This window comes from Carassius gibelio, chromosome A7, assembly GCF_023724105.1.
Source record: "Carassius gibelio isolate Cgi1373 ecotype wild population from Czech Republic chromosome A7, carGib1.2-hapl.c, whole genome shotgun sequence".
Lineage (NCBI taxonomy): Eukaryota > Metazoa > Chordata > Actinopteri > Cypriniformes > Cyprinidae > Carassius > Carassius gibelio.
Window position 1 is genome coordinate 32,830,362 of NC_068377.1, and position 60,948 is coordinate 32,891,309.

Sequence of the window (60,948 nt, forward strand, 5' to 3'; positions counted from 1 at the left end):
AAAGCAAAATCAACTTTACTCACCTATCAAAAATAAATAAAGTAACCTCGGTGTCCGATTCGAGCACTTCCCACTCCTTGAGTTTCTCTCCACCGATGGAAAGCTGCTCAGATATTTACGCGGGTCCTACCTTTTGCCTGATTATAATCCTTTTTATTTTTTTGTTTCTCTGATATTTTCCTCTTTTTTATCTGCCATCTCTCTCAATCTACAGTCAATATGCTTATTTCTAGCATCTGCTAAATGACTAAATGTAAATATGCGTCCTGTGCACTCAAACTGAGCGCACCCCTTCCCTAGTGCCATCTGCTCGCCTTTTTGTCATATTTTTAAAAAAAAATCTAAAATACATGTTTGTACTAAAGTAAAAATGGATGATTGATACATCTTTCACATGGAATCAAATAGCAAGCACTTTGATTGTCTTGATCATCATTTTTATTTCAATATAAAAGCAACAGAACTGAGATTATACCCCCCCCCCCCCCTCAAGCAAGTGCAACTCAAACAAAGTTTAAAAAATGCACATGACGTCGCGCTCCTTATTTCTAATCCATTATGCAAATTGCGTTCCATTTCCATGACGTCACACAGCAGCCGCGATATCGCTGAATCTTTCTGAGGATTCATATGCTGATAGGAGTATCATATGTGTACAGACGCTAATTTTCGGAGTGAATTTACAATACAGAGAGTTAGTGTAGCTTCAGGCAAACAACCACAGGGCACAAATTTGATACATTTTCACTGGACAATATCTTCAAGATCAGAGGTGGGTAGTAACGAGTTACATTTACTTCGTTACATTTACTTGAGTAATTTTTCGGGGTAACGAATACTTTTCGGAGTATATTTAAAGATGGGTACTTTATACTCTTACTTGAGTACATTTTTTGGGAAAAATCTGTACTTTTACTTCGTTACTGTGGGCGACGCCCCTCTCGTTACTTTATCTTAATGCAATAAATGCTTCAGTTTATTCCAAACGCGCCGTCTACTTTTCTCTGGACAATGAGCGATGCCCATTCGCGAATGATTCATTCTTTTGGGTCAACTCTGTTCAAAGGCTTGATCAAACCAATTGGCAAACGAGTGAATTGGTTCATGAATCAGTTTGATTGAGTCGTTCAGTTCCATGCTGCACGCGCTGAGCTCTGAAGCGGTTCACTCAGAGTTGTAACGTTTAAGAATATTAGCAGCGTTGAAAACGGGGCTATGGAACTGCACTGAATTGAAAGCTAATCTGCAAAGGCTATTCTTTGCTTGCGATGGAGATCCTTATTAGATGAACGCGTGTGCTGTCTACTGTTTAACAGGTAATAACTTGGACTACATTCGATTACAGTACACGATACCACTGTGACATTAGTTTGTTGTACGTGTGTGGCTTATAACAGGTTGAATGCAGCTTCCAAAAGACAAAGAATAGCCGATTAAGATTTTATTAATTTTAATACAATCACACCAGTGCGAGTACGTTCAGCAAGTCATATCATCAGCTGCTAAATTCAGATCTGTGATCGCTTGCTGGCGCTGAGCCAGAGACAGACGCGTTTTTACAGCGCTGCGCATTAACCAATCACACACGGTTCTGTTGAGCTTTTGAATGCAATGGCCAATCAGAGGTGTTCCGATGAGTCATCGCTGAAATGCCGGTGCTTCCTTCACTCGCTCACTTACTGAATACCTCTTTCTGCCGAATTCTCTCGTCAGAAACAACAAAGTGCAGATGTGTGTACGAATCTATAATTAAGATATTGATTTCACAGTGTTAACAGTTTCAGTGATTTTAATGGTAGTTTCTGAGAGTGAATGAAATCTAGACTGTCAGTGAAAATTATGTTTAATAATGTAAATGTTATTTGCTCTCTTTCTGAACAATGAAAGATTAGTAGCAATATTTATATCACATTAACTTTCAATGTTAAATTCACATTTAAAATAAAGTCAGTCGTATTAAAAATATGTTATGGCATGACACCTATATTTGTTACTTAAATAAACAGACAGGGTTTTATAATAAATTACATAAATTGGATTAAAGGCTGATGAAATATATACATTTATACACACACACATACATTACATACATTTTTTGTCTATATATCTATATAAAAAAAGGCTCCGTATATATGACCCAAAGTAACTAGTAACTAACTACTTGAGTAGATTTTTTATCCGATACTCTTTTACTCTTACTCAAGTAACTATTCAAGACTAGTACTTTTACTTTTACTTGAGTAAATATTTCTAGAATTACTTTTACTTTTACTTGAGTAAAGTTTTTGGGTACTCTACCCACCTCTGTTCAAGATTATCGTCCGTGTCTGAGGAGAGTGTAGAGAGCCAGTTGAGTGTCATGGAGGCCCCTCCTGTGGAGCAGAGCTCAACAGGTGAATTTAGAAATAAGTTTGAATCTGTTCAACTTTGATTTACACACATCTCACAGATTCAGGAAAGCAATAGATGGGTTATAGTGGGGCATGGAGTTATTTTTGTGGTGTTTCTGTAATTTACTCTCGAGCTAGGAGAGCACAGGCTGTTTGATGTTTGCTGGTAATTAACACTAGTGGTCGACTTGTGATTTTTACCATTTAAAAATGCACAGAATATAAAAATGGAAATAGAAATGTATGAAATATTCATGAAATAATGTAGATCTATCTATTTGGCAAATATAAATAAGTTCAATTAACACCAAGAGCTAATGTTTCAGTTTTTTTTTCTTCAGTCATTTTAGTGCTTCAACTTATTTCAGTTAGTTGCCAAGGCAATTAAAAATGTTTTAGTTTTAGTTAATGATGAAAACCCTGGGTCATATTTGTCACTAATAGTATTTTCTATTTGTTTTTCTTAGTTTCAGAAAAGCATGCCAGCAAGTGGAAGAAGAACATAATTTCTTGTTTCTTCAAGAAAGTACGTAAGGCTGTGAAGCTTCCCATCTGCTCCAAGAACACAGTGGACTGTCTACCACAGCAGGACCCACAGTTTGACAACTCTACACCTAACCTGGAAGGGTGGAGTGATGCCGCTTTATCCAGTTCGGATGGCTGCCCAGAGCAGTCCAGCTTCACACTTCCAGGTGAAGTGCTTGTTGAGCCAGTAAGGGCTTCAGCTTGCCTGAAACTAAAGACAGCATCCAGATTAGATGACTCTATACCTAATGTCATCAATGAGGGCAGTACAGACAGACCGAAATTGGAGGCTTCAGGTGAGAATAATATTGCATTACAAACACGGGACATCCGTGTAGCTAGATCTCCAATAGCTGATATTAAATTTGTTGATATTAGTTACAAAAAAGGGTACAGAAGAACATAGGAAGAGGAGAGGAATCCACTCTTTCTTCAAGAGTGTGTGGAAGGCTATGAAAAAGCCTTTCTGCTGCCAGAACAAAGTGGAGCCTTTTGTGCCTCCACCAGAACTGGATGATCCTGAGCTGTCACCTGTCCCAGAGCTTTCAGACTGCGTCCCAACTAATGGTAAATATGTGATCATTATAACAAGATTAGTGTAATTGAAGTAATAAACTAGTTTCAAATAAGTTTATTTGAAATATGCTTATACTGAAGTTAATTCTGCTGTTAGTTTGTGCCTTATTTATTTTTTCTATATTAATATTGTTTATTGTCACAAGGCACCAGTTGTATGAATTAAGACTGTGCCTTTTAAGAATTAACCATCTAGCAGTTAGCCTAGTTTATTATTTTATTTCGATTAGAACTATTTTTTTTCTGCACAATACTTTTTAAGTTATTACAAATCTTGAAGTAGAAAAATGAATAACTCATTATACTGCTTTAAGCATTTTATGTAACTAAAAATGATCTAGCAAGCTTTTATAACGTATAACACAGTGTATAACATATTTATATAATACAATATATTCTGGTGTATGTTTTTTTTTTTTCATCTTCAGAATCCATTAGCACTCGCTATATAGTGCAAAATATTATTGGAGAAGGAGGCTATGGCAAAGTGTATGAGGGAATCCGTATTTCCGATGGCAAAAAGGTAGAAGAACATTTTGCTCTTACATTGGAGACTGAATTTTTTTTTGAGGGAACCTAAAGATTTTAATCTTAAATACTCAGTTCTTCATGGTTAGGTTAAGGTTAGGTGTTAAATATGCTCAACTGTGTTTTTTACCTTTTGCAGGTTGCCATCAAACGTATTAAAAAAACTGTACGGGATCATTATCTTCAAACTGTAAGCTGGCAAAGCATAACATGTATTTAGTTGTTTAAGTGCTGATTACTGTAGTTAATTCACTTGTACTGTACATAACATTAAGCATGAATTCAACTTTGACTCCTTTATTAAATCGACAAAGTTCAAAGCAATGTAAAGTACCGTTACCAAACTAACCTTTTGTTGCATCTTTTCTTTAGACTGTACATCCCAAACCTCTCATTACCGAAGTCGCGCTGATGCTAACGATGAGGCAAGGACCCATAAGCCCCTACGTCATCCAACTATATGAGTGGTTTGAGCACCCTCAAGTATTCACTCTCGTGATGGAGAATCCGGATCCCTGCGAGAGCTTGTTGGACTTCATCAACAATAACCCTAACATGAATGAGACAACAGCGCGGCTCATCATGTGTCAGGCGGTGCAAGCAGTACTGCACTGCATTGAGCACGGTGTTTTTCATAATGATATTCATCCAGATAATATCCTGTTGAGAAAACACACTTTGGAGCTCAAGTTAATAGACTTTGGCTGTGGTCATCTACTTAGTAGTAATGGGTATAATCGCAGTCAATATAGAGGTGAGCTGGCATTTTGTGAAACAGAGTGTGGAAACCAGTATTTAATGACAGTATTGCTGATCATGTGATTCTTCTAAGAATTGCTCAATGCTGAACATGTCTTGCTTACAGGAATACAGGCTTACTACCCACCTGAGCTCTTCACCTGTGGCAGATTCTACGCCACCTCTACAAACGTCTGGGCTCTAGGAGTGTTGTTGTATGAGATGGTGAACACGTGTTCTCCATTTTGCAATATAACTGAAATTACACAAGCCGAAATTAGGTTTGAAAACCCAGATTTATCCAAAGGTGAGAGAATAGCACTAACAACACACACATACAGCTTCTGCACAGAAGTAACAAACATTGGTAGAAAATGTCCTGTCTAAAACACAGACTTTAGTATTTAACAACTGATGTTAGAGGTTAGAATTATGTGTTCAGAGTTATGTTTCTAATTATAGTAACTTCCCTTAACCTTAAATTAACAATGTTTCAGCTGTTTTATGTATGCTAACATTAGTCACATGGTCACGACTAACCAGCTCTCTCCTGAAAACAGAATGCCGTGATCTGATCGTCCAGTGCCTAAACCGTGATCCAACTGAACGGCTGACCCTCGATCAGATCTTGCAGCATGACTGGTGTAAAACAGTGGATCTAGAAGAGTCAGAGGATTGAAACTGCATACTGCAAACTGGCTTCGGAGTTGAGCCAGTGTAACAGACACAGTAAGAAATGATATGATGATATATGATGCAGATTAAAAATGTGATTAGTGAAGTGAGTTCATTTTAACAATCTTGATGTACTATAATATATGATGAATAGAAAAAAGAAATGAGTGAAGACAGTCAGTGTGAAGAATCCTCTTACTTTCTCTTTCCTAGGGTTGGACACACACCTTCTAGTGAAAAAGCACTATGAATTCACATGCTGATGGAAATTGGAAACTCAAGCCCTCATGTGAACCCATTACTAAAGAATCAGAGAGCTCGGAGCACCCCGGAATTCAGAGCCAGTCCACATCCTTACTGTTCCATCCGGAAATGAGCAGCGATAGCTCTAGACATCACAGCCATAGGTGCTTTGTTTTAAAAGCATAGTTTTAGCTTTGTTTTAAAAGCATAGTTTGGCAATTTTAAAAGGAATATGTTATTAGGAATCAATAAAAAAGGGCTTTCTAAAAAATTAAATCTAATAAAAATATATTTAATAAAAATAATGACAAAAATTATATCTGTTTGTCTTAACATTTTATGAATAATAAACATAATAACAATAACATCTCATTTGGTGGAATTTTTTGCTAAAAAATTTAATTATAAAAATATATGGACCATTTACACACACACACGTGTATAAATAAGATAAATGAATAATAAAGAAACGTACTGATTTACATGTAGTTGTAGCATAACTCATCCTGTGTTATTGTATATAACTTTTTACAGTTACAGTTTTTGTTAATATTTTAAATATTTTTTTATATTATTTTAGCCTTGGCTACTGCACTCAAAAAAATGTACTTTCACTTTTGCCAATTTACTTTAACAATGTGAACTTAATTTAGTCTAGTTCATTCAACAAGAAAAGTGTGTATTGTCAGCTTTACTTAAAAATTATTTTTTCAGCCAACATAACTGTTGCATAAAAGTAACAGATTAATAAAACCAATACAGACTTGAATCTCATTGGCTGAGGATTTTGCAGTGTATTATGGGTAATTGTTGTTCTATCACCCTCGTGCAGAAGTGTAGCACCATTAGATAGGTACCTGAGTAATAACCAAGGGGCAAGGAACTCGACCGGAAGTTGAAGTCGGGTGGGGGCTACCATCTTTTAGCAGAACTTAACTTGCGTTAGCATTCCCATTGACTCCCATTAATTTTGGTGTCACTTTGACAGCGAATAACTTTACATCTGAGGCGTTTAAAGACTCTGTTTGTCCATTATTTATTTCTAAAGATACACGACAATGTATAAAGGGCTTCATTACCTTCTATGTTACATTATGGCCCCGTAGAAACAGTTTTTGTAAAAATAGGCTAACGATTGCGTCATAACCACTCGGCTCTCTGTCGCATTACCGTACAGACAGGAGGAGAAGCTCGCAGGCAATTAACTTAATATGGCGTACTGGCGTTACATTTTAAAATACTATACAAAATAATGAATCAGAATACTTACTCCTGCTCACTCACGCCAAAGAACTCCCCGCTCAAGCTCGCCGTCTCTGCAAGATTAACGATGGCAGTTTGCACGCACAGCCACTTAGAAGATTTACATCTGGCAGACAGGTTGCTGACGTCGTCAAGCTTCGTTTGAGTCTGCGCGTCAGAAATGGAAGTGCTAAAAAACGCTAAAACTGGGCTTCATTTGTCTCAACTGAGTTCCAATGGGGTCGCTGTGTCCATTTCTTTTACTGTCTATGGTAATAACAGATCACAGTTGAGTTAATGAACTTGTTCTAATATAATTTAGAACAAATCTTATAAATAAGTGGTTGGAAATGTAACATTGCATTTCAAACGTGTATTTGTGATTTGTTTGATTAACCTTAATTAAGATGTTACTGTTGAATTAATTTTAACACTCTTATTTACTGATTAGGTGTTATAGTCTTAAATCCTTATTGAAGGAGGCGGTGTTTCTGAAGTGGAATCATTAATTTATCTTTGTCATCATTAATCACAATTTTCATGTACAATGAACTGAATTGTTGTTTGTTGATTCTACTAAGGTTTGTTAATTTAAGTTTAATTTAACATCTTTTGTAAAATGAACTTAATTATTGTTTGTTGAGATTAGTTAAACAAATTGTGTGGAACCTGTTGACATAATATTTTTAATTAAACCCAACATTTCATTTTTTTGAGTGTGGCTTAAGTAAAAAGTTGTTATATGTTATTTTATTTTACATTCATGCATTTAGCAGAGGCTTTTATCCTAAGAGGCTTAGGCCGAATCCCAATTCTACCCCTTATGGAGTTTTATTAACACAGTTCGGGAGGAGAATGATCAGATAATCATCCAATTTGGCACAGGTGCATCTCATTTAGCTAATCATCTTAACTAGCACACAAGCATATATATATCCAGTCTTCCTACCTCCTGTCCTACTACGACAGTTTTTCGGCATGGACGGTTTGTCAGCATTTGGTTTGCTCAGTCTGTCATCTTATCACAGACCCAATTTTCCTTCCGACGAAGAGATCTATACTGGGGATTTTTCAGATCTGCCGTTTTTGTGCTGGACCAATGATCACTCCTACCCCACAAAACACGGCCGCTGAACACCAACAAGTGTCATCGCAACAGCTGCTCTTCTCACCAAGCCACACGTTGTGGCTAAAAGACTGTGCAAAGCCCCTAGCTCGCCTCACTCGACAACATGATCGTGCCACCCAAGACCAGGCTCTGTTCGAGTGCTGGATCACAGCAGCAGCAGGCATTTAACCAGCCTGGGCCGCACCCCAGTTCTCACCACAGCAAGCCTCTCTCGCTTCCAGTTCGATGCTGCTCAGTTCAGTGTCTGCTCCTGCAGGAGCCTTTACTGTATCTCCCCACTGCCACAGCAGTGTCTGCTCCCGCAGGAGCCTTCTCTGTATCTCCCCACTGCCACAGCAGTGTCTGGTCCCGCAGTAGCCCTCTCTGCATCTCCCCACTGCTGCAGCAGTGTCCGCTCTTGCTGGAGCCTTTTCTATTTTTCCTCACTGCCGCAGCAGTGTTAGACCCCGCAGGAGCCAAAAAAAACAAAAAAGACCCAAAGAACCCCCCAAAAAAAATCGCATACGTAGGCGATTCTAGCCCGAATCTGTATCTGTATGCATGAGACTGTCAGAATTACAGTAGAATACTGGCAGAATTCACATTTCTGTTGTAAAAAGAGAAAAATTGTGCAGAAGTATTATTTGCTGTTTTTGGTAAGTTTGGTAAGTATTCTGATTAATTATCTCTCTATGCCTCCACAATATTATTAACTCATCGTTATCTTTAGGTCACGTCCCAAACCCATCCAAGCTGGCCTCTTATCAGGGGTGCAGATAGGATTTTTTAACTGGGGGGGACAAACCTGTCCAGCAGTAAAAACATTTGCAGTCCAGAAAAATCACTAGCTCAGTCATAGATGATCGTACAGGTGTATCTCAAAAAAAATTAGAATATCATAGAAATTATCTTTATTTTTTTGTAGTTTAATTTAAAAAAAGCAAACTTTCTTCTATTCTACTGTCATTCATTGCACACAAACTGAAATATTTCAAGAGTATTTTTTTATTTATTCTGGTTACAACTTACAGCTTAGGAAAATAAAAAAATTTGTATCTCAAAAAATAAGTATTCCTTTTTGAGCTTGATTAGTTTTATTACTTTTGAGTATAAATACTGGGTAGCTCTTGAGCTAGTTTAGAACATGTAACCGTTGTCCATAATACGATCATGTGTTTCCGTTCATGAGCTTTTATAAAAATAAAAGATATTATCATTCATTCTAAATGTGACGTTACTACTGTGGCTACAAATAAACAGAAACAGACTCGACTGAATAAGCAGGCTATTTTCATAAGCATTAATGAATAAATAAGATAGAAATAAGTGTATTTATGTGTGATTAATTGAGTCCTGATAAATTAATTCATTATGATCAATGTATCACTTATTCTATAGTAAGACATTGATGCTTTTGAATTTGAATATTTAACAAAGCATGCAATAAAACAGCCGCTTTTATCATGTTCGTGTGTGATCGCGCATATTCCAGTGATTTATTTCTTATTAGTTTTATGATAACTTCTCTTTGTTGGTGAAATGATGAGGTTGCATGATGTTGTTCATGAGAGGCATGTAAAGGGTGTGTTTTAGTGACGCGCAGCGGAGCTTCAGGCCCTGACTGTGGAAACCCTGCGCTATTCTGGCCTCGGTGCTACTGGCCCGAGGCTATTACCCCACCCGGCCCGCTTTAAGCCTTGGCTCGCACTGGCCCGACAGTGGAAATGCGGCTAAAGACACCCTCCACAAGTAGGGTAAGACACAGAAGGTCATTGCTGAAAGGGCTGGCTGTTCACAGAGTGCTATATCAAAATATATTCATAGAAAGTTGACTGGAAGGAAAATGTGTGGTAGGTAAAGATGCACAAGCAGCATGGATGACCACAGCCTTGTGAAGATTGTCAGGGAAAGCCGATTCAAGAACTTGGGAGAGCTTCAGAAGGAGTGTAATGAAGCCATAGTCAGTGCATCAAGAGTCACACGCTCCGATGTCTTCAGGAAATGGGCTACACCTGTCACATTCCTAGAACCAAGCCACTCCTGAACCAAATTTTGTATTTCATTTGGAAATCAAGGTCTGGAGTCTGGAGGAAGACCTGAGAGGCACGAGAATCCAAAGTCCAGTGAGAAGTTTCTGAAGTCAGTGATGATTTGGGGAGCTGTGACGTCTGCTGGTGTTGGTCCATTGGGTTTTCCAAAGTCAATGCAGCCATCTACCAGGAGATTTTGCAGCACTTTTATGCTTCCATCTGCTGACAAGCTTTATGGAGATGCTGATTTTATTTTGCGGCAGGACTTTCCCACAGTGCCAAAACCACTTCCAAGTGTTTTGCTGACCATGATATCACAGTGATATTCAAATTTGGAATTTTTCTAAACTGCAAGTGGTAACCATCAGAATTAAAACAAAAAAACTCTTGAAATATTTCAGTTTGTGTGCAATTAATCTAGAATATAAGAAAGTTAGCTTTTTTTAGTTTTTCATGATATACATTTTTTTTTTAGATGCACCTGTATATGATCACTATGGTTACCGCTACAGCACAATTGAGGCCGTTACCAGCTCCTCATAGGAACCCGGGGTCAGGAGTCATAGCACATACACACGTAACATACACATACACCGAACGTAAACATCAGTGGCAGCAACATCGTCATGTGTGTTTGTTGATAAAAGAACATGTGAAGTGAGAAGGTGGGTACAAAGTAATGGTTTTATTCTTATTCTGCTTCAGCCTGCTTCTGACCTGACACAATTTTTTTAGAATCAAAACACACACCCATACCCCAACAGGATCTGCTACTGTGGCTGAGAGAGCTAAACGTGCTGCAAATGATAAAAACACCTGCAAATTATGAAAACATCTTCATCAATTTGACAACACGCACTGCAAATACTCACAATACAAACAAATAAAGAAATGTGCTGCAAAAACACAGACTACATCGGAAATATTTAAGTTAACCATAAAGTGAAAAACATGGCTGGGACATAATTTATCAATGTTTGCTCTGAAAAGATCTTTATTTTAACATCCTGATCATACGATATCTTAGCTTTTTTGCTTTTGTTGCTTTTTTTGTGTGAATATTATTAGCCTAAATAAGCTGACTAAATACACAATTTACTGTAACTGTGAAAGGTTATGTAAGCTGGCTAACTTTTACAACTTTCCTTACAAAAACTAACCGTAACCTATGGTTTTACTATTGTAATTAATTAATTAATTAATTAATTAATTAATTAATATTATTATAATTTATTATATAAAAAGCAAACAAAAATGGTTACTGTTATCATGCACAAATTAACCATGGATACTACTCTAACCATAGTTTAACCATGGTATTTGTACAACTGTCATAATACAAATGGTAATCAATAGGACAAAAAAATAATTTTCGTTTTGTTGGGGTAATTTTGTTTTTGTTGAGTATTTGCACCTCGTTTCTGTATTTGTGTTGTGAGCATTTGTTGTTTTTGTATTTCGTTGTGTTGCGAGTATTTGCAGCACGTGTGCTGTCAGACTGATGAAGATGTTTTCTTAATTTGCTGGTGATTTTCTATTTGAATGTGTTTTGTGAAGTTGCAGCGCTTTGAGCTCTCTCGGCCACCGCGTCTCGTCCCTATATTGAAATCTTCGCCCCACATTGACACACGCAACCATGGCAACGACGTTCGCGGAAACAAGTGAAGATGACAAACAAGCATATAAAAAAAAAAAGCCAACATGGAAAAGTTGTGTGAAACTTTACTCACCTATCAAAATGAAGCAAAGTAACCTCGGTGTCCGATTCGAGCACTTCCCACTCCTTGAGTTTTTCTCCACCGAAGCTGCTCCGATATTTAAGCGGGTCCTCCCATTTGCCTGATTATAATCCTTTTTAATTTTTTATTTCTCTGATATTTACCTCTTTTTTTATCTGCCATCTCTCTCAATCTACAGTCAATATGCTTGTTTTTAATTTAGCATCTGGATCATATTTATTTCATGGATCATATTTATTTCAATATAAAAGCAACATAACTGAGATTCCCCCCCCCCCCCCCCCAAACAAGTGCAACTCAAACAATGTTTAAAAAATGCACATGACCTCGCGCTCGTTCTTTCTAATCCATTATGCAAATTGCGTTCCATTTCCATGACGTCACACAGCAGCCGCGATATCGCTGAATCTTTCTGAGGATTCATATGCTGATAGGAGTATCATATGTGTACAGACGCTAATTTTCGGAGTGAATTTGCAATACAGAGAGTTAGTTTAGATTCAGTCAAACAACCACAGTGCACAAATTTGATACATTTTCACTGGACAATATCTACAAGATTATCGTCTGTGTCTGAGGAGAGTGTAGAAAGCCAGTTGAGTGTCATGGAGGCCCCTCCTGTGGAGCAGAGCTCAACAGGTGAGTTTAGAAATATGTTTGAAACTGTTCAACTTTGATTTACACACATCTCACAAATTCAGGAAAGCAATAGATGGGTTATAGTGGGGCATGGAGTTATTTTTGTAGTGTTTCTGTAATTTGCTCTCGAGCTAGGAGAGCACAGGCTGTTTGATGTTTGCTGGTAATTAACACTAGTGGTCGACTTGTGATTTTTACCATTTAAAAATGCACAGAATATAAAAATGGAAATAAAAATGTAAGAAATATTCATGAAATAATGTAGATCTATCTTTTTGGCAAATATAAATCATTTCATTAAGTTCAATTAACACCAAGAGCTAATGATTCAGTTTTTTTTCTTCAGTCATTTTAGTGCTTCAACTTATTTCAGTTAACTTGCCAAGGCAATTAAAAATGTTTTAGTTTTAGTTAATGATGATAACCCTGGGTCATATTAATAGTATTTTCTATTTGTTTTTCTTAGTTTCAGAAAAGCATGCCAGCAAGCGGAAGAAGAACATAATTTCATGTTTCTTCAAGAAAGTACGTAAGGCTGTGAAGCTTCCCATCTGCTCCAAGAACACAGTGGACTGTCTACCACAGCAGGACCCACAGTTTGACAACTCTACACCTAGCCTGGAAGGGTGGAGCGATGCCGCTTTATCCAGTTCGGATGGCTGCCCAGAGCAGTCCAGCTTCACACTTCCAGGTAAGGGCTTCAGTTTGCTTGAACCTAAAGACAGCATCCAGATTAGATGACTCTATACCTAATGTCATCAATGAGGGCAGTACAGACAGACCGAAATTGGAGGCTTCAGGTGAGAATAATATTGCATTACAAACAGGGGACATCCGTGTAGCTAGATCTCCAATAGCTGATATTAAATTTGTTGATATTAGTTACAAAAAAGGGTACAGAAGAACGTAGGAAGAGGAGAGGAATCCACTCTTTCTTCAAGAGTGTGTGGAAGGCTATGAAAAAGCCTTTCTGCTGCCAGAACAAAGTGGAGCCTTTTGTGCCTCCACCAGAACTGGATGATCCTGAGCTGTCACCTGTCCCAGAGCCTTCAGACTGCGTCCCAACTAATGGTAAATATGTGATCATTATAACAAGATTAGTGTAATTGAAGTAATAAACTGGTTTCAAATAAGTTTATTTGAAATATGCTTATACTGAAGTTAATCTACAGTTAGCTGGCATCTACTGTTAGTTTGTGCCTTATTTATTTTTTCTATATTAATATTGTTTATTGTCACAAGGCACCAGTTGTATGAATTAAGACTGTGCCTTTTAAGAATTAACCATCTAGCAGTTAGCCTAGTTTATTATTATATTTCAATTTGAACTATTTTTTTATGCACATTACTTTGTAAGTTATTACAAATCTTGAAGTAGAAAAAAATAATAACTCATTATACTGCTTTAAGCATTTTATGCAACTTAAAATGATCTAGCAAGCTTTTATAATGTATAACACACTGTATAATATATTTATATAATACAATATGTATGTTATTGTGTATGTGTTTTTCTCTTTTTGTTCAGAATCCATTAGCACTCGCTATATAGTGCAAAATATTATTGGAGAAGGAGGCTATGGCAAAGTGTATGAGGGAATCCGTATTTCCGATGGCAAAAAGGTAGAAGAACATTTTGCTCTTACATTGGAATCTGAAAAAATTTGAGGGAACCTAAAGATTTTAATCTTTAAATACTCAGTTCTTCATGGTTAGGTTAAGGTTAGGTGTTAAACATGCTCAACTGTGTTTTTTACCTTTTGCAGGTTGCCATCAAATGTATTAAAAAAACTGTACGGGATCATTATCTTCAAACTGTAAGCTGGCAAAACATAATATGTATTTAGTTGTTTAAGTGCTGATCACTGTAGTTAATTCACTTGTACGTAACATTAAGCATGAATTCAGCTTTGACTCCATTATTAAATCGACAAAGTTCAAAGCAATGTAAAGTACAGTAAATTTAAAAATGATACATATTCTTCAGAGTTTTACCAAACTAACCTTTTGTCTCATCTTTTCTGTAGACTGTTCATCCCAAACCTCTCATTACCGAAGTTGCGCTGATGCTAACGATGAAGCAAGGACCCATAAGCCCCTACGTCATCCAACTATATGAGTGGTTTGAGCACCCTCAAGTATTCACCCTCGTGATGGAGAATCCGGATCCCTGCGAGAGCTTGTTGGACTTCATCAACAATAACCCTAACATGAATGAGACAACAGCACGGCTCATCATGTGTCAGGCGGTGCAAGCAGTACTGCACTGCATTGAGCACGGTGTTTTTCATAATGATATTCATCCAGATAATATCCTGTTGAGAAAACACACTTTGGAGCTCAAGTTAATAGACTTTGGCTGTGGTCATCTACTTAGTAGTAATGGCTATAATCGCAGTCAATATAGAGGTGAGCTGGCATTTTGTGTAACAGAGTGTGGAAACCAGTATTTAATGACAGTATTGCTGATCATGTGATTCTTCTAAGAATTGCTCAATGCTGAACATGTCTTGCTTACAGGAATACAGGCTTACTACCCACCTGAGCTCTTCACCTGTGGCAGATTCTACGCCACCTCTACAAACGTCTGGGCTCTAGGAGTGTTGTTGTATGAGATGGTGAACACGTGTTCTCCATTTTGCAATATAACTGAAATCACACAAGCCGAAATTAGGTTTGAAAACCCAGATTTATCCAAAGGTGAGAGAATAGCACTAACAACACACACATACAGCTTCTGCACAGAATGAACAAACATTGGTAGAAAATGTCCTGTCTAAAACACAGACTTTAGTATTTAACAACTGATGTTAGAGGTTAGAATTATGTGTTCAGAGTTATGTTTCTAATTATAGTAACTTCCCTTAACCTTAAATTAACAATGTTTCAGCTGTTTTATGTATGCTAACATTAGTCACATGGTCACGACTAACCAGCTCTCTCCTGAAAACAGAATGCCGTGATCTGATCGTCCAGTGCCTAAACCGTGATCCAACTGAACGGCTGACCCTCGATCAGATCTTGCAGCATGACTGGTGTAAAACAGAGGATCTAGAAGAGTCAGAGGATTGAAACTGCATACTGCAAACTGGCTTCGGAGTTGAGCCAGTGTAACAGACAGAGTAGGAAACTACATCTGTGCTGTCATCTTCAATTCTGAATCATATATGATGCAGATTTAAAATGTGATTAGTGAAGTGAGTTCATTTTAACAATCTTGATGTACTATAATATATGATGACTAGAAAAAAGACCTGAGTGAAAACAGTGAGTGTGAAGAATCCTCTTACTTTCTCTTTCCTAGGGTTGGACACACACCTTCCAGTGAAAAGGCACTATGAATTCACATGCTGATGGAAATTGGAAACTCAAGCCCTTATGTGAACCCATTACTAAAGAATCAGAGAGCTCGGAGCACCCCGGAATTCAGAGCCAGTCCACATCCTTACTGTTCCATCCGAAAATGAGCAGCGATAGCTCTAGACATCACAGCCATAAGTGCTTTGTTTTAAAAGCATAGTTTTAGCTTTGTTTTAAAAGCGTAGTTTAGCCATTTTAAAACGAATATGTTATTAGGAATCAATAAAAAAGGACTTTCTAAAAAATCATATCTAATGAAATATATTTAATAAAAATAATGACAAAAATAATATCTGTTTGTTTTAACATTTTATGCATAATAAACATAATAACAATAACATCTCATTTGGTGGAATGTTTAGCTAAAAAAAATAATTATAAAAATATATGGACCATTTACACACACGTGTATAAATAAGATAAATGAATAATAAAGAAACATACTGATTTACATGTAATTGTAGCATAACTCGTCCTGTGTTATTGTATATAACTTTTTACAGTTACAGTTTTTGTTAATATTTTTAATCTTTTTTTTTTTATATTATTTTAGCCTTGGCTACTGGCTTAAGTAAAAAGTTGTTATATGTTATTTTATTTTACATTCATGCATTTAGCAGAGGCTTTTATCCTAAGAGGCTTGGGCCGAATCCCAATTCTACCCCTTATGGAGTTTTATTAACACAGTTCGGGAGGAGAATGATCAGATAATCCAATTTGGCACAGGTGCATCTCATTTAGCTTATCATCTTAACTAGCACACAAGTATATATATATATCCAGTCTTCCTACCTCCTGACCTACTACGACGCTCAGTGGGGGGATTTTGGGGGATTTTTTCAGATCTGCCGCTTTATTGCTGGACCAATGATCACTCCTACCCCACTAAACACTGCCGCTGAACACCAACAAGTGTCATCGCAACAGCTGCTCTTCTCGCCAAGCCACACGTTGTGGCTAAAAGACTGTGCAAAGCCCCTAGCTCGCCTCACTCGACAACATGATCGTGCCACCCAAGACCAGGCTCTGTTCGAGTGCTGGATCACAGCAGCAGCAGGCATTTAACCAGCCTGGGCCGCACCCCAGTTCTCACAACAGCAAGCCTCTCTCGCTTCCCGTTCGATGCTGCTCAGTTCAGTGTCGGCTCCAGCAGGAGCCTTTACTGTATCTCCCCACTGCCACAGCAGTGTCTGCTCCCGCAGGAGCCTTCTCTGTATCTCCCCACTGTAGTGTCAGCCCCCTCAGGAGCCAAAAAAAAAAAAAAAAAGACCCAAAGAACACACAAAAAAAATCGCATACGTAGGCGATTCTAGCCGAATCTGTATCTGTATGCATGAGACTGTCTGAATACTGGCAGAATTCACATTTCTGTTGTAAAAAGAGAAAAATTGTGCAGAAGTATTATTTGCTGTTATGCGTGTGTCCGAAGCTGCAGTTGCTGTGTGACGCCTGTTCAAAAAAGAAAAACTGGACGCGCTCTGAGAGAGGGTCGTTAAAATCAATATCCTATTTTTGTTTTTGAAATTTGTGTTGGTTGGTCCAAACGATTCGGCAATAGATTTTCGAAGTTTTAGACTAGATGGGAGAAATGATGTGGGCACGGTTTTTCCAGAACTTCGTGAAGTCAAAGCGATGTCGCGCTGTTTTAATGAATGTACTGTGTTATGACCGAGAACATTTTGTTTACTGCAGCCATTATTACCAAGCCCGAACCGTTGACTCTGACAGTGTATGGGAGCATGAGATGAAGCGAAAGCACAGGCCATAGTGTAGCATCCGTGTAAACCATAGACCGTAAAAGAAATGGACACAGCGACCTCATTGGAATCAACAGAGAGTGAAGTCAATTAGAAGCACGCACCCCTGGGGGTCGAGCGTACTGCGCAGGCTCAAACTGAGCTTCATGACGTAGATGTCACATGAGCAACCTGTAAGTCTTCTAATCGCTGTGCCAAGAGAAATCTGAATCACCCACCGAATCTTGCAGAGAATGTGAGCGTGAACAGGAGCAAATTTTGGTAAGTATTCTGATTAATTATCTCTCTATGCCTCCGCAATATTATTAACTCGTCCTTCTCTTCAGGTCACATCCCAAACCCATTCAAGCTAGCCTCTTATCAGAGGTGAAGATAGGATTTTTTAACTGGGGGGGACAAAGCTGTCCAGCAGTAAAATTTTTGCAGTCCAGAAAAATCACTAGCTGAGTCATAGATGATAGTACAGGTGTATCTAAAAAAATTACAATATCATAGAAAAGATCTTTATTTTTTGTAATTTAATTTAAAAAAGCAAACTTTCTTCTATTCTACTGTCATTCATTGCACACAAACTGAAATATTTCAAGAGTTTTTTTTTTTTTCTAATGGTTACAACTTACAGCTTAGGAAAATAAAAAATGTAGTATCTCAAAAAATAAATATTCTTTTTTGAGCTTGATTAGTTTTATTAATTTTGAGTATAAATACTGGGTAGCTCTTGAGCTAGTTTAGAACATGTAACAGTTGTCCGTAAGACCATCATGTGTTTCCGTTCATGAGCTTTTATAAAAATAAAGATATTATCATTCATTCTAAATGTGACGTTACTACTGTGGCTACAAATAAACCGAAACAGACTCGACTGAATAAGCAGGGTATTTTCATAAGCATTAATGAATAAATAAGATAGAAATACATACAAGTGTATATATGTGTGATTAATTTTGAGTCCTGATAAATTAATTCATTATGATCAGTGTATCACTTATTCTATAGTAAAATATCGATGCTTTTGAATTTGAATATTTAACAAAGCATGCAAACAAACAGCTGCTTTTATCATGTTCAGTGTGATCGTGCATATTCTAGTGATTTATTTCTTATTAGTTTTGTGATAACTTCTCTTTGTTGGTGAAATGATGAGGTTGCATGATGTTGTTCATGAGAGGCATGTAAAGGGCGTGTTTTACTGAAGTGCAGCATAGCTTCAGGCCCTGACTGTGGAAACCCTGCGCTATTCTGGCCTCTATGCTACTGGCCCGAGGTTATTACCCCGCCCGGCCCGTTTTAAGCCTTGGCTCGCACTGGCCCGACAGTGTAAATGCGGCTAAAGACATCCTCCACAAGTAGGGTAAGACACAGTGTTAATTTTGACAGCAAATTCGGATTTAGTCTTAGACTTTTGAATAACACACCATTTAGTTTTAGTAACATTTTAGTCTAGTCTTAAGTCTTTTAGTCTTAGTCTAGTTTTTTTTAGTAGAACAAAGTCAACTTAGTTGACTTGAATAAATGTTTCCATCAGTCTGTTATGGAATGGTATTTATAAAATAAACATAAGGCCTGCTCTCAATGAAAAATATACATGCTCTCTGAAAAAGATATGCATTCGTCCTGAATGATATGCAATGCATATGACATTCTTTCAAGATGAAGTACAGTATTATTGAAATAGACAACCACCTATATTATATTTGTATTGTATGTTCATTCTATTTCTTTATTTGTGTTATTTACACAGTTTACACTTTTTTTTTTTTTGTTCATTTAAAATAGCACTGCATAGTCTTCACTGTAAAATAAAATACACAATAAAACCAAAATGTATTCAGACACCTTTAACGTTTCTTACAATATCACAGTTTATTTGCTGTAGTTTAGAAATTGGTAATAAAATATGACAATAACTCAGGGTTAAACTGTGTCAGAACAACAAATTCATCTTGATAATGTCTGATGCAATGCTTAATTTGGTTCAGTCTGTGGTGTGAAAAGGTTGCATTAGCAATTAAAGAAAGAAACACTTAAGCAAAACATGCTCAGGTCCCTAATAATTTTTTTTTTGTGTGTATTTTTTAGTCACTAGTAAAACAATATAATCCATTCTATCAGATTTTTGGATTGACTTTGGATAAATTCTTGTTAAAACTACAAAGTAATTCAATCAAGAGCAGTGAGTGATTTACTTTCGTTTTCATACATTAAAGACACTGACAGCAGAGCTAGTAAATTAGGCGCGGTCATTTTAAGAGACCAATGCATCCATTATAAAGATACGCATCCGATTTCTTTCCAACTCTTTACTTTCACTGAAGACATAACTACAGACTTTTTCGAACACACTTTCCAAGACGGGTATTTCGACATATTTAGTATGTATTTGTTGTCGGTACAAAAGCAAGAAGACTTTGAGACGCGTCTCTGCTTGCTCCCTGAACACCAGAACACCACGCTGCTGAATTGAGCTCTTTCACTTTTCACTCTTTTTCTTATGTTTATTTAAAATGCGATTTGTATTTGTTCGTTCAGGTGCAGGAGGACGCAAACGTCCTGAAGGAGAGCTCGGTTCAGTGTTGCGCGAGTAACCAGCTGCTCAGTTCAACTTTCCCGCATCGTGGGGCTGAAGCCAACTTGATGTGTTGAATGCTCGGAGCACGTTATAAAACGTATTCTTAAAATACACATTTCTGTTTTAATAAATGCTCATATTAAAACATTGCATTACACATAAGTAGGTACAAAAATAATCAGTGATACATTTACGACCCCATAAAAATTTGTCGCAGTGTAGTTCCCTGTGTAAACAACTTAACAGTTATGAAAACGTACTCGAAACTGTGCGAATTTCAGCAAACTCATCTTTGTTCTCTTTTCTGTGTAACTGCTGCTGCGTTTGTTTAGCTGTTGCGCTTGCATTTGCCGCGGCTTTTTAAAATGGCTCGGCTGCTTCTGCATAGATCAAACAACCCTCAAAGATTCGCTCTAATTGGATCTCTTCTCCATTCGTCCCTCCCATATATTTTCGTCTCATTTGTATTCGTTGACTAAAGTGTCAGTTATATTTCGTCACGTTTTTCGTCATCATTTCTGACTTTTTATTTAGTTTTTATTTAGTTTTCGTCCGTGAAAAAGGTTAGTTGATGAATATTTTTCGTCATAGTCTTCGTCAACGAAATTAACACTGGTAAGACACAGAAGGTCATTGCTGAAAGGGCTGGCTTTTCACAGAGTGCTATATCAAAATATATTCATAGAAAGTTTACTGGAAAGAAAATGTGTTGGTAGGTAAAGATGGACAAGCAGCATGGATGACCACAGCCTTGTGAAGATTGTCAGGGAAAGCCGATTCAAGAACTAGGGAGAGCTTCACAAGGAGTGTACTGAAGCCATAGTCAGTGCATCAAGAGTCACACGCTCCGATGTCTTCAGGAAAAGGGCTACACCTGTCACATTCCTAGAACCAAGCCACTCCTGATCCAAATTTTGCATTTCATTTGGAAATCAAGGTCTGGAGTCTGGAGGAAGACCTGAGAGGCACGAGAATCCAAAGTCCAGTGAGAAGTTTCTGAAGTCAGTGATGATTTGGGGAGCTGTGACGTCTGCTGGTGTTGGTCCATTGTGTTTTATAAAGTCCAAAGTCAATGCAGCCATCTACCAGGAGATTTTGTAGTACTTTTATGCTTCCATCTGCTGACAAGCTTTATGGAGATGCTGATTTTATTTTGCGGCAGGACTTTCCCACAGTGCCAAAACCACTTCCAAGTGTTTTGCTAACCATGATATCACAGACAATCTGTGGGGTACTGTGAAGAGGAAGAGGTATTGTAACATCTGAAAAACAATAAAGAGGAGCTGAAGGCTGCTATTTTGAAAAAAACATATTGAAATTTGGAATTTTTCTAAACTGCAAGTGGTAACCATCAGAATTAAAACAAAAAACGCTTGAAATATTTCAGTTTGTGTGCAATTAATCTAGAATATAAGAAAGTTAGCTTTTTTAAGTTTTCCATGATATAATTTTTTTTTTGAGATGCACCTGTATATGATCACTATGGTTACCGCTACAGCACAATTGAGGCCGTTACCAGCTCCTCATAGGAACCCGGGGTCAGGAGTCATAGCACATACACACACCCGAACGTAAACGTCAGTGGCAGCAACATCGTCATGTGTGTTTATTGATAACAGAACATGTGAAGTGAGAAGGTGGGTACAAAGTAATGGTTTTATTAGTTAATGGTTAATGGTTTTAAGCTGACTAAAGACACAATTTACTAACTGTGAAAGGTTATGTAAGCTGGCTAACTTTTACAACTTTCCTTACAAAAACTAACCATAGCCTATGGTTTTACTATTGAAATTAATTAATTCATAAATATTATTATAATTTATTATATAAAAAGCAAACAAAAATGGTTACTGCAATCATGCACAAATTAACCATGGATTTACTACTCTAACCATAGTTTAACCATGGTATTTGTACAACTGTGATAATACAAAAATGGCAATCAATATGACAAAAATTTATTTTTCGTTTTGTTGGGGTAATTTGCTGGTGCTTTTTCTATTTGAATGTGTTTTGTGACGTTGCAGCGCTTTGAGCTCTCTCGGCCACCGCGTCTCGTCCATTTTGAAATCTTCGACCCACACGGACACACGCAACCATGGCAACGACGTTCGCGGAAACAAGTTAAGATGACAAACAAGCATATAAAAAAAAAAAGCCAACATGGAGAAGTTGTGTGAAACAAAGCAAAATCAACTTTACTCACCTATCAAAAAGAAATAAAGTTACCTCGGTGTCCGATTGGAGCACTTCCCACTCCTTGAGTTTCTCTCCACCGATGGAAAGCTGCTCAGATATTTACGCGGGTCCTACCTTTTGCCTGATTATAATCCTTTTTATTTTTTTGTTTCTCTGATATTTTCCTCTTTTTTATCTGCCATCTCTCTCAATCTACAGTCAATATGCTTATTTTTAGCATCTGCTAAATGACTAAATGTAAATATGCGTCCTGTGCACTCAAACTGAGCGCACCCCTTCCCTAGTGCCATCGGCTCGCCTTTTTGTCATATTTCTAAAAAAAAAATCTAAAATACATGTTTGTACTAAAGTAAAAATGGATGATTGATACACCTTTCTCATGGAATCACATAGCAAGCACTTTGATTGTCTTGAACATCATATTTATTTCAATATAAAAGCAACAGAACAGAGATTATACCCCCCCCCCCCCCCCAAACAAGTGCAACTCAAACAAAGTTTAAAAAATGCACATGACCTCGCGCTCCTTCTTTCTAATCCATTATGCAAATTGCGTTCCATTTCCATGACGTCACACAACAGCCGCGAAATCGCTGAATCTTTCTGAGGATTCATATGCTGATAGGAGTATCATATGTGTACAGACGCTAATTTTCTGAGTGAATTTTCAATACAGAGAGTTAGTTTAGATTCAGTCAAACAACCACAGTGCACAAATTTGATACATTTTCACTGGACAATATCTTCAAGATTATCGTCTGTGTCTGAGGAGAGTGTAGAAAGCCAGTTGAGTGTCATGGAGGCCCCTCCTGTGGAGCAGAGCTCAACAGGTGAATTTAGAAATAAGTTTGAATCTGTTCAACTTTGATTTACACACATCTCACAGATTCAGGAAAGCAATTGATGGGTTATAGTGGGGCTTGGAGTTATTTTTGTGGTGTTTCTGTAATTTGCTCTCGAGCTAGGAGAGCACAGGCTGTTTGATGTTTGCTGGTAATTAACACTAGTGGTCGACTTGTGATTTTTACCATTTAAAAATGCACAGAATATAAAAATGGAAATAGAAATGTATGAAATATTCATGAAATAATGTAGATCTATCTATTTGGCAAATATAAATAAGTTCAATTAACACCAAGAGCTAATGTTTCAGTTTTTTTTTCTTCAGTCATTTTAGTGCTTCAACTTATTTCAGTTAGTTGCCAAGGCAATTAAAAATGTTTTAGTTTTAGTTTATGATGAAAACCCTGGGTCATATTTGTCACTAATAGTATTTTCTATTTGTTTTTCTTAGTTTCAGAAAAGCATGCCAGCAAGCGGAAGAAGAACATAATTTCATGTTTCTTCAAGAAAGTACGTAAGGCTGTGAAGCTTCCCATCTGCTCCAAGAACACAGTGGACTGTCTACCACAGCAGGACCCACAGTTTGACAACTCTACACCTAGCCTGGAAGGGTGGAGCGACGCCGCTTTATCCAGTTCGGATGGCTGCCCAGAGCAGTCCAGCTTCACACTTCCAGGTGAAGTGCTTGTTGAGCCAGTAAGGGCTTCAGCTTGCTTGAACCTAAAGACAGCATCCAGATTAAATGACTCTATACCTAATGTCATCAATGAGGGCAGTACAGACAGACCGAAATTGGAGGCTTCAGGTGAGAATAATATTGCATTACAAACAGGGGACATCCGTGTAGCTAGATCTCCAATAGCTGATATTAAATTTGTTGATATTAGTTACAAAAAAGGGTACAGAAGAACATAGGAAGAGGAGAGGAATCCACTCTTTCTTCAAGAGTGTGTGGAAGGCTATGAAAAAGCCTTTCTGCTGCCAGAACAAAGTGGAGCCTTTTGTGCCTCCACCAGAACTGGATGATCCTGAGCTGTCACCTGTCCCAGAGCCTTCAGACTGCGTCCCAACTAATGGTAAATATGTGATCATTATAACAAGATTAGTGTAATTGAAGTAATAAACTGGTTTCAAATAAGTTTATTTGAAATATGCTTATACTGAAGTTAATCTACAGTTAGCTGGCATCTACTGTTAGTTTGTGCCTTATTTATTTTTTCTATATTAATATTGTTTATTGTCACAAGGCACCAGTTGTATGAATTAAGACTGTGCCTTTTAAGAATTAACCATCTAGCAGTTAGCCTAGTTTATTATTATATTTCAATTTGAACTATTTTTTTTATGCACAATACTTTTTAAGTTATTACAAATCTTGAAGTAGAAAAATGAATAACTCATTATACTGCTTTAATCATTTTATGCAACTTAAAATGATCTAGCAAGCTTTTATAACGTATAACACAGTTTATAACATATTTATATAATACAATATATTCTGGTGTATGTGTTTTTTTTTTTCCATCTTCAGAATCCATTAGCACTCGCTATATAGTGCAAAATATTATTGGAGAAGGAGGCTATGGCAAGGTGTATGAGGGAATCCGTGTTTCCGATGGCAAAAAGGTAGAAGAACATTTTGCTCTTACATTGTAGTCTGAATTTTTTTTTTGAGGGAACCTAAAGATTTTAATCTTAAATACTCAGTTCTTCATGGTTAGGTTAAGGTTAGGTGTTAAATATGCTCAACTGTGTTTTTTACCTTTTGCAGGTTGCCATCAAACGTATTAAAAAAACTGTTTGGGATCATTATCTTCAAACTGTAAGCTGGCAAAACATAATATGTATTTAGTTGTTTAAGTGCTGATTACTGTAGTTAATTCACTTGTACTGTACATAACATTAAGCATGAATTCAACGTTGACTCCATTTATTAAATCGACAAAGTTCAAAGCAATGTAAAGTACCGTTACCAAACTTACCTTTTGTTGCATCTTTTCTGTAGACTGTACATCCCAAACCTCTCATTACCGAAGTTGCGCTGATGCTAACGATGAAGCAAGGACCCATAAGCCCCTACGTCATCCAACTATATGAGTGGTTTGAGCACCCTCAAGTATTCACTCTCGTGATGGAGAATCCGGATCCCTGCGAGAGCTTGTTGGACTTCATCAACAATAACCCTAACATGAATGAGACAACAGCACGGCTCATCATGTGTCAGGCGGTGCAAGCAGTACTGCACTGCATTGAGCACGGTGTTTTTCATAATGATATTCATCCAGATAATATCCTGTTGAGAAAACACACTTTGGAGCTCAAGTTAATAGACTTTGGCTGTGGTCATCTACTTAGTAGTAATGGCTATAATCGGAGTCAATATAGAGGTGAGCTGGCATTTTGTGTAACAGAGTGTGGAAACCAGTATTTAGTGACAGTATTGCTGATCATGTGATTCTTCTAAGAATTGCTCAATGCTGAACATGTCTTGCTTACAGGAATACAGGCTTACTACCCACCTGAGCTCTTCACCTGTGGCAGATTCTACGCCACCTCTACAAACGTCTGGGCTCTAGGAGTGTTGTTGTATGAGATGGTGAACACGTGTTCTCCATTTTGCAATATAACTGAAATCACACAAGCCGAAATTAGGTTTGAAAACCCAGATTTATCCAAAGGTGAGAGAATAGCACTAACAACACACACATACAGCTTCAGCACAGAATTAACAAACATTGGTAGAAAATGTCCTGTCTAAAACACAGACCTTAGTATTTACCAACTGATGTTAGAGGTTAGAATTATGTGTTCAGAGTTATGTTTCTAATTAGAGTAACTTCCCTTAACCTTAAATTAACGATGTTTCAGCTGTTTTGTGCATGCTAACATTAGTCACATGGTCACGACTAACCAGCTCTCTCCTGAAAACAGAATGCCGTGATCTGATCGTCCAGTGCCTAAACCGTGATCCAACTGAACGGCTGACCCTCGATCAGATCTTGCAGCATGACTGGTGTAAAACAGAGGATCTAGAAGAGTCAGAGGATTGAAACTGCATTGGTTTCAGAGTTTAAAATGTGATTAGTGAAGTGAGTTCATTTTAACAATCTTGTTATACTATAATATATGATGACTAGAAAAAAGACCTGAGTGAAAACAGTGAGTGTGAAGAATCCTCTGACTTTCTCTTTCCTAGGGTTGGACACACACCTTCCAGTGAAAAAGCACTATGAATACACATGCTGATGGAAATTGGAAACTCAAGCCCTCATGTGAACCCATTACTAAAGAATCAGAGAGCTCGGAGCACCCCGGAATTCAGAGCCAGTCCACATCCTTACTGTTCCATCCGAAAATGAGCAGCGATTAGCTCTAGACATCACAGCCATAGGTGCTTTGTTTTAAAAGCATAGTTTGGCAATTTTAAAAGGAATATGTTATTAGCAAGAAATAAAAAAGGCTTTATAAAAAATTAAATCTTATAAAAATATTGTATTTAATAAAAATGATAAAAAATAATATATGTTTGTCTTGACATTTTTACTAATGTTATTTGGTGGAATTTTTTGCTAAAAAATGTAATTATAAAAAATATATGGACCATTCACACACACACACACACGTGTAAATAGATAAAAGAATAATAAAGTAGCATGTACTGATTTATATGTAATGGTAGCTTAACTTTTTCATCCTGTGTAATCGTATATTACTTGGATACAATTACAGTTTTTGTTAATATTTTTTATCGTTTTTTTATATTGTGCATTTTCAGTTATTTTAGTTGCCTTGGCTACTGGCTTAAGTAAAAAGTTATGTTAAAAAAATATGTTATTTTATTTTGCATTTACGCATTTAGCAGACACTTTTATCCAAAGCGGCTTAGTGCATTCAGGCTGCACAATTTTTTTACCAGTATGTGTGATCATTGGGAATTGAACCCACAAACTTTTACATTTTAGGTAATTTTTATTTTATTTCAAGTAACAGCTATGTAAACATAATATGATTCCTAAGTATATACAAACATATTGTTATTTTTTGGCTTTAGAAGGGTCAAAAACATACATACATCCCTTTAAGTTTCTCCATCAGTCCACAGTTTGGATTCAAATACTTTGGTATATTTGATTTGTTAGGGTTTCCAGGTCTGTAAAACAATCATTCCCATTCTATTCCAAACTATCCCATTCACGTTTTACCCCAAAGTTTTTCTTCCTCTATTAAGTTCCCCCAAAGTTTCTCTTCCAATGGAAGAAAAAATCACAAACTTGGCAGCACTGATTACTCAGGCGTTGTAATATATATATATATATAAAAAAAAAAAAAATATTTACTTCACTCACTGCCACTATGGTTACAGACAAGGGTTAAAGGGTTAGTTCACAGAAATAGCAAAATTATGTCATTAATAATTTACCCTCATGTTGTTCCAAACCCATTTATATAATAATTAATGTACTCAAACAGTACACTGACTGAACTGCTGTGAAGAGAGAACTGAAGATGAACACTGAGCCGAGCCAGATAACGAACAATAGATTGACTCGTTCACAAGTCAAGAACCGGTTGCATCGGTTTTCGGATCACCAGTAGTTCTTTCGGACAGTTCGATTCAATAAATCGGTTGAAGAAAACGGTTCACCAGTTCCTTTGCGTTTGACGTAATGGCGTCATTGGCGATGATTGACCTTGATTCAAGCCTTCGGTATGGGCTCATTACACTAGCACAGAATCAGTTTGGTTCAGATCTGCTGTGTGTCGGTCTGCTTCACGCTGAATCAAGCATGCGCAGTCTCATCAGCTCCTTGGTTCTCGAATCGGACGCGTCTGACAGAAACGTTTTTTGACTCGAGAACGAGTCAATGTTTTGTTCATTGTCTGGCTCGGCTCAGTGTTCATCTTCAGTTCTCTCTTCACAGCAGTTCAGTCAGTGTACTGTTTGAATACATGAATTACTCGGGGACATTGGTTTGTTTGAACTTAGAGGGAGTGTCAGCCACATTAAAAAAGTGAACAGCTTAAGTCATTTGTGGATTAATGCGTATTTGGAGACACAAAACATTTTAAACGATTCAGTTTGATTTGGTGAACTGGTTCAAGAACATCCGGTTACATCAAATGATTCATTCGCAAACCGGATATCACAAAGTGGTTTGCTTTGAACTCTCTCACAACAGACACGGAAGAGAAGACAATGATGAATAAAGTCGTAGTTTTTGCTATTTTTGGATCAAAATGTATTTTCGATACTTCAAAAAATCTGATGTCCCTCTGATGTCACATGGACTACTTTGATGATTTTTTTCTTACCTTTCTGGACATGGACATTATGCCTTGCACACAGTTTCAATGGAGGGACTGAGAGCTCTCGGACTAAATCTAAAATATCTTAAACTGTGTTCCAAAGATAAACGGAGGCCTTAGAGGGATTTGATATATATTTCGTCACTTCCTTGTTTGTTGTTGCCGTGTGTATTGAGTTTGAGCTCCATCATGTTATTTTTTTATCAACTATTTTTATCTTAAAAATCTATTTTATACATCCTCATTTTCATTTCTATAACATGTGACTATACCCTCTATTGTATTCTACAACAAAAACAATCAGTGCGACTTGTTATCACTAGTTTTATTTAGATTTTTCAAGTTCACTTATTAGGTTATAGCCTGTTACCATTAACAGCGTGGTTGCTGCTAATCCCGCTTGCATTGTTAATATTTTATTCACACACATAACCATTGCTTTACTCATATATAAAATGCATATATATATTGCATTTCAACCTGTATCTCAACTGTAAGTCAATTGCCATTTTGTTGTCATCAACATGAAGGAAAGCCATTATAACGTACTGTATGTGAAAAATGTAGAAACACTGTAGAAACCATTTTATTTTATTTTAAATAAATAAATAAAAAGGCACAGAACAGTCAGCGTCAGTTGTGTATTTGATTAACAAATGTTTACAGAAACCATAATCAGCCAATACAAATATACTTTGAGACAGAGGAAACAACTCTTTACAAAGTAAAAACTCTTAATTTCAATAGGTAATTATTCAAGAGAGTCAAGTTTATTGCTGCTTATAAATTAAGCCCTTATATGTTACTGCAAATATTTACAAAATTTGAACATATGAACAATATGTAAGATTTGTGATATGAAGAACATTTATGTATTCCTAATGCAGACAAAGTTAAGTGTCTTCTGACTATCTTTGGGTTGCCAAACATTCCTCCTTCTATCCAGAGCTCCACAGTGGAGATTTCTAGCAGGGCGTCCGTCCCTCCTCTGCAGGCCAGGTTTTATATTGAATATAATTACCACGGACCCAGAACCAATGACCAGACATATAATGCAGACCAGTCCGCACATAAGCTGTCTAGGATGTTAGGTGTTATTCATCAACTCTTCCATATTCATCTGAGATCTTGGACTCACCAGGTCAATGTAGTTCTGTCTGCAGTAGTTCGGGGCATCTTATTCTGAAGCACCAGAATGGGCTCAAAGACGTCCATACAGTAGAGTGGCAGAGACCAAGAGCACAGAGGATAATGCGGTATAGCATCATATATTCTTACAATGTCACACTCTTCAGTGAACCTGTTTGGTTCCCAATAGTCTAATTGTTGATCGTCACCTCCAGACCAATTCCACTTTTCTAGGTTGTTAGAAATCATGTGCAGTGGGGAATGGTCCATGAGCACAACAGCCTTATATCGGTGAATATATCAGACATACTGATTTATGACACTCATCAAAAAGGAGTTCGGACTTTTAAATCTGGGTTATGAAGCTCAGTCAGGAGAAAAATATGATCACTTACATAATGAGCCATCCTGTAAAAGACTCAGATTCAACTAGATGACATTCAGATAAGTGTGAAATTAATAATTTGAAATGAAATAATAAACGTAATACAGATTAATAAACTTTAGCAGCACTAACCTTGAGCCTCAAAGAAGAGGAGTAATCTTCTGTGTAAGGAAAAGATGTGAGACCTATTTCAGTAGGCGGAGACAGTTTAAGCATTTCCTGTAGATACAATAAAAGGAAATAGATGTTCAGAGGGGATTGAGCTTTGCTGAGGTGAACATCAACGGACCAACTTATGCATTGAACCTAGCATTTAATTTACATTAGTAATACTAATTACTTGTTCAATAAAAAATACATTACAAAAGTATTAGCCTAATTCAGGAAACAGAAAAGGCTTAAAACAAGTCTGTTGGTTAGTATAAAATGTATTTATACATTTACTATTATGTGTCATTTTTGCACATAAATTAGATTCCGAACAGAAAGTTTAGATTATACTTAAAAAAGTTACACAATAGCGTGTGCTATTTGCTTTTGAATGTTTGTGTATCAATTTTTAGATGTTTTCCAACCACAAGATTGACCCTCTTTCACAGCAGCAAAACCACATCATCTACCAAGCGAAATTCTCACGAGATTTTAACAAACGCTCCTCCTTCTTCACAACGAACATTGACAGTTATGGAAATAACTGAGAACTGACTCAGAACTGAGCTACAAAGCTGTCTAAAATAATGTGAGAACAAATCAATTTTGTTGCACACAGCTGTAGTTGAGATTTGTGTATATTAACAACAGTAATGTGGACACTGTATATAATAACAAACATTACAGATGAATTATAAGACTTTTAAATTAAGATTTAGTCATTTTCTGGATGAAAATATCAGGTGGAAAAGCAATTTTAATAAACATCTATGATTAAAAATTCTAAAGCAAAAAGTCAAAATATCCTCCTGAATCAATTGTGAGATCAGAGCTGTTAAGCAGGAATAAAATGTGATCTATGGATTTCACTCATGCTAATAAACTTACCTTACATTTAGAGGAACAAATAGACCTTTGTGTACAAAAAAAATGTGAGCAACTGATCTGTTGTTTGTAGTTTGCACAGGCTTGATGCAACTTGCACTTGTGGTTTTGGACTTTGAGCCCAACCTATTTCTCAGTTTGCAACCAGCCTGTAAGAATGAAAATAGAAAAAAGCATTTAGAAAGCCCCCAGCAGAGTTCACATTTCTGTGGTCAGAAGTTTCCGTACCAGCTTAAGTGTAGTGTAAAAACTGTTACTTTTAGAAGTATGACAATTGTCCTCATACCTTCAAGGCGAAATGTCAACAAATGGTCTGATTTACAGTAAAAACATCAAAACAATGCACCAACACAATGCAAATAATTTCATTACTTATACAAGATGAAATTATCTATGCTAACATCATAAAACTTTTATAAATTCACAATTAACCCTAAAACACATCTAACTTTTTTTTACCTTAAATTGCACACATTGTATATTTTTTTCTTTTGTTTATTTTTTAATAACTTTTTGAAAAGCAATAGGGTCAAATGTTTCCTACAAATACTTAGCAATGCATAACCTTTTAAACAAAAACACACAAAACAAGCACATATGTTCAGTATATTTGCTGTTAAGTGTGTGAATCACATGACCAAAGACAATATTATTGAGGATTTTTTATTTGAAACAATCAATCAAACATACATTTTGAGGTTGTATTGCATAGCCTTAAATAAGTTCACTTTTGATACGTAGTTGGATCATTAACAATTTTCTCATTAATTTTCATTTGATTACTCTTCATAGTTTAATATCTAAATTTAAAATGCAATGTGCAAGTATAAATAATTTATAATGAACACAGCCATATTCTATAAAAAATATAAATGTCAAGTTTAATCTCATAGTGACTTTAAGGCCCACCAAAGTCTCCATCATTACATCTCAGCTTCGGTATAAATAAAATAATAAATAATAAATAATGCATTTAGCAGAAGCTTTTATCCAAAGCGAATTACAGTGCATTCAGGCTAACATTTTTTACCTAACATGTGTTTCCTGGGAATCGAACCAACAACCTTGTGCTGCTAACACAATGCTCTACCATTTGAAGCACATGAACACTATACACAATCACTATACAGTACTGGTCTTATTTTCTATTACTGGAATTGATAGCATTGTGGTCATAAATTTAACGTACATAACTACTGAAGCATTATTTTATTGAAGCCATAAACTCAGTTAACATGATTCAGCACCATGGACAAGGACATGTGGAACAATAGAGCCTTCCAGCTCTACTTCTTGTGTAAATGTAAACAGAAAAAATTAAAATGTAAAAACAAGCTTGATTAAGCTCTACACAGCCTACAAAACCTAGTAACCTCATCTACACAGGCCAAGCATCACCCCCTCACATAAAGCTGCTGTGGTTTTTAACTGGTTAAGGCACATACTTAATTAATTTAGTTTTTCCCCAAGTTAATTTAAATTAATTTAAAATGTACAATTAAAAAGCAACAAGTACTTCAAAGAGAAAAACTGATCACTGCACAATTAGACATCAAAACGTTATTCATTACTTAATGCGGCAATTTTTAAATTTCCACTTTACAGATTGCTAAAGATCTTCTTTTTTTTTTTTTTGGTGTTCATAAGAAGAAGATACATTTCCTTTGTTTGTGAGAGTGTCACCTTACACCTAAAACCTACAGCCAATGACATTTGAATTTGACATATGAGAATATATGAGCATAACCAATCACATCCAGGATCAGTTTCCATTTGATTTAGTCACTTAGATCGTGCATCTGTTATTCTTTGCTAGAAAATCAAAGCAACATGGGCAGAGTTTTACTCCTTACATTTGTTTGTAAGTACAATTGACATATGTTTTACTGTGCTTAATGAATATAATTATCTAGTCATGACAAATTATTTATTAATGTTAAATGTGATCATTTTTTATTTATTATCAGACATTTATTCAAAGCAATCCTTAAACAATTTTTTTCAATTTAGGTTGCGTTGCAGCACAAGGCATTGAGCAGCCAAAACGTTTGCAAGCCTCTAAACTGGGTGATAATGTCACTATTGAGTGCTACTTACCCAATAGAGATTTTAACAATATGATGTGGTACAAGCAGGAGATAGGAATGAAGCTTCAACTCATTTCAAAAAGTTACATTTACCTGACAAAGGTTGAATTTACTGATGGATATAATGATGGTCGTTTTAATGTAACTATAGGTAAAGGCATTTATCATTTAAATATTTCCTTGACAAAAAAGGAAGATATAGCAACATACTTTTGTGGAGTGATAACTTTAGGAGAACTGTCTTTTGGACCTGGAACATTTTTGACACTTTACGGTATGTTTGAACTTTCATTACATGTAATATTTATGCTAAAAAATAATAAATATTGTCTCTAAAGAAGATACTATAAAAGTTATAAAATACTTATTTTAAATGGCTTTTTGTTTTGCTTTAAAGAAGAGCACAACTCAACAATGGTTCTTCAGAAGCCTATTTCAGATAAAGTTGACATTGGAGACAACATTACGCTCACATGTATAGTCCAAATGGTAGATGAGAAATGTGAAGGAGGACACCATGCTTACTGGTTCAGAGAGGCTGCAGAAGAATCCAGTCCTGGCATCATTTACACTGATGGAGATGTGAGGAAACATGGAGAGATCTGTAAAGATGATTCTGCTAAACAATCCTGCGTTCACACCCTTACAAAGAGGAACCTCAGCCTTTCTGATGCTGGTACTTATTACTGTGCTGTTCTCATGTGCGGAAAGATCATGTTTGGAAATGGAACTAATCTGGAATTCAACTCAACGCCCGGTAAATCCCTTAAACCCGTTTAAGAGAATTACAATTTGTTTATTAATACTTATATTCAGTGTGTTTCTTTGTAATGTTATCATAAATATTTAATCATGTCAGTTTTATTTTTATGCCTTTTGACAAAACATAAATAACAAAATGTTTAATTACATAAAACATAATATATATATATATATATATATATATATATATATATATATATATATATATATATACTTTTTACTTTACTTTTTTACTACATAACTCTAATAGTTTGTATATAACTTTGGTTTAAAAAATTAATACAAATTAATTTTCAAAACTAAACATAATTTTTTTAAGTTATCAAGATTTTCATATATATCGTTTTTTTAAGTATTTTTATTTTTAAACTGATTTTTTTTTTTTTTTTTTTTTTGCAGATAGCAAGTTGACAACTAGTCCTTTGTTTCTCCTATTGGTGTCATCAAACATAATTTCTATGATAATAATGATCTCACTCGTGACTGTGAAATGGAAAGACCAAGCCAGCTCATCAGGTATCATGTTTTACTTTAAATCAAATTCCTAGTTTTATTTGAAAAACTATGAAGCTCTTTACTTTAAACATTTACTTTGTGTCAGTCAACAGATCACATTATCAAGAGACAGCTGAAAGTATTCAGGTAAATCCTCACAGTTTTTATTTTCATAGTGATGAATTTGATGTAATTTTGATGCCATTTCCAAAGTTTCTTGAAAGCACTGAACAACCGTATATTACGTATGTTTTCTAACATTTTCAGTGTACTTTTTTTATTTTTTTTTATTTTTTAAGTTTAACTTCCTTAAAAATATGCATCAAATTATGAACAGGTGCTTTACCAACAGAAATGTTTGAAATGATCAAGAATTTTTCTTTATCAGGATGGAGGTACAGATGTATTGACTTACACATCTGTGAGTTTCAGCAGTAAATCACGGCCCTCTAGAGATGCTAAAAAACACAACATTTCCCAGCATACCGATGTCTATTCACGGATCAGGTCTTAACAGAAGAACCTCAACCTGTTTTCTGTACTTTAGTGATCCAAATGTGCCAATGCATAAATCACGGTGAACTAAACAGTTCAAGATCAAATCTATTATAACATATTATACTATAAAATATCTATTTTAAAATAGCTGTTAACATCGAGTCTGCATTCACATCGGAACATTATTTTATTATCTTTTATTTTATATGAGGTTGTTACAGAATACTGCTTAGCCTGGACAGTCAAAGCTAACACATTAGATACCAAACCTGATATCAGGCCTGTTATTCTTACAGGTATTCTTTTTAAATACTTTCCCTTATCCTTGCTGATGTGAAAAGACAACTGAAAACAATTGAGACAACTGTGGTTTTGTGAATATTGCTCTATTTGTCTGAAAAAAATAAAATACAGTTTTTTTTCCAACATTGATGATGTTAAATAAATGCTGACATTACCTAACCCTTTACATACTAGTGATACTGTGCACCTGAGCTGTGGTTTATTGGAGTGCAAGACCTTCCACTAACTGTATATATACACACACACACACACACAATTACATTTATTATTTATCAAAACACGAGCTCTAGAATGTGACATCATATCTTGTGACCATCATACTGCAGTCTGAATAAGTTTCCTCCAAGTATACTGTTTCCACACAATAATTATTCATGACCATCTTGGAGAAAGATGCAAGTACTTTTGCAAAATCACCATTAAGCAAACAATCAAATGAACATTATGATTGGCTAATTTCATTGTTTAACTCTTGAGTTGTCAAACAAGCAACAGCAGGGTTCTTTAATATTTGCATTTCATTAAAATACATATTACTGAATTATAAATTAGGACATTTTTGAAGTTACTTAACTCTGATAGCAGAGGACTGCACCATGAACTTTCTAGGCCATAGATTATATAATTTATTAGGTTGGGCGTTTGGAGCCTCACCACCAATGTTTTAAACCAAACAGACTTTCACACACTAATGACAGCCTTTCCTGAGGTGAAAGGTGATTTTGTCTATATGTATATGGTTGTATATATAGGGCATTTTTCTAGAACTTTCTAGGCCATAGATTATATAATTTATTAGGTGTGGGCGTTTGGAGCCTCACCACCAATGTTTTAAACCAAACAGACTTTCACACACTAATGACAGCCTTTCCTGAGGTGAAAGGTGATTTTGTCTTTTGGCTGTATATATAGGGCATTGTTCAAAGCTTGAATCCCCCCCCCCACACACACACCCATGCTTCGATCTCTGAGAACTCTGATAATTTGAGAAGCGGTTTTGTTGAAGGTGCCTAGGAAATCACAGCCCTCTAGAGGTGCTAAACAATACAACATTTCCATAAAGCATGATAAACTAATAAAACAAGATATAATCAAAGGAAGCACTGCAGTTATGATGGCTGTGAGTCTGCATTTATGTAAAAAAAAAATCATTGCTATTATAACATGTTGCCTTTGACATTTCCTCCCTTGCATTACTCCTATTAATATATATTAATATGATTCTCCTATCAACCCTACTTGCGAAGGGCATCTCAGGAACCACACCTCAGTGGTTTGAGTCTTACCTATCAGATAGGTCATTCAAAGTATCTTGGAAAGGTGAGGTGTCCAAGTCACAACATCTAACTACTGGGGTGCATCAGGGCTCAGTTCCTGGACCACTTCTCTTCTATGTTTATATGGCATCATTAGGTTCTGTCATTCAGTAACATGGCTTTTCATACCACTGCTATGTTGATGACACTCAGCTCTACCTCTCATTCCATCCTGATGATCCAACAGTAGCTACTCGCATCTCAGCTTGACTAACAGACATTTCTTGCTGGATGATGGACCATCACATTCAACTCAACCTTGCCAAGACAAGACTGCTTGTGGTTCCAGCAAACCCATCATTTCATCAACATTTCACCACTAAGTTAGGCACATAAAACATAACTCCTTCAAAAACAGCCAGAAACCTTGGAGAAACCATCCCAAAGAAGCACAAAGTAACTTTTACGGACTTCCCTCCTGGTGGAATGACCTCCCCAACACAATCCGAGCAGCTGAATTCTTAGCCATCTTCAAGAATCGGCTTGAAACCCATCTCTTCCATCTTTATTTGACCCTCTAACTTTACCACTAACTATTCTAATTCTATTCTTAAATTTTTGTTTAGCTACCTTTCAATTTTTTTTTGTTTTCTATTTTCTTTTCATTTATTATGCAATATATATATATATATATATATATATATATATATATATATATATATATATATATATATATATATATATATATACACATATATATAAACCTCTTGTTGTTTTTGATTGCCTCCACTGTCCTCATTTGTAAGTCCCTTTGGATAAAAGCAGTTCTTTCTGGTTCTCGGATCTGATTGATTGATAAGAGTGCAATACAGGTTTGCTATATTCATATATGTATCCTTCATGTCGCTCTGAGTTTTTAACATCAAAAATATAATTATTATTGTCCAGTAGAATGTACATACAACTACTACTACTTTTAAAACATTATTTATAAGGAATTATCACACACTATTTATTCCATGTTTGAATTTTTTATTGTAAATCCCCTTTGTTTGCCAAAAATAAAATTTGTTAATTATTTAAAAGATAATTATGTGTTATGCCTTCATTCTATAAACAGAAAAATAACACAATGCAGAAATTCGAAATATAAAAAAAAAAATGGTTAAAAAAATAGGATTTTTAACTAATTGCAGAGATCCGTGGTTATCTGATTATCTAGTTGGGCTATGGAGCAAAGGAGACAGGTACCCGGGAGCACATGAAACAGACATAAACGGATCAGTTAAATCTAGGTTCTGCTTTATTGCTTATGTGATGCATATAGAGTCAAGCAGAAGTGAAATGTTGAGCAATAAGAAAATGTAGCAAGAGGTAAAATATCCTAATTTGGCATTGGTAGGCTATGTCTTATGACCATTGAATAATGTCTATGTCCAAAAATATAGCAAGTGCAGCACAGCACAACAGACACATGATGTTCTGCTTTTCAATCTCACAAATAAAATTCGTTTTTATGATTGGCTAATTCCGTTGTTTAGCTCTGAATAGTCTAACATGCAGGGTGTTCTTTAACGTGTGTATTTCCTTTAAATACATATTACTGAATTATAAATGTGGACATTTTTGAAGGTATTTTATTCACTAATATGAGAGGACTACATCAGTAACTTTCTAGGTGGGCGTTTGTAGCCACCAATGCTAAAACCAAACAGACTTTCACACACTAATGACAGCTCATCTTTAGTTGAAAGGTGATTTTATCTATACAGTATGTATATAGTGGTCTATATAAGGCACAGTTCAAAGCCTGTCCCCCTTAGATCTCTGAGAACTCTGATCATGTGAGAAGTGGTCTTGTTGGCACTCTTCATACTCAACAACATATGTAAGCTAATTTCCTTTTGATCCATATTACACTATAAGTACTTGAGTATTGCAGAAATACTTATTATAACAGGCATATTTTGTGGTTTCCTCTGTAGGTGAAAAATGAATACGAATGTTTATGAAACATGTAAAGTTGTAAATTGTGACACAAGCTTTTATATTATACAAGAACATAATGGCTTCGTTTTTAGTGCTGAAGGTTCAACAGGACACTTACATTATCAGTGCACGCGGAGTAGCCAAACCGCTTGTGGAAATTTAAGTCTCTGTTTTAAAGGTAAGAACTACTTCAGTGATTAACAAGGGTAAAAATATCTTATGAATGTAGGATGCTGATGCTTATATTTATTTTCATACATTATAATTGAACATGTTCAAAACTTTAAATGCTTTGACAATAATCATTTTGAGATTCAACAATTTATTTTTCTATTATTTGTTTCGTATACATTACTCATCTTCTGGCTTATTTATTTGCAAAAACAAAATGCTTTGTTCCCCCATGTTTTAGAATATCAAAACTGGCCTTATCATGTGGTGTTTGTCTTCAACACTCTCATCTTGCTTGTGAGTGGAATAATTAATATACTGCTATGTAAAAGACTGAGAAGACAGAGTGAAATGCATGCAGGTACATTTCGGTTATTATATATAGGGCTCAGTTGTTTTAACCCCATTATTTATTTTCTACTTCCTTGTTTATACTTTCCCGGCACTACAAAGCAAGTTTTAATTTGTTTCAGAAGTTTCAGACCCTTCTTCACCAGACATAACAGAACCTGATGTCAGTTCTTCTCATGTAAGTCAGAATCTCTTAATCTTTTATTTTGACAGTGTAGTATTTACATTCATTCTCTTCTTCTAACACTTGCATTGCATTCAAAGTATATTTTTTAGCAATTCATGCATTCACTGGAAATTTAACCCAATTCTACCGCAATGATCAACAGATTAAGCTACAGGAACACAGCAGATAAAGTTGCTGTGCTAAAAGTTGCTTTGTGCACTCAGTGAGCAAATTCCTACCCTTCACTCCCCTTACAGAATCAAGATAGTCCGAACCCAAACTACACAACCCTACAATTCCCTGAAAACAATGCCAGTGGAGAGAGTTCGGGGATTGAGCCAAGAATGACGAGAAAGGATACAATTTATTCCAGCCTTAAATGTCAAATGTCAGACATCACTGAAGAAAGCTAAGCTATTTCTTGTTCTTCGCATTATTGTTTCGAACTGCAGCGCAGTTTTTGAAGCCTTTTTTTTTAATAATAATGACAAAACATTATGTTTTACTATGTAGATTGTTAGCTCCTTAATAGGGGTGAAGGCAGTTTGCCCTGGACAGATACTACACTCCTGCAAAAAATACTTTCCTGCTTTCAGTATATTTTGCAACATTATTATAACATTTTTTTCTTCTACTATACAGTTCCTGTTTTAGTATCCGTTTATCTTATAGTCACTGATCAATATTCAACTGATGTTGTTAAAACTGTCCCTGATCAATATTAAAAATGATATGCACTCAAACTAAAGCACAGCTTGGAATCATTTAAAGGTGACATATCATGAAAATCTGACTTTTTCTGTGTTTAAATGCTATAATCGGGTTTCCAGTGCATCTACTAACCCAGGAGATGGGAAAAAAGATTATCCCAGTAACTTTGTTTTGGTAAGCTTTTTCCTGAAAGCGTCTAAAAAAAAAAAAACGATGGCATGAGATTTCGCTCCCTCTGTGGCAAAGGAATCTTCTTATAATATCACCACCCCTTAATCTGCATGTTTCCACCACAGCGCCATCATTCAGTTTTCGAAAGCGACAACAATGTACCAGTTCTGGAGGCATGGCAAAAGTTTGAGCAAAGCATGCGAACTAGGGATGCACCGAAATTTCGGCCACCGAAAATTTTCGGCCGAAAATGGCCTTTTTGGTTTTCGGCCGATAGACTTTTATCACCGAAACAACACGGCCTAAATGTTGTGATGACGCAAACAGAAACCGCGACCTGCACGTGCACCTGCATAGCCCAGACCACGAGCTCCACGCGACATTCACTTAACACCAGTGAGAACATTCTCTCTCTTCGTATTCCTTTATTCGCAGCAGTAAAGCGTCTCCTAAAGAGATTAAGACGGACCACGAAGTAAAAACAAAGAAAAGTACAGTCTTATAGAGTCTGTTAGCACACTTCTCATTGAGATCTTTTCGGATCCTCTGCACTTCATCGCGAATGTGCTTGATCCGCGTTATAAAGACCATTACTTGGATGCGGAAGTAAGGCAGCGCGCACGAGAAATGATCCAGGCCGCGCTGGATGCGGAGAACCCGCGTGGAGACGGAGAAGCGCCAAGCGCAGGAGACAGATCAGAGCGCAGAAAAAAAGACTGGTCTCTGCACCAGATGAGTGGCATGCACCATCGGTGTCTGATATGTTCAGTGAAATTCTGCAAGAAAGTGCCTCAAATAATAATAATACGTTGGCTATTTTGTTCTTAGGATACTATATATATACACACACACACACACACACACAAACATACATACATAATATCAGATTGTAGCCATATTTATGCTAGATTTCTGCTTTAATTTGATAAAAATGTTTATTTATGCCCTGGCCCTATTTAAATACACTCTCTCAAATATTTCTCAAATGTCAGGCAGATGACAAGCTCAACTGCTCAACAGCTAGATGGTTATCTGTCCCCATCCCCAGAAGTGATAACAGTCTTGCCAACTGGAGAAGTAATGCACTTTCTAGTCCTACAGAGAAAAATTTCAAATGCACTTCACCTAAATGCACTTTGTTTTTATGAGAGAACTGTTCATTTTAAAACCTTTTTGCAGGCCAGTAGGCCTGTACATTATTATTAAATATACACAAGAGTGGGATACATTTTTAGTTTGAATTTTATTTTATACTGTGCTTGTTGCAATGATTGTTGCAATGTGCTTAATAAATATTTGCATCATTTGTAATTATGTATTTTTATGTTTTTTTTTTTTTTTAAATAAGTTATGTAATTGTAATTATCTTTGAAACTTTAATATTAATTTATGCAATTGCAATGTCTTAATTTTAGTAAAGTTAGTACACGGTCATAGCAATAAATGCAATGGTACTAATAATTCACATAATTTCTTTCGGTGTTTCGGTTTCGGTTTTCGGCCTTGGATTTCTCTTTTTCGGTTTTCGGTTTCGGCCAAGAATTTTCATTTCGGTGCATCCCTAATGCGAACCATTCTATCATTAGCTGCTCAGACAAGCACAGAACAATATTCAGAATCCCAGCCTCATAGGATAAGGCAGTGGATTTATTTACTGTATATTGCCACACAGATCTAATATAAACATGCAATTTCTTCCCCAGCTGTTTATCTTCACAGACTTAATGGTTTGTTTTTGTAATTCATGTTTTTAACAAACTTTTGAGTGTCTGACAGTTTAAGCACAATAAGACATGATAGAGAACTTGCCGTGTGACAGAGCTTTCTGTGTGTATGCTTCAGATGTGTGCGGTCAGAAAACCCTATATCAGAAGCATGTTGCACTGAAACTTCACAGACACATTCTGGGGACACCTGAAACTTATATCACATATTCTAGAAAGGAGCATAATAGGTCACTGTAACAATCAAATCTCCATATTCATCGGGAAGAAGGAGGCGGGAACCGGCGCACAATCAAAACCACTTTAATATTCAAAATAAACACAAAACGGCGCGTCAGCCCCTCACGGCGACTGACGCGCACAAATAAAAGCCAAAACCTAAAATAATGTCCCAGGCCTGGTCCTCTCTCGTCCTTCACGGTCGTCGCTCCAGTTTTATATCCTTCCATCTCCTACGTGGGACTCGATACTAGCGGTGGGGCTCAGGTGTAGCTCATCTCCAATCACTACACCTGGCCTCACTCCTCGTTCCCACGCCTCTCGGCCCCGCCCCACTCGCCACATACCCCCATCGCCCCTCGCAGGCCGGGGGGTACCCTCGAGACTGCGCTCTACTCCCCCCCCCCCCCCTTCCCTCCGGGGGAGACCGCTCACGGGGACCTGCGGGAACCCGGGGGTAGGACAGACGAGGCGAGAGAAAAGGAGATGGAAGGAGGAGCGACAAGGACGAGAGAGGGGAGAGAGGGAAAAAAAAAAAAAAAAAAATCCGGTTCCCAGACGCACTGCTGCTCGGCCCTCCACCAGCTGGGTGATCCCCTCCGCGGTGCCTGGCGGTGGCACTGGACGGCCCTCGGCGGACGGCGCGACACTCCTCCGCCGCCCGATGGACGGCGACGGCTCCTCCGATTTTGGGCAGCGGCAGGAGTCCCCCGTTCCCTGCCCCTCCGGATTCCGTCACGGAGGCGGCAGGCTCCGGCCCCCTGGCGAACGGCGCCGACTCCTCCGCTCCCTCACGGACGGCAGCCGCCCCTCCTTGTCGTGGGCGGTCGGCAGCGAGCTCGCCCGTCCCCGGCAACTCGCTCCAGCCCACCGCCTCGAGCGTCCCTGGCGGCACCTACCTCGCCTGCTCGAGGGCACCGCGGATTCACCACAGCGGCGAGGGATCTTCAGCAGCGCGTCCCTCCTTCTCCCGGGTTTCGGCACCACTGTAACAATCAAATCTCCATATTCATCGGGAAGAAGGAGGCGGGAACCGGCGCACAATCAAAACCACTTTAATATTCAAAATAAACACAAAACGGCGCGTCAGCCCCTCACGGCGACTGACGCGCACAAATAAAAGCCAAAACCTAAAATAATGTCCCAGGCCTGGTCCTCTCTCGTCCTTCACGGTCGTCGCTCCAGTTTTATATCCTTCCATCTCCTACGTGGGACTCGATACTAGCGGTGGGGCTCAGGTGTAGCTCATCTCCAATCACTACACCTGGCCTCACTCCTCGTTCCCACGCCTCTCGGCCCCGCCCCACTCGCCACAGTCACCTTTAAGAATGAATATGTCTAAGCTGAAGGGTTTAGAACATAATAATAATAACAATATCAATAATGATAACACCCAGTATTTCTGGTATTCTCCTTGTTTGTTTTGTTTTATGTCTTGTAACGGGGTCAGAGGCACATATATTTAATGAGCTGTAGAGACCCTTGTACGTGCCCACAAGAACCAGTTACTAAGAGATAAACATCGTGTGGTTTTATAGACAGGATGGAACACTAAGTGGCCTATTTTTCAAAGTTTCCTAAAGGTCAGTTGTTGTAGCATGTCATTATAAAACAAAAACAGGTCATCGCAACTTCAAAACTGTAAACATTTACAAAGTGTAAAAATTAAGAATACATATGTAATGCAAAGTTTGTTAAATATCATTATTCAGATGGTTAGTTTGTCACTTTTTAAAATGTAAACTGTTAACTGGAAGTTCCACTTTTTTTAAAGACCTGAAAAATAAATTCCCAATTTAAAGGGGTGATGACATAGGAAACCAAATTTGCCTTTGATCTTCTGGCATATAAGAGGTCTTTGTACCATTAAAAAAGTTATAGTAATGTTATAATTGCACCTAAGGGGCCACAATAAAACAAACCAAAAAAAAAAAAAAAAACATGTCATGACCCTTTTAAATTGTTGATTGCTTTAGAGCACATAGCTAAGGTTGGTCCCTTTTGACATCAGACCCTTTGCAGATTACTTTAGAGTTGAAAAAGTTTCCAAAGGTACAATTTAAAAAAAGTTTGTGAAATTGTAAGTATCTACATTTTTATATTGTACATAAACAATATACTTTATAAAACGTTGCACTCTAAAACTGCTATAAAAACAAAGTCATAAATCTAAACAATTAGTGTTCCAAATTTGAGGTTGATAAAAAACCTTTTAGGTTGAATTTGTTTAAGCACAGTACCAAACTTTTCTACAATAACCTGCAAGCTCCACTGGAGATCCATACAGCATAGAAGTGCACCCACTTCTCACATGCCTGCAGCAATCATAATCATATATATCCATACTTTTCACAGAATTCATGAAGTAGACATTGTATTTAGACGTTATATGGGAAGTATGGCAATATTTTATTTGATTTCAACCTGCAACATGCACAACATGGACACTTTAAAGACATGCGGACGAAATAGTTAACTCTGATATAAATTGAGAATCTATTGATATTTCTTTATATCCTCAAAACTCTTGGCAAAACTAACAGAGGTTTCTACCAAACTTTTATGGTTGTACATTACTATTGTTTTTTTGTTTTTGTTTTTTTTTTTCAAAATAAAAGTCTGTAGTCACCACTCATGAGTACTTTGTCAAAAATTCATAAACTACTTTGGAATCTCCTTTCAATCATTAAATACATAAACTAGATTCTCAAGGTTTTGAAAATGTTACATACTGTGCAGTAGTTTGTTATTATTAACTTAGGTTTAGAATAAATTTTTATTTTTTATAAATGTATAATAACAAACCTCCCATGGGTTTAAAGTATGATGTCAAAATGTGCCCTTAATAAATGGGGCTGCTTGGTTAACCAATGAAAGCACCTCTGCCATCTGACAACATCTAACAATCAACTCAAACAACATTTTCCTTTTGATGGCCCGTGTCTCTCGTTCTTCACAATGAGCTAATGCTTAAAAAAGATGCATGCAGTCTATGCAATCATCCTAGCTTTTTGTGGTAGGCAAATATTGTTATTCTTCTTCTCAAATATATTTTTAAAGCATGGACATTTATTTCATTACATTTTTTATGAACTTTTTAAATTCCGGTTGCTTTACAGCCAAAGCTATTAATCAACCAAAACCTATGCAATAAGCCAAAATTGGAGACAGTGTGACAATAGAATGTCATTTTCTCAAAAGATATTTTAATCTCATTGTGTCTTGCAAGCAACTATTAGGAAAGAAGACGCAGCCCATAGCAATGTCCTATCGTGGGAACAATGTCCACTTTTTAAAAGGCTTTGATGATGCACACCTCAGACAACGGAGAATGGAACTTATCAACTAAAACATTTCTGAATGACTCAAGAGGATATGGCAACTTCCTATTGTTGCGTGAATAAGTTCACTGCATTGTATTTCAGCCCTGGAACATTTTTGAAGGTATTAACATTTTGAAGTATTAACAGTCGATTGTTTAAAACAATGAACTGTCATATTTTAGATACATTTTTAAGGAAAATATTCAAATATGAGGAGAATTCTACAGCAAACTAATAATAATAATTAAAAAAAAAAATTTTTTTTTCATTTGACAGTTACAGTACAGTTGAATTTACTGAGGGCTGTGCACAAAATGTCTAAGCAAAGCTCAGGAGAATCCCTGGCTAGAATTATAGATGCTTATTTCACACCCTCCTCATTGAACGTTCATGAATGTTGTGCTGGTACTTAAAAAAATAAATAAAAAAAAGAACAGAAAACATATCATGTGCAATAAGTGCTTGGCAGATCAGATCAGAACATTATGAATCCAGTGATTTTCATCTTAGTGTCTTCAAACATAATATCTACAGTAATAATCATAATTATAGTCAAAAAAACAAAAAAACAGAGACACTCTGCAGGTAAGGGCATTCTTATCTGTATTTGTTATGTTTTATTAATAGTTGCCCAATATTTGTTTAATATAACTAGTTGTGTAATCACAGTTTCTTTAACGTCTATACTGAAAGCTCACTGAATTGAGACATCCTCCTCTATCCAAGTCTATTTTGTCGAATTGTCTAAGTAAATGTAATTTGAAATTCTTTCCAAGAACATCTACTGTCTAGTTTGTTGCTATATTATATTCACGTTGATGAGAAAGTGAATCATGCAAAACTTGCAAATCACAATTATTCTAAATAGTTGTTCTGGGTAAAGTAATATACAGGTTCAGCATGTTCTGGGCTTAAATACCCTTGTTATTTTTGTAATTTGTGTGTGTATATTTCTTAAAGGAAAATTTTATTGTCAAACACATGTATTCGTCCATTTAATGTATTTTTACAATCCAGTCCCCATTCTGTTATGGAATAAATTCCATAACCTCTGAAATGTTTATGCATTTCTCATGGCTGCCTAATTCAGATATTAAACCTAATTTACAAGACATGAGTTTGATAGAGCAAAATGCCACGGTAGTTTTGTATTGCTCTGAGAATCAGAAACAAACATGGTTCAGCATTGGACAGTTTATTTCTAATATGAAAAAACATTACGTTACATGACACAAAAGTTAATAGGTTCTAATTATGTCTTTTTTATCATGCTTTGCTACATATTATGTTATATTATCATTTCAAAATAAAACATTACGTTACATGACACAAAAGTTAATAAGTTCAAATGATGTCTTTTTTTTTAATCATGCTTTGCTACATATTATGTTATATTATCATTTCAAAATAAAACATTACGTTACATGACACAAAAGTTAATAAGTTCAAATGATGTCTTTGTTTATCATGCTTTGCTACATATTATGGATGATCAGAAGCTGATTTCCTCAACAGACCTGGTCTTCCTTCAGGTTGGACTGTGTATCTTAGAAAGCAATGGCAGATGGAGAACAGCCATCTTTTGAATTTCTTTTTGAATTGATGCAGTACCAAAAAGTAATTGTGGCAACAGTAATTAAAAGAAGGAATGTTCTAACAATGGAAAGAATGACAAAAGTCATCATCTGTTCTGCTAAATCAGCACCTGAAATAAACAAAATTATAATGTAAACACAGCATAAAAGTGATACATTTTTACACAATTCTTTCTTGAAGAACATACCTATAATGTCCAGTTTGGCGTCATTCCAAAACAGCATCTCCCCACATGCAGCAACAGTGCAGTTGTAAGTCCCAGAATCAAAAAGTTTGAGGTCTTTCCTAGAGAAGCTGTAAATGCATCTATGGGCTCTAAAATCAGCTTCGGAGCTCAACTCACAATGACCAATACTTGTTCCATGTGCGGCAACGAATGTTTGGTGAGATTCTTCTGATTCCTGAATGATCCAGTACACACTGTTGTTCCCCACACATTTCTTATTTAGAACCGTGCAGTTAAGACTCACTGAATCTCCATGATGTGATGGAATTAAAGCAGGTTGTTTTATAACAGTGTGGCTTTTCAACCCTGCATGAAAAATTCCATTATTGAGTGAGTTTTATGTAAGATATATAATACTCATGTATACTGCATTCCAATATTCCACTTAAAAGTAATAGCATAGCTTTACCACCACTATGCACTCTTAAACATAAAGGTTCTTTACTGGCATTGACAGTTCAATGAAGTGCCTTTAACATATGGAACCTTTTTCTTTCCACAAAAGGTTATTTAAAATGGAAAAAAGTTCTTTAGAATATTTACACCAAAAAAAAAAAAGGCTTCTTTTAAGTACTGTTCACTGAAAGGTTCTGTTGTGAACCCAAATACTTTTTTTTTCTTATTGCATTGCTGCCAAAACACCCTTTTGAAACCTAAAATAACTAAATTTTATACTTCAAATGTTAAAAAGAACTCAATTACTCAAAATTATAATTACCTTCAACTATCAATTCTGTTCCTCCGACAAATTCCATTACATTGGAATAAGCACTTCCACAGTAGTATGTAGCAGAGTCAGAGAGCTGTATGTTTTTTATCACCAAATGATGCAAACCCTTGTCATTCAGCACAGAGAAGCGTGAACTATTCTGGAAATCATGGTAAAACCGGGCTTTGTTGTCATACTTGTAAATGGTGGAGATGAGCCTGGGATTCTCTCCAAGTTTATGCTTGTACCATGAGAAGTGCATGGCCATTAGGCTTTGGTAAAAGCAAGACATATTAACGATTTCCCCCAGTTTGGCAAACACAGGTGGTTTATTCATGTGTGATTCAGTAAGGCCTAAACAAAAATATTAAAAGTAATAAACAAAAATAGTTTAGCTTAAATGAATGTAAATACAGTTTAGTTATGACATAAAAGACTCACTCACCGATTAGAAAGAGAAGCAAAAATCCAAAGTTTATCATATCTGGATGGATTTATCCTAAACTAGAAAGAAACAGATGAGCAATGACAAAATGAACATCACCAGAGATGAAATGAACGATGTGAGGAACCAGTAGGATGTGTTTGTCAAAAAGTGCTGTATCATATATTTTTTCCCCGACTGATCTTTTCTTTCAGAGTTGATTTCACAATCTACTTTTAATTTTTCAGACAAATAATTGCAAGTAAGTACAGCACCTACCATCAGTAAATACTAATATGCATGCAGTTTTTAAAAGAAGTATTTTAGGGGAAAATATTTCTTAAAACATAGACATAAAGGCAATGTGCTAATTGTGGTTTCTGCTGGTCATGTGGTAACTTGACCTTCTTAAGTTCTAAGTAAGTGTTTCTTGACTGCATACATAGCAGATAAAGGGAAATCAACATGTGATCATTAAACTGTGCAGTCATCAAAATTGCTTTTTTGTGAAGAAAGCTTAAATGTGTCAGAAATCTCTTTCGACAGGTGGGAGACTGGTATATGCAACAATAATTGCATGCCAATTTGCATTGGCTCGTTTAGTTTACACTCAAAGTAGATTGGTATATCGAGGCGATATCCCATTTTGCGTCGGTCACCGACGTGGTGTCGAGAGTGACCGACTGAAAGGGAACCTAATTTACAAGACATGAGTTTGATAAAACTAAATGCCACAGTAGTTTTGTATTACTCTGAGAATCAGAGACAAACATATGGTTTGACATTGGACAGTTTATTTCTAATATGAAAAAACTTTACGTTACATGACACAAAAGTTGATTGGTTCAAATTATGTCTTTTTTTATCATGCTTTGTTACATATTATATTATATTATCATTAAAAAAAAAACATTATGTTACATGACACAAAAGTTAATGAGTTCAAATGATGTCTTTTTTTTTAATCATGCTTTGCTACATATTATGTTATATTATCATTTCAAAATAAAACATTACGTTACATGACACAAAAGTTAATAAGTTCAAATTATGTCTTTTTTATCATGCTTTGCTACATATTATGGATGATCAGAAGCTGATTTCCTCAACAGACCTGGTCTTCCTTCAGGTTGGACTGTGTATCTTAGAAAGCAATGGCAGATGGAGAACAGCCATCTTTTGAATTTCTTTTTGAATTGATGCAGTACCAAAAAGTAATTGTGGCAACAGTAATTAAAAGAAGGAATGTTCTAACAATGGAAAGAATTACAAAAGTCATCATCTGTTCTGCTAAATCAGCACCTGAAATAAACAAAATTATAATGTAAACACAGCATAAAAGTGATACATTTTTAAACAATTCTTTCTTGAAGAACATACCTATAATGTCCAGTTTGGCGTCATTCCAAAACAGCATCTCCCCACATGCAGCAACAGTGCAGTTGTAAGTCCCAGAATCAAAAAGTTTGAGGTCTTTCCTAGAGAAGTTGTAAATGCATCTATGGGCTCTAAAATCAGCTTCGGAGCTCAACTCACAATGACCAATACTTGTTCCATGTGCGGCAACGAATGTTTGGTGAGATTCTTCTGATTCCTGAATGATCCAGTACACACTGTTGTTCCCCACACATTTCTTATTTAGAACCGTGCAGTTAAGACTCACTGAATCTCCATGATGTGATGGCATTAAAGCAGGTTGTTTTATAACAGTGTGGCTTATCAACCCTGCATGAAAAATTCCATTATTGAGTGAGTTTTATGTAAGATATATAATACTCATGTATACTGCATTCCAATATTCCACTTAAAAGTAATAGCATAGCTTTACCACCACTATGCACTCTTAAACATAAAGGTTATTTACTGGCATTGACAGTTCAATGAAGTGCCTTTAACATATGGAACCTTTTTCTTTCCACAAAAGGTTATTTAAAATGGAAAAAAGTTCTTTAGAATATTTACACCAAGAAAAAAAAGGCTTCTTTTAAGTACTGTTCACTGAAAGGTTCTGTTGTGAACCCAAATACTTTTTTTTCTTATTGCATTGCTGCCAAAACACCCTTTTGAAACCTAAAATAACTAAATTTTATACTTCAAATGTTAAAAAGAACTCAATTACTCAAAATTATAATTACCTTCAACTATCAATTCTGTTCCTCCGACAAATTCCATTACATTGGAATAAGCACTTCCACAGTAGTATGTAGCAGAGTCAGAGAGCTGTATGTTTTTTATCACCAAATGATGCGAACCCTTGTCATTCAGCACAGAGAAGCGTGAACTATTCTGGAAATCATGGTAAAACCGGGCTTTGTTGTCATACTTGTAAATGGTGGAGATGAGCCTGGGATTCTCTCCAAGTTTATGCTTGTACCATGAGAAGTGCATGGCCATTAGGCTTTGGTAAAAGCAAGACATATTAACGATTTCCCCCAGTTTGGCAAACACAGGTGGTTTATTCATGTGTGATTCAGTAAGGCCTAAACAAAAATATTAAAAGTAATAAACAAAAATAGTTTAGCTTAAATGAATGTAAATACAATTTAGTTATGACATAAAAGACTCACTCACCGATTAGAAAGAGAAGCAAAAATCCAAAGTTTATCATATCTGGATGGATTTATCCTAAACTAGAAAGAAACAGATGAGCAATGACAAAATGAACATCATCAGAGATGAAATGAACGATATGAGGAACCAGTAGGATGTGTTTGTCAAAAAGTGCTGTATCATATATTTTTTCCCCGACTGATCTTTTCTTTCAGAGTTGATTTCACAATCTACTTTTAATTTTTCAGACAAATAATTGCAAGTAAGTACAGCACCTACCATCAGTAAATACTAATATGCATGCAGTTTTTAAAAGAAGTATTTTAGGGGAAAATATTTCTTAAAACATAGACATAAAGGCAATGTGCTAATTGTGGTTTCTGCTGGTCATGTGGTAACTTGACCTTCTTAAGTTCTAAGTAAGTGTTTCTTGACTGCATACATAGCAGATAAAGGGAAATCAACATGTGATCATTAAACTGTGCAGTCATCAAAATTGCTTTTTCGTGAAGAAAGCTTAAATGTGTCAGAAATCTCTTTCGACAGGTGGGAGACTGGTATATGCAACAATAATTGCATGCCAATTTGCATTGGCTCGTTTAGTTTACACTCAAAGTAGATTGGTATATCGAGGCGATATCCCATTTTGCGTCGGTCACCGACGTGGTGTCGAGAGTGACCGACTGAAAGGGAACCTAATTTACAAGACATGAGTTTGATAAAACTAAATGCCACGGTAGTTTTGTATTACTCTGAGAATCAGAGACAAACATATGGTTTGACATTGGACAGTTTATTTCTAATATGAAAAAACTTTACGTTACATGACACAAAAGTTGATTGGTTCAAATTATGTCTTTTTTTATCATGCTTTGTTACATATTATATTATATTATCATTAAAAAAAAAACATTATGTTACATGACACAAAAGTTAATGAGTTCAAATTATGTCTTTGTTTATCATGCTTTGCTACATATTATGGATGATCAGAAGCTGATTTCCTCAACAGACCTGGTCTTCCTTCAGGTTGGACTGTGTATCTAAGAAAGCAATGGCAGATGGAGAACAGCCATCTTTTGAATTTCTTTTTGAATTGATGCAGTACCAAAAAGTAATTGTGGCAACAGTAATTAAAAGAAGGAATGTTCTAACAATGGAAAGAATGACAAAAGTCATCATGCATCTGTTCTGCTAAATCAGCACCTGAAATAGACACAATTATAATGTAAACACACCATAAAAGTGATACATTTTTAAACAATTCTTTCTTGAAGAACATACCTAAAACCGGGCTTTGTTGTCATACTTGTAAATGGTGGAGATGAGTCTGGGATTCTCTCCAAGTTTATATTTGTACCATGAGAAGTGCATGGCCATTAGGCTTTGGTAAAAGCAAGACATATTAACGATTTCCCCGAGTTTGGCAAACACAGGTGGTTTAATCAGGTGTGATGCAGTAAGGCCTAAACAAAAATAGTTTAGCTTAAATTAATGTAAATACAGTTTAGTTATGACATAAAAGACTCACCAATTAGAAAGAGAAGCAAAAATCCAAAGTTTTTCATATCTGGATGGATTTATCCTAAACTAGAAAGAAACAGGTGAGCAATGACAAAATGAACATCACCAGAGATTAAATGAACGATGTGAGGAACCAGTAGGATGTGTTTGTCAAAAAGTGCTGTACCATATATATATATATTTTTCCCACTGATCTTTTATTTCAGAGATGATTTCACAATCTACTTTTAATTTTTCAGACAAATAATTGCAAATGAGTACAGAACCTACCATCAGTAAATACTAATATAAATGCATTTTTTAAAAGAAGTACGTTTAGGGAAAATTATTTCTAAAAACATAGACATAAAAGCAATGTGCTAGTTTTGGTTTTCTGCTGGTCATGTGGTAACTTGACCTTCTTAAGTTCTAAGTAAGGTATCTTGACTGCATAAATAGCAAATGAAGGGAAATCAACATGTGACCATTAAACTGTGCAGTCATCAAAATGCAGTCTTTTTTGTAAAGAAAGCAGACAGTAAATGTGTCAGAAATCTCTCGACAGGTGGGAGACTGGTTTTGAAGGATGGACTGAACTCAATTCTGTGATGACCACAACAAAATCACAACAACATGCTCTAGACCATTAGCCACAAGAAATGGAGAAAAATCCTTGGGAGGAACCAGGCTAATATTAGCATAGATGCCATTCTTCTAATGATGTAGCAAGTACATCAGGTGTTATGGGAAGTGTTCCCAGTTCCGGTTTACTTAATTAATGCAGCCTAAAAATCCTTTAACAGATTTCAATATTAGAAATGTGTTATGTGTAAGCCAGGTAAAGAGGTGGGTCTTTAATCTAGATTTAAACTGACAGAGTTTGTCTGCTTCCCAAACAATGTTAGGTAGGTTATTCCAGAGTTAAGGTGCCAAATAGGAAAAGGATCTTACGTAGTTAATAATACGTAACTTTGAAAGACACAAAACATAAATTGTTTTACATTTTGAAAGGTACTAAATCATACAATACATGCAATACTTACATTTTTACAGCCAATAAAACATAAAATATTGACAAACCTTTCATGTCATAAAAATATATGTATATTTTCCCTTTTTATCATTTTTTAGATAAATGTAAGATCCCTAAACCCCACCCCGAACCTAAGCCTACCCATTTTATACAGAATGTTAAAAGAATAAAACATAATGGACAGAAATGTTTAGGAAAATGACAATTTTAGTAAAAATATAACATTAAAACAATATTTTGAGCGACTAATCCTACACCTACCCCTAAACCTACCATAACAACTTCTTAAAACTACATTCTGTTTTAAATAAATGAATAACAGACAAACAAGCGTAACATAAATCACAATAATTTACTTTATGCGAAAATGCCAAAGTGGTCCCAAAAGTAGTTCAAATGATGATAAGTTCGAGTCGCAGTCCTCTCTGGCAGTAATAGTTTTTATAGGGTACAGAGCAGAATTTAATTTTAAAAATCTGTGAAATTATGAATCTGTCTTCTCTCTATGAAGGCGTGATACTCATGACTTCACACAGCATTGCGCAAACCAATCGCAGTCTGACTTGAACCAGTGCAACCAGTCCGGTTAGAAATTTTGTCTGACTTGAAACAGCACCGACACCCCATGACTGTCACGTGTGCCATCAAAGTAAAGCGAGAACGTTTTGAGAGAAGCCGGCTGACTCAGCCACCGCAGTTTCTCCCAGGGGGGCAGGGTTTCGTATTTTTTGAAGCACCCCTGGGTGCCGCCAGTGGCTAGCGGACCTCCACCTGCTGTTAGCATTCCATTGACTCCCATTCATCTTGGCGTCACTTTGACAATGAACACGAAAATGTATAAAAGGCTCCATTACCTTGTATCTTACGCTATGGTCCTGTTAAAGCAGTTTTTGTAAAAAATAGGCTAACGATTGCGTCATAACCAGCGACTCTCTGTCGCACAGTAGAGAAATTAGCCGTGCAAGGAGAATTCTGAATCATCCACCGAATCTTGCAGAGAAGGCGAGCGTGAACAGAGAGTCGCAAGTTACAACGCAATCGTTGTAATAATCATATATTCTACAAAAATTGCTTCCACGGGACTATAATGTAAGATACAAGGTAATGGAGCCTTTTAAACATTTTCGTGTTCATTGTCAAAGTGACGCCAAGATGAATGGGAGTCAATGGAATGCTAACAGCAGGTGGGGGTCTGCTAGCCAATGGCGGTGCCCAGGGCTGCTTCAATAAAATATGAAACCCTGCCTCCCTGCGTAAAATGGGCGATTCTGAAGGTCTTGGTAAAATGCCCTCTTTCCCAAAAAAAAAAAAAGAGGTCACTGATCATGCGCAGAATGCTGTTTTTTTTTTTTTTTTTTTTTAACATTCCTTAACATTCTGATCCCGCTGATCAGGGCAGCGGCATAGGCGGTATAGGCAAATGCTAAGGGCGCCACTCATCCATAGGGGCGCCAGAATGAGTGAACGAGTGAATTTTTTTTTTGTTTTTTTTTTAAATTTTTTTTTTTTTATAATAGGCTACTATTAAAAAGTAATTATTATTACAATTTAAAATAATTTGTTTTCAATTTATTACACTTTAAATTATCATTTATTTCTGTGATGCAAAGCTGAATTTTCGAGAAGGGTCTGGCTGCAGACCATGGGCGAGTGGAGCTCCACTCTCAAACCGGAAATACGTCACCTCCACTTGAAAACATCAAGATGGCGTCGCGGGGAGTACTTCAAACTTAAACTCAGGTAATTTTATCTCTGCATCGCTAAAATGGTGAACTGACGCTGTTGTAACGTGCAGTGTAAGAAAAACGCACAGGGCTTACGTGAAATTACTAACAAAAGAATTAATAAACACTATGGATTTATAGATTTATATCGCGAGCAATGTTAATGTCTGGCCACTGATCATATATACACAACATAATTTATAGATCAATGTGTCTGTCCAATGTGTTTTTTATTAAGTTATCAAGTTCAATTACAAACCTTTACGCCACATTTCAACAACTGAACACATATAATTAGTGTTGATACAGCCAAATAGAAAGAAAAAAGATGGAAAAAAATAACAAATAACAATAATCACACCATAAGATAAAACAGAATAAATAACGGAAAGAAAAAGAAAGATGTCTTAGGGTCTTATTCTAACAACAAAAACAAGTTCAAAGCATACAAGAGTTTCTGGGCGTTCCTGTCAATCCTGTAATGAAGAGACTTTGCAAATATCTTTAGTTCATTCTTCCATCCGCTGAAGAGAGGTTTAACCTTTAAAAACATACTTATCTTACTTATCTACTTATCTATGAATCTAGTATTTGCACAAAGTAATTAAGTTATTTATCAAAAAGTCTAGGATCTTTTCCTTCAACAATACTCCAACCTTAACTGAGATCACAGTCAAAGGGTGTATTGATATCTGTTTGAAATGAAGCCAGTTTTGAAATTCCAGCCAAAAAGTCTGTACAGATTCACATTTCAAAAACATATGATCAACAGTTTCAATATCTTTCTCACAGAACCCGCATGAATTGTTCTCCCAATTAAATCTTTCTTGTAGGAAGTGATTAGATGGATAAATGTCCTTTAGAATTTTAAATGTTACTTCTTTGGCTTTAGGAAGAACTGGATAAGTAAAATAAAGCTTCCTTATTTTCTTTGCCTCTTCTTCACTATATTCTTGAAGAACATACTTTCTTTTCAGTTGACTGGGGAAGTAAAGTTTGGATAATACATTCTGATAAACTTATTTGTTAATTGTTTGCTCTTTTAAATTTTTACCTTTAGTACATGACAGATAGCATAGATGCAACTTAGTTTTTGGGGGCTTGTGGTAAAATAACGTAGTGAATAATGAAAGGACACGATCGTTTTGTATGTGTATTCCTTTAGCATTTGTTGTATAATTTTAAAAGGTCATATGAGGAGGTTGTTTTCATATTTAATTTTTCATTCACCTCCAGGGATAGGATTGGCATAGAAGATGCAGCACTCTTTACATTTTAAATGTATGTTGCCACCCTAGAAGTCAAGGTCTTTTTACATGTGACATTAACATGTTTATTTTTTCTATTTTGTTGTTCTGTTATTCTATTGTTTGACTTTTTTGTTTCAGATCAAATGTATATCAAGTGTTATCCATCCTGATAACACCTCCACAAATAGAGACTGGAACTTCTGAGCACCATCACCTTGTCTGCTATGGGACTGTCATAGGAGAATGATGCAGTACTTTTCTGTGTTGAATTTACCTAACGTCAGCACACAGACTTAGTATTGTTCCAGTTTTGCTGTGCTCATGTCTTCTTTGTGTCCCCAGCCCAGCAATCAGATGCATCAGAACAACAAAGCACAACTGTGGTGGCCCAGGCACCTTCAGCAACAAGTAAATTGCTTTAACATTAATGATAATTAAATGTCAGTATTGTAATTAAACTTGACCCTTCTGACGTAATTGTTCATGCCAGAGATTTAACAACACTGTCAGTCAGGAGCATATTTAACAGGAGCCACACTCAACTGGCTTGATGGTGACTTCAGTAAGTGTGGTCAACCCTCTTGTTTTTGTGGCTATAACAATTAGACTAAGTAATCTCACTCTCTTCCATTTCCTTAACATTAAACTTTTTTTTTGTTGTTGATACTGAACAGGTGCAGTGAAGATATTTAAAGAGACACTATCTAAAGTACAGAAAGCCTTACATCATCTCTAGGTGCAGTCGCCTACAGTGCAGCCAGCTTCACAAAGACTGTGGGGCTGGTCACCAGGAAAATGGCCAACAAGGAGTGCTTTTGGGGTTTTACTCCTCAGATGACCACCCTGGCTACTGTAGCTGGGATTGCTTCACAGACAATGGAGGTCTTGAAGAGTAAAGTGTGCGTGCATGTGAACACATTGTGTTATTACAGTAACAATTATGGTCACTTGCAGTTCATGTGTTTTCAATGTAGTGTAAGATGTGTTAATTATTATTATTACTCAAAAACCATTAAAACTTCTAAATTGTGGAAGTTATTCTTCATTATTTTACTGTGGTTATTTTGTATATGTTGTTAAAATACAAAATTCAACACACAAATTCAACACATATTCTGGTTGAGGTATTATTTTAATAATTTATTTCATATTTCATTTATTTTTCACTGCTAAATATTAAAAACATAAGGTTAAGTTTCTAAAATGTATGGAATGTTACATTGGCAGTTGTACACTGGTAAAACAAATATGAACAAATTGATGTCTGTAGTGCAAATTGCTGGGGGGGGGGGAATGCTGTCTTGTCATAAACCGTACAAGATTAGTATATATATATATATATATATATATTTATTTCTACTAGGTAAAAGTAACAAAGATAAAAGTACAGAACATATTAACATTACATACAAAGAGGTGACATAACTGGCAAAGCACCCTTTATACGTGTATATAACAAGTAATACAAAACGAAAGTTTGGTGGTAGTGACATATTTTCCCTCTTAAATGGAGCTCCACTCTACGTAAAGTGTTACCCGGACCAACATGGCGGCCGCGTCATTAGTGGAGGCGACGTAATTCTACGGAAAGTGTGGCCCGGTCCAACATGGCGGCGGCGTCGCTAGTGGAGGTGACGTATTTCCGCTCTTGAGTGGAGCTCCACTCGCCCATATGTCTGCAGCCAGACCCTCTTGGAATTTTCAGCATCATTACTCCATTCTTTAGCGTCACATGTGACATCCAGTCTATCACATGATCCTTTAGAAATCATTCTAATATGATGATTTATTATGAGTGTTGGAAACAGTTCGGCTGTAATGTGTATGTGTGTGTGTGTGTGTGTGTGTGTGTATATATATATATATATATATATATATATATATATATATATATATATATATATATATATATATAAAACCAAAAACCTACAATCAGATCTGAGATTTCTCAACGGCAGTCGGGTGAAAGGGACAAATTTAGCCATTCATTTTGCACTCATGGTGATCGCCCCCAGTGGAACTCTGGTGGAACTGCAACCAAAATTCAGTACAATAGGACTTAATAGGGAGTGGGAAGGCTCTCCGTAGACAGCTCTGACGAACCTTATTTCAAATGTCAATCAACTGAGACACAGCATGTTGCAATCTGTGACAAATAATGTGAGAAACAATGAGCATTCAATATCAGTGCCGTAAGCCATTTCGTAAAATTTCTTGAGGGTGGTGCACTGGCGCTATTTTCAAATTCGAATCATAATGAGCGCGGGCTTTGAATGTAATGGTCGCTGTTGCTTAGAATGAAGATGAAGAAAGGGCTGATTTTGGATCTGTTTCTTGCAAACATATGGATTCTATCAGAAAATATGGATACCCAAAACGAGTTTGCAGCACGAATAGAAATTTTATTTCCTATTAAGTAGGTGAGTAAACTGCTTTCAATAAATTCAACTAAAAAAATTATTTATATGACAATTGAATACAACAGATTTAAATCATTAAAGACACGATTTTAATATTAATACATATATATTCATATATATTCACACTTTATGTTAGATGATTTAAGTTTTTTAGCTGCTAATACATAAGTATTTTTACGTTTTTGTGCTATAAATATGTCAATGTTGTACGTTTTTGTGTGTATGAAAACGTAAGTAAATGAACATGTGGTAGAACCACACTTAATGTCAAAATACACACGTATTCTCATGAGATCATGTTGGATTTTGATATTCTAGGTTTCATCAAATTGCCAGAGTTTTGAGAATGCAGCCGACGTGGAGGACTGTAGTGCAATAAAATTCAGAGATTCAGGGCTTTATAAGTAATAAGCAAGATTTAAAATCTATACGATGTTCGACAGGGAGCCAGTGCAGTGTTGACAGAACAGGGCTAATATGCTCATACTTCCTGGTTCTAGTAAGAACTCTAGCTGCTGCATTTTAAACCAGCTGGAGTTTTTTTTATTAAGCGTGCAGAACAACCACCCAATAAAGCATTACTATAATCTAACCTTGAGGTCATGAACACATGAATTAACGTTTCTGCATTTGACACCGAGAGCACAGGTCGTAATTTAGATATATTTTTGAGATGAAAAAACGTAGTTTTACAAATGCTAGAAATGTGGCTTTCAAAGAAAATATTGCTATCAAATAACACAATCAGTGTTAGCCATTGTGACAAGAGGGGTGGGGACGAGAGCCGTGGGAACGGTGTGACTAATGTGTGCAACACTTGGCCAGGCGGCTCACCTCACTCCTATAGTTAGTCTCATCTTTGTTGCTAATGAGACCCACTACAGTCGTGTCATCTGCAAACTTAATAAAGAGGTTGGAGCTGTGTGTTGATGTGATGCATGACTAGCCATTCAAAGCACTTCATGAGGATGGGGGTAAGTGCAACAGGACGGTAGTCATTGAAGCAGGATGGAGATGGTTTCTTCGGAACTGGAATGATGGTGGTAGTTTTGAAACATGTGGGAACAACAGCCTGACTCAGTGAGATGTTAAAAATGTCTGTGAAGACATCAGTGAGTTCTGCTGCACAGACTTTCAGTACACTCCCAGGGATGTTGTCAGGACCCGGAGCTTTGCGGGCATTGATCCTACTGAAGGATCTCCTCACGCTGTCTGGGGTCAGCGTCATCACCTGGTCACCGGGAGGAGGTGGAGTCTACTGTGCAGTGGTGCTGTTTTGTTGCTCAAAGCGAGCTCATTCAGCAGAGAGATGTTGTTGTCACAGGTCCGTGGTGGGGGCTTGTAGTCCGTAGTGGTCTGTATCCACTGCCACAGGTTCCTAGTGTCTCTGCTGTCGCTGAATTGATGAGCTATCCTCCTGGAGTGCTGTCTCTTAGCCTCTCTGATGCCATGGGACAGGTTGGCCCTAGCTGTTCTCAGGCCCACCTCATCTCCAGCTCTGAAGGCAGCGTTCCGTGTCTTCAGTAGTCTGAAGACCTCCCCTGTCATCCACGGCTTCTGGTTGGCCCGGACAGTGATGGTTTTTGTGACCGTTACATCATCAATACACTTATTGATGTAGGCAGTGACAGTCTCTGAGTACTGCTGGAGGTCAGTGGTGTTATTGCATGTGGCAGCCTGTTTAAACATGTCCCAGTCAGTTGTGTTGAAGCAGTCCTGAAGAACCTCTGATGATCCTTCTGGCCACACTTTAATCCGTTTGTAAACTGGTTTGGCGACTTTAATGAGCGGTCTGTATGCAGACATTAGCATAACAGTGATGTGGTCTGAGGCTCCGAGGTGGGGGAGGCGGAGGGCTTTGTAAGCTCCTCTCTGTGTGGTGTAAACAAAGTCCAAAATGTTATTACCTCGTGTTGGAAAGTTGATTTGCTGGTGTATTTTTGGAAACACACTCTTAAGGTCAGCATGGTTGAAATCCCCAGCTATTATGAGAAAAGCATCGGGGTGTGCTGTCTGCTGCTCACTGATGTGCTGGTACAGTTCATTTAGTGTGTCGTTCCTGTTGCTGATGATGTTGAATGGGGGAATGTACACCGAAATGAGCAGTATAGCAGTATATTCCCTCGGCTGTTAGAACGGCCGGCCCTTAATAATCATAAACTCCACCAGGGGTGAGCAGTGTTTGCTGATCACAACAGTATCGCGGCACCACGTGTCATTGATGTAAACACAAAGCCCGCCGCCGCGGGTTTTTCCTCCCGTGACGAGAGC

The 60,948-nt window shown here is 36.5% G+C and overlaps 2 protein-coding genes and 3 long non-coding RNA genes across 8 annotated transcripts in view; 4 read left to right on the top strand and 1 right to left on the bottom strand.

Annotated features, from left to right (window-relative positions):
* LOC128017301 (uncharacterized) overlaps positions 1-3,129 on the top strand; it is an 11,120-nt gene extending 7,991 nt beyond the window's left edge. The window contains exon 2 of the long non-coding RNA XR_008184390.1: positions 3,083-3,129. This is a non-coding gene — a long non-coding RNA (uncharacterized LOC128017301). The remainder of the gene's footprint in view (positions 1-3,082) is intronic.
* A 29,951-nt stretch (positions 3,130-33,080) lies between these two features.
* Positions 33,081-34,581, top strand: LOC128017527 (uncharacterized). Its single transcript, XM_052602935.1, has 4 exons — positions 33,081-33,377; positions 33,501-33,860; positions 34,265-34,381; positions 34,574-34,581. Exons 1-4 carry the CDS (start codon positions 33,134-33,136, stop codon positions 34,579-34,581), a joined length of 729 nt encoding a protein of 242 aa, XP_052458895.1. The 5' UTR covers positions 33,081-33,133.
* A 4,235-nt stretch (positions 34,582-38,816) lies between these two features.
* On the top strand, positions 38,817-39,497 carry LOC128016346 (uncharacterized). The gene is made up of 3 exons (XR_008184149.1): positions 38,817-38,938; positions 39,051-39,106; positions 39,352-39,497. It is a non-coding gene; the product is annotated as an uncharacterized LOC128016346 (long non-coding RNA).
* Positions 39,498-46,327: 6,830 nt separating this feature from the next.
* Positions 46,328-50,866, bottom strand: nitr9 (novel immune-type receptor 9). 3 transcript variants are annotated; one of them, XM_052600830.1, is made up of 4 exons: positions 48,219-48,830; positions 47,783-48,127; positions 47,026-47,370; positions 46,328-46,947 (listed from the first exon to the last, which is right to left on the bottom strand). In XM_052600830.1, exons 1-4 carry the CDS (start codon positions 48,253-48,255, stop codon positions 46,790-46,792), a joined length of 885 nt encoding a protein of 294 aa, XP_052456790.1. In that variant the 5' UTR covers positions 48,256-48,830; the 3' UTR covers positions 46,328-46,789. The 3 variants fall into 3 exon arrangements, with proteins under 3 accessions (XP_052456790.1, XP_052456792.1, XP_052456789.1); XM_052600832.1 differs by lacking the exons at positions 47,026-47,370; positions 47,783-48,127; positions 48,219-48,830 and adding exons at positions 49,578-49,922; positions 50,333-50,677; positions 50,769-50,866 and having other exon boundaries at positions 46,331-46,947; XM_052600829.1 differs by lacking the exons at positions 46,328-46,947; positions 47,026-47,370; positions 47,783-48,127; positions 48,219-48,830 and adding exons at positions 48,961-49,499; positions 49,578-49,922; positions 50,333-50,677; positions 50,769-50,866.
* A 4,033-nt stretch (positions 50,867-54,899) lies between these two features.
* LOC128017302 (uncharacterized) lies at positions 54,900-57,302 on the top strand. Of its 2 annotated transcripts, XR_008184392.1 has the most exons (5): positions 54,900-55,023; positions 56,244-56,288; positions 56,396-56,665; positions 56,748-56,819; positions 56,932-57,302. It is a non-coding gene; the product is annotated as an uncharacterized LOC128017302 (long non-coding RNA). The 2 variants fall into 2 exon arrangements; XR_008184391.1 differs by lacking the exon at positions 56,244-56,288.
* Positions 57,303-60,948: the final 3,646 nt, after the last annotated feature.

What these genes read in the sequence shown, in the direction of transcription:
- LOC128017527 (XM_052602935.1), top strand. Translation starts at nt 33,134, where the DNA reads ATGATGTGGTACAAGCAGGAGATAGGAATGAAGCTTCAACTCATTTCA. An exon ending in AACATTTTTGACACTTTACG is followed by an intron (nt 33,378 to 33,500) that starts GTATGTTTGAAC and finishes TTTGCTTTAAAG; the next exon opens with AAGAGCACAACTCAACAATG. An exon ending in GGAATTCAACTCAACGCCCG is followed by an intron (nt 33,861 to 34,264) that starts GTAAATCCCTTA and finishes TTTTTTTTGCAG; the next exon opens with ATAGCAAGTTGACAACTAGT.
- nitr9 (XM_052600830.1), bottom strand. Translation starts at nt 48,255, where the DNA reads ATGATAAACTTTGGATTTTTGCTTCTCTTTCTAATCG. An exon ending in TTTGCTTCTCTTTCTAATCG is followed by an intron (nt 48,128 to 48,218) that starts GTGAGTGAGTCT and finishes ATTTTTGTTTAG; the next exon opens with GCCTTACTGAATCACACATG. An exon ending in CGCCAAACTGGACATTATAG is followed by an intron (nt 46,948 to 47,025) that starts GTATGTTCTTCA and finishes TGTTTATTTCAG; the next exon opens with GTGCTGATTTAGCAGAACAG.